This window comes from Centruroides sculpturatus, unplaced genomic scaffold (genome assembly GCF_000671375.1).
Source record: "Centruroides sculpturatus isolate CEXI.00-Female unplaced genomic scaffold, Cexi_2.0 scaffold1054, whole genome shotgun sequence".
NCBI lineage: Eukaryota > Metazoa > Arthropoda > Arachnida > Scorpiones > Buthidae > Centruroides > Centruroides sculpturatus.
Window position 1 is genome coordinate 165,690 of NW_019385323.1, and position 72,089 is coordinate 237,778.

Below are 72,089 nucleotides of genomic sequence, written 5' to 3' on the forward strand. Positions count from 1 at the left end.
GACGCGCAACAAGAAAAGACCCTGAGCATGGAGGACCTTCTTGGCATTTTTGGCCTCTTCTTAATGGGTTTGGGTGCCGCTACCGTCGTCTTCTTAATCGAGTTCAACGCGAAACGTAATAAAACTAAAACGCTCTTAATTCGTAGAAGACACGAATTTTCGCTTAAAGCGATTTTCCGTAATTTCACTCGTACTTTTCGTCGCTAAGTATGCCATTTGCTTTACCATAAATTAAAAATTTATATTATTTCTATAAAAATTACGTACGTAGCCGAAGAAAACAACAATTTCTCTAAATGACAGAGGCGTTACGTAAGCAGGGTTGTATAAACGTAGTTAGCTCTTGGACAAATACAGAAGATAAAGAAATAAAATTATTTCGCAAAATATATTGTATCTTAACAATAATTGGTCGTTGAAATTGAAATACGTATCTTAACACTAATCACCGTCTTCGTAACATGTTATTTAATTAACTAATTGATGGCCACCTGTTGTAAAATTAAGAGTCAAGGAATAATTTACAATCTAAGTTCGTTAATCCGAAATAATTCGTATCCCGCATACTTTAAGAAGTAACGGAATTACGCGGTAATAATCCGGCAGGCTGGTATTTGGTTGGCGCATAGCTTTTGTGTATCGTATAAGTTAGAAAAATAAATATGTTTACACGAATCATCGTGATTTGTGGATGTTGATTTTGTTCGGAAACATCTCCATTCACATTTTTTTCAGGTTTTTATAAAAATTAATCTTATAGTATATTCATACTCAGTGTCGTCTTTAGAGTGATTAAGACGTGCATAAACGGTATACTACACTAGCGCGTGCGCTGGTGCTTAATGTACGCGATATCCGCAACCTACGGATCTCATTTAATTTATGAAATATTGCGGAAACACAAAATATCCGTTAATCCAGAAGAGCGCCGGATAAATAAATTTCTACTGGAATTTTTTAAATCTCTAATGCTTCTTTAATTGAAAAATGTTTTACTTTAAGACAAATATATTAAAAATATTTTTACAAAATTCTTATATTTCTATTTACGAATTATCTTAATTGGTTTCAATAGATAAATATTCGTTAAATCGTATATTTTTTTAATTTAATAAACCGCATCGTTTGAAAAATTTTTTACTAAGAAAATTACCATTTTATTAATAAAATTTACATAAACCGAGAAAAATTAATAATAATAATAATAAGTAATTTTTTTTCCTAATATTTAATGTAATTACAGTACTGTACTTCATTATAATTAATATGTCGAGAAGGCAACAGATGGCAGCACGTGTATTTCATAAATGCAGTCGTGTTTTTTTTCTTCGGTTCCTTTAACTTTTCATTTTCTCCCTTTTTCTTCTTCCCAGAATAAATTTCGAATTTTCAGTTATAGAGTTGAACATAAGATACAATATAATACGAAAACAGTAGCGATTACTATTTTGTCGCGTTACGGCGTATTAGTTCTCGCGTATACTTACAAATTATTTCTTATAAAACTACGTAAAAAGTTTAAATTATTTTATGCTTTAACGGGGCTTTTTTATTTTAAGACTTTTAAATAAAACAATTTTTTTTTATTTAGAAGTTTGAAGAAATTAAGAATTTAAAAAAAAACTCTTTACAATTTAATGTTGTGGCAACACTAAATGTTTATCCGACTCAATTTTGAAAACTGCTAAAAATCTAAATTTATTTCATTTTAAATGTAAAATTAAATAAAACTTTAAAGAAAAGTGCGAGCGACAAAATTTAAAAAGTTGTTTATTATTTATACAAATTTACGCCATCAGATGGCACTTTGCATCGAGGTAAATTCTTTCTACCCGACGAGCTAAGAGGTATTTGATATTTTAATTAAGATTTCGTGTTTTATATTTTCGCTTTTTATTGGTAAAATTAAATTCAACCAAAGTAATATCCAATAAAATTACCCGTAACACGAGATTTTATGAATATTTTAGAAATTTTTTTCCTTTAAATTAATTAAATTAAGATATTGCCGAGTGTCGTTGGCGTGCTTAAAACGAAGTACTTTTGTTGAATTTCAATTGTAAATATTCTAGCTTTGTTTAAACTCTGTACGTCTAGAATAATTTGTATTTCAAGTACATAAATTCATTTAGATAAGTTATATTTACTTTAATTTAGAGGAAGAAACACGAGTCCGCATAACTGAATTGTTTTTAAATAGTTGTAGATGTAAAAATTAGAGACTTCGCTCGATTCTAGAATATCAAATACGGACATATTACTTTCTGGTTTAGGTTAAAATGGGAAGAAAAAAGCCGGTTGCAGTTACTAGCGAAGAACCTTCGCGCGCGGAAAGCGAAGAGGCTCTAGAGGGTAACGCCAACAACGAGGTGCCACCTCAGATGATCCTCAACCAGACCGTGGTCATCTCCAGCGAGAAAGAAAACAAAAAGAAACCTCCGACGAAGCGAAAGAAAGAGGAAAAGGAAAATCCACCCGTCAAAAAGGGGCGAGTCTTGAGAGGAAAAAAGAAGAAGGACGAGGAAGAGGCCGCGGTGATTGGTGCCACTGATAATCTTGCGGCAGAAGCTTCGAACAACCACCTCGCCGGTCCTTCCATTACGGAGGTCAAAAGCGTAGGAACCAATCCAATAGAGAGCATGGAGCTAATCATCCGGTCTCACGAAGAACTGAAGCGGCAGGTTCTCGATTTATCCAACGATATAAAGGATTTTAAGAGCGAAGTTCTCGGCTTGTTACGGGCGTTGATCGACCAGGAGCAGAAAAAGGAAGAAGCGGAAGCTCCACTATCTTGGAATGGATTTAAGAACGGTCTTTCCTAGTGTAAGAGCGAATAATTTTTATGTTACGCGGATGTAAATGAATTAGAATCATCCGTTTGGTAAAACTTTAATAAAATTTTTATTAAAGAAAACTATACAAGTTCTTTATAAGAAAATGTTGCGTACAAAGTACGAATTTATATCATATGTATCAAATAAAATTCAATAATAAAGTTTATATAATATTCTGGCTTGGTTAAATTCGTTTAATTAAACAAAACTAGTTTCAAGCCGCTACTTTTTCCTTCAAGACGTTAACTGGTTGAAGGCAACTTCCGCAACTTCCTTGCTTGTAGACGTATTCCGTATTTGTCTGTAAAGAAATTTCCGGTTATTTACGTAGAACGCTTTATAATATATTTAAACTTTTAGGACAGAAATACTTACCGAACCTCCCATGTCTACCGGCAGCATCGGTTTGTCTACGTAATCGAAAATCTCGTTTCCCGAGACGAACTTTATTCTCTCGACCGCGCTCTTAGAAAGCCAGGTCTTGACGATCTTCCAAGCGGCTAAATTAATTCAAAGAGAATTTGAGTAAATTATAATTTAAAACCTTAACAATTTAAGTATTACGAAATGAATTTACCGTTGAATAACCATGGCATATCGAATACGAGTAGATAACCTGTCGAGAAAGTTAAAATCATTATTTGCTTGAATTTTCATAAAAGAAATTATATTCGTGGCGCTTACCTAAAGTATGTGGATAGTAATTTTTGAAGAGATCGATCATGAACTTGATTACGTCCATATCCTAAAAGAAATGTAGAATAATTTAGTTTACGCGCATTAATTAATTCGGGTTACGTCTCGTACCATTATAATTTTAGTGTGTTAATTGATTGTTAAGTATTGAACAGTTAATGAAGTAGGTAAATTTCAGTTTAATGCCATCGACTTAACCCGTTGCTGGATTATATTGGAAGAATAATATTAAGTATATAATATAGTAAGTAGGGGTTCGATTTAGAGAATTTTCGTAGGTGGGTTACCATTTGTGTTCCATCTCTTAACGCAACGGAGTAATTTGTTCCGTCCATTCGGAGTGCTACCGTACCTTCGACGGTTAGTTGCTCAAAAACACCATCTTACGGTTGGCGGGGCGTAAAGACTTTTAAAAAAGTTCACTTACAAATTACAGTAAACTTCACGTGAGCTCGCTGTATTGTAAAAAACTTAGGCTGATGAAAAGGTCGTCGGGTAATGACTAGATACATTTAAATCGCCCAACGAATTATAGGGTGGAGGTTATTTATGTCTGGTGGCTACAAAACACACACTATAAACTGCATTTTATCCGCTATAAATTATTAAATGAAAGCATATTTCTATAAAAGTAGTAGTATACTTGCCAGATTTGAAAGTCCCGAATCTCTACAATCGTAGATAACCGTAATTCCTTCCCCCTGGTTCATTCGATCTAACTTTTCGACCCAGTAAACCAGGAAACGTCTAACGTCTTCCGCTTCCTCTTCTCGTTTTCTATGCAGTTTCACTTTTACTAAAACTAGGTGTTCAATAATAGAACGTTTAACAAACTATACTTCATTAATCCCAGTGAAAATATTTTTCTAAAAACATACTTATGCTATGTCCTTCTTTATCCTTGTTAAAAGGAATAGTCCCTCCTAATTCGAAGAATTCTGTAGGTAAGTTATCCTCGTGCAGATCTAGGAAATGCCAGAATATTTTAGATATTTATCAACCATTAATTCTGGGATGAGATAAAGTTCGAACGACTCGACTCACCACAGACACCAAACTTTTTCCTCCACTGTAAGGCATCTTTAGCCATTTTTTCTGCTTGTTCCGGAGTATTATCCAAGTGAAGCAGGAATCTCTGACAGTACCAATCATCTTCCTTGAAACGTTCTATGTCTTGAGGGTAGTACAAGTCTGAAATAATATTATTTTAATTATAAAATTTATATTTAAAAAACGGTGCACGACGTTCTCTTTTGATACGTAAAGGAGAAATTACCAACTTAAGGGATGTAATTGCGCCTGTTAAATTTCGATAGTTTCATTTCATTATAAGGGTAAAATGATCTGAAAAATGTCTTCAAATATTATAGTATTTTCTATTAATTGTTAATGTTTTAGCTGCCTCTTTTATTATTATATTCATATGTGATCTATAATTCAACTGCGGTGACTCGCAGATGAATTATACTTCGTTATAGTCATATGATTGGACGAAATTTTGTTTTAAGAAAAATATATGTATTATACATAAGTTTAATAATAATTTTTAAGAAATGGGGCTCGTATGGCACCGTATGACCTGTTAAAAATAAAAACGGGTCCTACGGACTGAAACATTTTGGATATTTGAACACTCCTTACAATGATAATCTACATCATTATCTGGTGTATTTGAACAAATATTTAAACATTACTGTCGAGTGTATCCATATTAGGTCATTCAGCAAACATTATTAAAAATCATATTTATCAGTTTATCTCGAGTGGCTAAACTACTTTATTTTATAATTCACTGATCTTATTTATCATCCGCATCCCCTCCATCGGAACATATACATTCATAAGTATCATGCAGGTGAGTATGAATAATTTTTTATTAGCATGTTATCTTCAGTTAAAAGTCCAATAAAATGTGTATCCATAGGTTTCAAATCTCTCTTTTATCCCTATTTTTCACGACAGTTACTTTTTTAGACTGTTTTAAAGCTTTAAGACCCCTTACTTCACATCTATACCACACAAATAATAGCATACTTTACGTTGTGATCAGTGCATTTCTAAACCGTGCCTGTTGAATTTTTCATTCCTAATTGATTTCCATCCATTCTTACAAGATTTTACTTCCTTTCTGTCATTTTTCGATCTCTTTTACATAATCTCAACTCGTAAATCATTTACTGCGCAATTCTAGTCTTTCAGAACCACCGAATATAACTGGATTGACGAGTGCCACCGTACTTCAATCATTTCCCCGTATTGGCGATAAGTAAAAATTAGCCGGTCCATAATTCAATACGATTGACTTTATCGCTAGACTACCGTCATATTTAAACACGGAAACACTGTTCTGATAGCGGATAACCCGTCATTTCTCTATCAAATACTATGAAAAGCGGCAAACACTTCAAAGTTTATAACATAAATTTATAAGCGCATTAATTATATTATAGTAGCGGTTATACCGTAATGGTTCTTCGATAACTTTATACTGTAGAGGCTTCTAGTTAATAGAATATCAAGTTTAATGCTACGAAAAGTAGAACAGATGTGATTGATAGCCTGGTCTGTGCGTGGGACGTATCAGTCGAGTAATTTCTTTTCTTTTCTAAATTCAGATAAAACTAATTAATTTTCCACACTACGCGGTTTCAAAAGCGAACCACTCGGTATATTTTCTTCCTATGTTTATAAATACACGTTACTTGTATAGCAGCTATCTGTTAAGGTGATTTGAAAAAAAAGGAAAATAAATATACACGTGTATATAAACTGCGAGGTTTTAAAGGTGATTAACCGCTTGAATATTCTGTCTCGTGATATTTTTATTGTATACTAAGTGCCTATTCGTCGTTAATTTTCAAAAACAACAAAGTGACAAACGTATATATTGAATAAAATGCTGCCATTATATACTTGTGGAATGTTAAATCTTAATATTAAAATATCATCTTAACCAGCAGTATTTGTCGGATTTAAGTATTTGTTTCCTTATTTTTAAGGTTTATATAAGATTGTTATCATTAGGCGAGTGTGATATTTATGTGTTGCGTTATGTAGTTAGCCCTCACCGTTCTATAGAAGTATACGTTTCACTAGATAAAACTACTAAAAATTCCGAAAAAATGCTATGTAGAAGTACAGTCATTGTGTTAAAATTATAAAATAGATAGGTCATAGCTTCGACTGTCGGAAATTTTAATAGTATAGACTCGAACGGTATGCCCGAAGCAATACCTGTTTTATAAGAGTATTTTGGGCTGTAGAAAGCGAAATGGGTCGAGCGAGCTGGCTGGCAAGGAATATTATAAAATATCACTAGTGTTTTCGCCGAAAATCTTACTTAGTGATGCGTTATTTTCTATTAATTTTAAGCTCTATAATCTATTTTTAGCGATAGGAACGAAAACGAGATATCCAGAAAGGTTCAAAAACCTGTTTAACACACGCGTGATGACACTGGGACGAGGGAAGGAGATAGAAAAAAGTACGGCGCTAACATACCTGGGTGTTCTTCGTAATCCTTCAACACTTTATTCCTCAATTCCTCCACCTTTGCGGTGTCGATAGTTTTAGATACCGTACCGGGCATTTTTCTCGTATGCTATAACACAGTTAAAACTCCAACGAAAGCTGCGCGACAACTGACAGCTGTAGCCACTCTCGCTGATTATATTCAGTAGGGGGAAAGCGGAACGTCACGTGAACCACGCTCAAGGTCAGTCACGTGACGGTAAGTATTCAGGTTGACGTCGCTTTTTTTCTAACTTTTCATTAGTTTTTCTTACTGAGAAAGAGGCGAAGGTTACTGTGTATTGACCCGAGAAGACTAGATTTGTATTTTGAAATTTATCTTCTACCATACACCTAATTATTGTTTATGTAGACGCAACGACATTATGCGATATATAACTGGGTAATTAAACTAAATTAACGTTTCCTAACAGAAGAAATACGGGCAAAATTGGTGTTTAAATGAGCAAAACTTGTAAAGAAGATTCCAGTTTTCCTCAATGCGCGACCTTGCAAGAACTTTCTATCAATGGGTAATTACGATGAAAATTACGTAATTCCTCTTAATGATATTCAAAATACTCATCTGGGAGGTAAAAAATCAAGGATAGGTGAGAAAATATGGAAGCAAACTGGAAAACAAAGCTATAAATTGATAATTTTAAGAGAATTTTCGTGCCAACGTAAATTTTAATTGTGAGAAAATAAACGAATATTAAAAACGAGGCTTTAGAAAAAAATTTAAGTCTTTTCGCATTGATTTTCGTAATATTTGGCTGGTGCGAAAGCGTGTGGTCACGGTCAAAAGTGCACGAATATGGTGTATCGAGCCTACATGGAACCTTGTTCTCAATTATCATTGCGACTATTTCGTCACAAAAACCCAATCTGGCTCACGTTTGTCTATAAAATATCCTCGAATTTATTTAATATTAAAACCATGAGGAAATTTGTTTCGTTAAAATGACTTTATTTTCGAAGTTAACGCTTATTATACGACAAAGAGATTAATAAAGACTTAAAGAATACTTCATTAAAATAATTTTCCTGGAAAATAAATTTCATCATACAATTGTTATACTCGAGTTACCAGGAAAAATACTCTTATTTTTAATTAAAAAAAAATAATAATCGCCGTATCCGTGGCGATAATATTGATTTAATAAAAAATGTTACCCCACGATTTAACCATTTAATATTAAATTGTAATTGTAGCACTGTAGACAATGCATATAATTAGTGTTATTTTGAAATTAATGTGATCCGTATCGTCCAGATTAGTTTATCGATTCGCTGTTATCTCTTTATTTACGGCTCTATTGTTATACTTTAATTTTTTTAACTAAAATGTGGAAATTTTTTATCGTAGGATACGACATTGTCTTGTAAGAGTATCGATAATAATGTCATTTATACCAGACAATATCATTTTTAATGAACTATAATTACTATATTAAAGATGAAAATCGTGTTTTTTCGTGTGTGAACGTTTTGTTAGTGTTTTACGCATTAAAAATACTAGAACTACACGATTCTAATCAGCGTCACGTCACCCGTTCCAAAATTTATCGAAAAAATATACTCGTATTGTGTTTCAACACAAAAAACTTTAGGCTAGAACTTTTCTTACTTTTTATATTTTTATAAAATATCAGTGTCATTTTGATGACTAATGCGCATTGTAGTAAGAACTTTGTTTTCAAAATATTACTCTGTTCTGACGATTCGATATTTCTCATAGAATGAATCACGCAGCGATAATTTTAATATCACTACACAAACTTTTTACTGTATTACTGCAGCGTTTCGTATAATAAAAAAACTGTTTTGGAGAGTGTGTTGGGGATTTCGAAAGAAATAAAAATATTTAAATCAATGACCTTTTTCTATATATTTTAACTCTTTCGCGTGTAAAGTCACAATAAACTCGGTCACGCTCTTCGTGAATCGGACTTTTTTTTCAACAAACCTCACGTAATTTAACAGGTTGCTGCTTCTATCCGCTACATACACCCAAATTTACAATATTGTCAACAGTACTTCCTGTTCTACTTAATTTTTTCCACGCGAAATTGCTTTTGGATTCATAAATAACTACACAATAATACGAAATAAACCTGTAATTTCCATGTTTTTCTTATAAGGTATCGAACACGTATTTCGAATAACAGTTTATTTTTATATTGTTTTTAAACGGTTTTATTTCATTTTCTAACTATAAAATTGTCCAATAAAGTTAAATTTTAAAGGCGATAACCGTATTTTCGTGGCTGTTAAGCTATTGTAAAGTAGGAAAAAAATCTGTTGAAGTAGGAAAGTTAAGCGCATTCACTTCCTCAAACGTCACTTTTAATGTGTATTGTTCGTCGGACGTCACAATAGCTCTAGTCATACGTTTATGCTAAGTTGTGACAACATAAACACTCGAATGACGGCAGAACTTTTTGTACGTTTTTAAGAAAATAAAGAAATGTTTTAACGATGCTTCGTTATACCCTTATTTCCCACACTTTACGCAGCGTAGTTGTTATATTTTATCCAACACCCGTAGCAAAATTAAACACATATTTGAAAAAATACACAAGTGACTCTGCATTATGTAAACTATTTCGTTGACTATCTTCTATTTTTAACTAACTACATTATCGACAATTCCATCCTGTTTTAAAACATTACATCACCTATTCTATTAATCGACTACATTTTATAAATTATCAAAAAGTTGCTACAATTTCAGATACAAAAGATAATTTTGTCATAAATAACGTCCCCAATTTTCCCGCATAAGAAACGACTTCAATAATTGGAAACGAAACAAAGCAAAATTTAATAATTTATACAATTAAACACGCGTTATAACATAAATAACTAAATCTAGAACGTAAATTTTAATGCGTTTCCCCGTAATTTCCCTACAAATTGAGCAACACGGCGTGATTCATAGCAGTCGACAATAAGGTTTTTTTTATAGAATAAACTGACGTAGCTAAAAATAAAATAGTTTTAAAAAACGTTAATTAAATTTAGGAGAAGTTTCGTCATTTTATATAGCACAGACAACGATGAAAAGTACGGGGATTGGTGCCAGTTGGTCATTTTGAGTCATATTTATCAACTGACCTAAAACAAAAAATTTCATACAACCAGACTTTCTATAATTATCCAACGATTGTATGCAGTTGTTTAGTCAAAAAAAGAATAAAATATTTTATATTGAATTTTATTTTTTATGTCTATTTTTGATTTTCGTGTTTTTATTTCGGGGCGAAGAACTTCTGTAATGTAAACTGTGTTAGCGCTTCGTTCGAACTCGGCAGCTTCGTCACGCTTCATTACGTATAGTTTTACGTCAAATTTTCGTTATTACCTTAATATAAACTTATACCAAGCCGTTAAATTCGATTTACATTCGAATTAAAATTAATTACACATTTAAATGCGCGTATAACAAACCGCTGTACAACTGAGAGTGTCGCGGTGGGGTCTCATTGCCACCCTTTTTTATTTATACCGTTAATTCTATGTCTTTTTATTGTTACTAGATACGGAATTTGTTGTTTGGAGACATTGCTAATTAGGGAATTTTTACATTTACAGGAATTGTTATTTATATTAGCGAGCTTCACCAGACTAGTTTAGAAAACTACTAATACAATACTGCTGGATAGTAACCTTTATAGTGGGCTACTAAGTTTCGCGATACCGTTAATTAATTAGGGAGACGATTAAGCTCGGTGCCGATGCTTAAACGTGTTACTAAACTGCTAAATATCGAACGTAAGCTTTATAGTATTGCTACTTAGACAAATGATGGCTAATTAAGTAAGACTTAAACTTCTCGATACTATTATGTAGGGAAGTTTCGTACAGTTTAGTGCCTTACAGAAGTTAGGAAGCTTCACAGAATTATTGCTAGATGACTTACGAAGTTTTAAAATCATTTTAAGGAAATTCTTGCCATTTCAAACGAAAAAATAATCTCCTGGAAACATTTGTTTAGAGAAATTGAAAATAACCGTTACCAAACCGAATTTACCTTATTAGTGATTTGCATAATTAAGTTTGTTTGCATAACATCGTAGGAAATATTTGTCAATTACTTTAGTCAATTATGCACAGAATTTGTGGCTGGGAATTAACTTTCGAGCTTTAAAATTTAAAAAATCTGTATTACGCGCCGCCATTTCCATAGAACGAACCACAAAAACGATTTCGAATTTGGACTTATTGCGGGTTTAACCGCTTTTTTTTAATAGTTATTTTACGTACCAATGGCTGATTGCGGCTAAGTTGGAGCGATTAAATATTAAATGTTCAAAGGAGAAAATAAAAGTTTCGTAAGTTCATTTGGTCAAGGAATTGCCAAATAACATTTTAAAATGTTTGCCTCTTGCGAGGACGCGTGTTGTAATTTTATATTTATTTATGCGGCAGAGATGTGGAACGATCGAACAATAAATAAAGAAAAATTGAAATTCTTACTAAATTTTAAATCGTCATTGATACAAATTTTCTGAAAAACGTGTTTAACTCTTAGAGTTTTAAAAACCGGTCGGTTCAAACGTTCTTAAAAATAAACGTTAATTAATGTCGAGTCTTTTTGTGTTTTAAACGTAGTTTATTTGTAGTAGGTATGGTAAAAATACTCGTACTTTATGTAGTTTATCGATCAAACCAATGGAATGTATTTTATACGTGGATACAGAATGGGGCAAATGTCAGTGAACCTTTGCGGAGGTTAGCCGACTTTTGGAACACGCCTTAGCGATAACTTAAATGGAAGAATATGTTTTTAAGCAGCTAATGCGCGATTTATTTTCCCGCGGAGTGTACTTATCGTGTACTTTATACGTAATAATTACAAATATAGTACGGAGGAGCCTGGTCGAATCGGTAGTTCGATTACTAATATCTTCTCTTTATCAGTTTCCTACATTTGCTAATTTCATTTTCTGAGAATGTTTCGACATGTCTAACATTTTGTCCTCGGAAATTGACCGGGACACGAGGAAAAAACTCGTCTTTACCCTCACTAATTTATAGATGGGAAGAGAATAAGGCCAGCGTGGTCCCGGCTACCAGTGCCAATTGATTGAAAAAATTCTTATTGTTTTATTTTACTTATTGAATCGATAATAATTACACATATGGGTTAGAAATTGGAGATTCGATACATATGTAAAATCTCGTACATATATATATGTACTGTACACATTAATTCTTACGGGGAAATATCCAGAGGCGTATATACACGTACGCAGACGGCTTTAAATTTGCCAGACGTTTGTGTATGACACACACACCTACATTAAATTAAATAAAGGAGGTATCGAAGTAGGTCAATAATTCTCTTACTGTAAAATCATTTTACTTGAAATTTGCTTTGTGGTATTATTTTAGATTTATTATACGAGACTCATTCTAGCGTAAAGTTCTTTTATCTCGTTATCTTTAAGAAAAATTTTACAAGTTTTTCCTTTTGATATTGAATTTTTTTTATGTAATACAATTTAACGTATAACTTGAGCAATAATAATATTTAAATGTATATAGGCCTATATGTTAGTTTGATCAGGTAAATTTTCAGGTAGTTTCTTTTCCTTGATAAATTATAATTAATATTTTATAAATTTAACACTTTTTATAAGAAAATCGTTTGGAAACGAAGATATTTATTAAATTTCAAACTTAAATTTTTTCGACTGAAGGGATAGGTAAACTGAAGGGGAGGTAAACTAGTTTATTACAGTTATAAAACATTTCCTTATACTTCCAGTAAACTTTTACTTATTTTATGTTTGTAGTATACCCGAAACACGTTTAGCTGTAATAGAAAGCAAATACAGTGGTGCCTCGTATAACGTACGCCTCGAATAACGGACGCTGCGAACAACGGACTTTCCGTTCGGCAGTTATGTCAGGTGAACAACGGTCTTTCTGCGAACAAGTGCGAATGATGTTTCCACTCTTGCCGTTGCCAATGACAATATGCTATTTTTATAATATATTAGTATAATTAAAATAGGGGAGACCGGGGCAACTTCGGCATGCGGGGCAAGTTTGTCAAGCGCTTTTTTTTAAAAACAAATTAAAAGGAGACTTTGGTTATAGGTTAGGCAGTTGAGTTTTATTGGTGGCTTGTTGAGTGTAGTGTTTTTATTGTTCTCCAACAAGCGTAGTTGAATTATCAAGCAAATTTTCATTTTCGTTCAATTCCATATAATATTTTTTTTCCATTTATATTGAATTGGCAGGTTTTGTTATAATTCCATGATAACGAAAGTTACTTTTCCTGTTAGAAGGATGTAACTTCAACTTATTCACGTGGCCAGATCGTGGCTTGGCATTCTGTTCTCAGGGTTGTACTTAATGTTTCGAAATCATGACTAGCGGGGTAAGATCGGCAACATAAAGCCACATTAGAAGCAAAGGATAAAAATCAAACAGATGATAAATGAAAACATGTTTGCATTTGTTATTCATGTATATATGTCTTTGAACTTGCATTTCGTTGTAATAATATTAAATGGGTGTTGGATTTGTATTTCTTTGTTTTAATAGTGAATTCCAACTTATACATTGTTAATAACATAATTTTATATACGTGCCTATCTTGCCCCATTACTGTTGCCCCTATACCAGGGGCAACTTTAATAAAAATAATTAAAATAATTACAACTTTACAAAAAGAGAGAAGTTGCCGATCTTGCCCCTATACCCGGGGCAACTTCGTCAATTCCTCTGTTCTTGTAAAGTTGTAATTATTTTAATTATTTTTATTTCCAAACTGATTTTAACCAGTTCTATAGTAAGGTAACATTCCAATAGACAATATGCAAAGCTTTTTTTTCAGTTTATAGCAGTATTTATTACACAAAATTTAAGTAAAGCTTAACATGCCGATCTTGCCCCGGTCTCCCCTATATTATTAGTATATCTGAAGTTCAGAGCTTCCGTTGGGATTCGGCTCGCTCCCTTGTTTATTACGTACAGTACATCACCTCGGTGCAGGGTATTTACATTTATTCGAGTGTTTTGCAAATCATGGCTTCTAAAAAAACAGAAAGGTGATTTCAATTGAAATAAAGCGAGACATCATCAGAAGGAGTGAAAGTTGACAAAAACTTGTTAAGGAGTTTACCAACACTCATTATCCAAACAGAGCTAAGGCCAACAGGATCAATGATCTCTACAATGACACCCTTGCCCGTCATTTCCGTCAGGTGTCGAAGAAGAGAGAGAAACAGACCACCTTGGACATGTTTTTCAAGCAGCCAGCTGCCAAAAAACAAAGGGTGGAACAAGAGGAGTTGACCCCGCAAGCTCCGGTAGCCTCTCCTGAATCTGACTCCGATTAAAAAACAATAAAAAAAGACCCGCTGCAATGTGTACAAAGTCTGTATCTGTATGAATGTGTGAGGAAAGTGTTCCTCCACCTCATCCTGACAACATCTCACTACCCGGCATAATTGGTGACTGCTCCATTTTCATTTTTTTATGATACAGTACGGTTATCTTATGCTGTGGAACGAATTATATGTTTTAACATGTATTTCTATGGGAAAATGCACTTTTCACTTAACGGACGTGCACCTGGAACGGATTAGGTGCGTTATACGAGGCACTACTGTACTAAAACTCTACTTTGTTTATATGCCGGTTTTACGAAGAGCCCTCGCTCTGTGACGGATTATTGCACAATTCCCGTTTTGTGACGAATGGGTTTACCGCTTCTCCTTTTACCACTAATATAAACTTTCTGCGATGATTTTACGAAATGCCATATATAAATATCGAATATTCTATCGATAATTTCTGTATAATAAGCTAGTTAGTAACGTATCCGAAAATACAGTGCTGACTGGGGAATATAATTTAGATAATTTACTTGTAGAGAAGTAATAACGCTGGCTTTACGACGGTTCGCTTAACAAGTCTTTCCAATTGTCACGTCGATTCGCCGTTAGCCGTTTGTGTTTTAAAGAAATGAAATAACTAGAGTATCTTAAAAATCAGCGTTAATAATTTCATTTTCTATTCGTAAAAATAACGTTAATCTTATAGGGTTTGGGATTATTACGGAAACCCAAATTTTTTCCGGAACCGGAAATATACCCAACTCTTCCTTCCTCTCGTTATACGTCGCCCAACGGTTATTATTTACTAAACAAAAGTTAAATTTGTCGGGCCAATAATGCTCGGGAAGTATACGATAAAGATGTCAAGGCTGTTATTTTAATTTAATTTTATTTTTGTCGTTTTATTTAGAAAATACTAAAAGTACTCTGGCAAAGGACAATGCTCTTTACCGCTTTGATTTCAAAAGTATCGGTAATAAACGAACAGCAATTTCAGCGATGTATCGCTTACTACTTTGTATGTAGTAAGCAACAATTAGGCAAAGTACAAAGTTTAGTGACTAATCAGCTTTCCCCAAATATATAATGCGTACGTTAAGTAATATCTATAGCAATACTACTGAAACGGTAGTCCGCGAACAGCTAATTACCCAGCCGTTAAGGTTTCACTTAAAATTTCATAATTTTATGTATCACTTCAAGAAAATGAATTTTAAAAAATTTTTATTACTTTTGTTTTACTTTATGATTTAAAAACTGCCAGGGGTAGATCGGCCATCGAAATCGGCCTACAAACCCATTTTTTTTAAATGATAAAATCCTAATTTTGTTATTGTATTGTTTTTACTAATTAAATCTCAAAATGAACAGGAAAAAAAATGCATTTTGATTCCATTCTTTGTGTTTTATAATTATTTTAACAAAATTCCTACTCCCGGATGATGGAATAAAAGAAAATTGGTCCACAAACACAGAAAGTTCGAGAGCGCCGATCTAAAGATTTCACAATAAATTCGATTTGTCGAAATTTCTCTTAATGACGAAACCGCGTGTAACAGTTATGTTGGTAAGGGTGTTATAAATGAATTAATAAGTACAATTCAGGAGTTGTCGGCGTAGATTGCGTAATTAGAATTTTATTAAAATTACTGTACTTTGTGAAACAAACCCGCACTGGTTGTTAACATACGGTCGAATTTCGCTAATCCCACACCGAAATACCCGGTAATTCGGCATTATAATCTAGCACCACTCTAGTTTCGTAGGTCGGGATTAAGAAGCCGGTAACGATTGTTTATTAATATTTTAAGGGATAAAAAGAATTGTGTTTGCAATTTATTTTGCCTATTAAAAACTTAAAAAGTAAATTCCAATTAAATAAATTATAACGCTGACCCGACCTATTTATTTCATTTTTCATTTGTCGGAAAGATAGTGTTTTTGGAATCCGATAGATGGCGATGCGGTCAAAAACACTACCCGGTGACGGTCGTACTGTTTCGACAAATTGTACGACAACGACATCTCGCGATATAATAGAATAGTACGCGCGTATAAATATAAATTATTATATATTATTTATTTATGTATTATATTAAAACATTTTAAGAAGTGTTTTAGCAATGTTTACCGTGTCTTAATTTACAAATATCTCTGTCAAAATAATTATAATTATTCTCATTCAATTTTTTCATAACTCTCTCCTTTATTCTTGTAAGAAAAAAATTTGAAAGTCAATTTTCCTTTCATCTATTGGCGTATTTTGCTTTTAATTAAGGAAACATTAACGATAATTAATTTACACGGCAATATTCTTAATAGCTTCACTTAACCTTTAATTGTTATTTATGATATTGGTCTGTTCCGAGGCGAGTAACTTTTCTTCGTCTTTTTAGTCTCGTCCGTCTCGCTCTTAAGTACACGTACGGAAAATAAATTGCAAACTTTCCTTCTTTGCAGCAATAATAATGATTTGATTAAAAACTATATTTTCTATCGCCTCACTAATGATTTTATATTCACGATGGTCCAAAACTCGGTTAACAGCGTTTAATTTTCCCGCATTCCAGATACGGTGGTGAATACGAATCGTAACGTAAACAATTCTTACGAAGTTTGTACGTAATAATTTAGTAACCGTATTTAGTCTTGGCAGCGGTTAACTGACCTTTAAACCCCTGTATATTTGATCACTGAGTTGTTTCAAATTCAAACAGCTTCACGCGGAAACAACGTGGCAATAGTGTTCTTATGTAAACGGTTGACGCCATTTTTTGGGCCCGACACTGATTAATATTTTCATAAGTTATTACTTTCTACCTTATACAGTGGTACCTCAGGATACGAAATTAATCCGTTCCGAAACTGAGGTCGTATCATGAAAATGTCGTAAGGTGAATCATTTTTCCCCATACGATTACATGTAATTCCAAATAATTCGTTCTAACACGAAAAACACACTCAAATTAAAGCTAAGTAGTACATTAAAAAAAAAGATAACTGTAGTAAGGAAAACACTGAAAATGCGTTTTGTAGTTGTAAATGTATAAATAACCATAATAGAATAATAATTGACGAAAAAAATGTAGTTTTATTTGCACTTTACCTTTGAGGATAGACGACGGTGGAGGTGTAAACTGGTAGTGGAGGAGAGGGAGAAGGGATATGATACTAAAACTTAACTTTACATAACATAATGTAACAATAACTTAAAAATAACTTAGAAAAGATAAAAAAAAATTAGTGTTGTTTTTTATATTTTTTTGTTTTAATTTTCATTCGCTGCTTTTTGCTTTTTTTCCTTCACTTCCATCAGAACTTTCACTGGCTAGAGGTCGCTCAGTAAAATATCTATCCAAAGAGGTTTTGGCTTTGCCTGCTTTTTAAAATGATTCTAAAATAACTTAGGCAAATGTCGTTACTCCGAGCGGCAATACAGCCAGTGTGAACCTTTTTGGGATGTTTTTTTCAATAAAATCGATCACTTTCTGATAATACCTCAAGATTTCCTTTATCGAGCGAAATCCTTCCACGACGAAGCAAACGCGGGACTGAGACCGATGAACAGAAGTGAATAAAAACTGGCGCTGCGAACTAATGTAACGTCGTATGGTGAGTTTTTGTTCGTATCGTGGAGCAAAAATATGTTCGAATTTCATGTCGTATCCTGAAAATTTCGTATGCTGGGGCGTTCGTATCCTGAGGTACCACTGTATATTTGCTGTACGTGTGAATTTTTTTCACTTCCGGACTCGGAGCAACTTGCCCTTTATCAAAAAATTATATCCATCAACGTTTTATAGCCTATCAAATATAAAGCTCTTATAAAGCTTTATGTAATTGTAGTATAATGGTTAAAAGGCGAGGCATTTTTTTAAAAAATAATAATAGCGAAATGCCAACTGGTAAAGACTTTTTAGATTTAAAAAATCTATATTTGACATTTCTAAATAATCTAATTTTATTCGTACTAATTGTTCCTACTGTTCCCATTGAAAACTTATAATTTTATAAAATTAACTTTCAAAAGATGCCAATAGGAAGAAATAATTTCTTATATAGGTCTATATTTATTAATAGATTTTATATAATGTTTCATTAGAAAACAAAATGGTCAAGTAAAAAGTCATTAAAAATATTTTCTCTAACAACTATTATTGTAAAATCTCCAATAATAACTTTAAAAGAAGTTTAATTAAAAAAAAATATCCGGTAATAATGTCATTCGATATGACTTTGGTATAAACATTTACAGCAGAAACCATTATTTTCTTTAGTCGGGTCTAAAATATCAAAGAAAATCTTCCAAAAAATCTAACTTTAAATGTTATAAAGAATAATTGACACAAAATTCGGTTTTGTTTTTATTATTCTACACAAAAATAAAAACAATAAACTCGAGTGATTGACGATCTCCTGTAGTCGATTTTTATTCATTTAATAAAAATTACCGTGTATTTTTTAAATATTAATTTTACTTATAGTCAGTAAAACTGTATACTTTTAACGAATATTCTGTACAAACAGAATTGCCGATACGTCACTTAATTTGTACCGCAAAGTAAACATAAAACGTATACCGGTATACGAATGTCTTGTTCTAGAATTTATCTATAATTAAGCTTACGACCGGAAGAATTTAGCGAAACAAAGGACGTACACACTAACGTAATGCGCGGATGTGGTAAATGAAATAAACAACGTACATAATTATATTATGTTTTATTTACAATATCTGCATGCGGAGCACGGACAAAATTAACACTTTCGGTTTCATCGAATGACATTTATTTTGTTTTTAATAACCCTGTATAATATTTTGTGTTTAATCGATACATGCTATAATGAACGAGAGAACAGAAATTTCCCTGGCAAGTCCCAGAGACTCGGAAACAGAAAAGAAGAGGGCAATCGTCCGACGGGGACAGAACCACCGGGAAGGAGCATTCATTTTCCAAACCTCATGTGACCGTAATCGTCGTATTTTTTGGCCATTCCTTTGGCATTTCTGCCGAACCTTAAATGACCGTAATCGTCGTATTGTCGCTTGAATTTCTTCACTTCTTCGTCACCGTCCTCGAAGTCGATCCATCCTCCGTCCATCTCCTCGTCGTCCTCCGATTCCGAGCCGTTTGGACGATGAAGGTCGATCAAGGGCTTCGCTGTTTCTTGGTTCTTCGACTTGTTGATGTACGACAAAACCATTTTTGCCAGTTTCTGCAATTGGCTGGTCTGGTGTAATGGGGACGATGACGTGTATTCGCTCACAATGGCCAGCATGATCAGGCTCATGATTACTGAAATGCTTCTCATCTTCTTACCTGCCCAGAAGATTTAAAATATTATTAACCGCTGACTGAAAATGTCTAAATTGTTGCGTACGACATACAATTTTACAGACAGAAATTGCCTGAAATGTAAGATTTATTTTATAAAAGTATGATCTAGCTGATGCTTTTACACAGAGTCTCATCCAGAAACCACGTGTAATTCACAAGAACTAATCTAAATTGGCTTATAACTTTTAAAAATATGTTACACGAAGAAAAATACTCAATCTTCTATTATGATTAAGCAATATCTTATTGTTACACATCGATCCTTAACAATTTTAATAAAGATTAAAGTATGTAAACCCAGAAAAACTAATGAAGAGGATGTTATTTTTAACTTCTACTTTACCTTTTTTAATACATTCTCCACAATACCATGCTAAACAAGTAAAATAAAAGTAAATCTTTAAACTCTGTAGTCTTTCCTGGAGCTCGTCTCGAAAGTTTTATCATCCCTATCGATTTTTTTGAACCGTTAAATCATAAATTTATTGACTACTGTTCGCTGTAGTGTGTTAGAAATCCATTCGAGTTTAAAATAGTTATCGTGTAGAACGTGTCAGAAAGAAATTGCAGAAATTTTATTTATTTTCACTTTCTTATTTTTTGTTTATCCGAAAGAAAATATCAAAAAGTAAAACATTAAAAGGAAATTCTGTAATTATTGGAATAGAAGTCTATCGAAATCGAAAGTACCCGCACCAAATGTGTGGGTTGCGGCGCGAAAGTATTAGTGTTGTGTCAGTAATCACGGATGAAACACCAATCTCAACGGCTATGAAAAACAACTATAAATATATTTTTCTACGGGGTGTAGCCAAAAAGTATTATAGAAAAATCCTATAAAATTGTAACTGGAAAAATATTATAGGAAAATTCTATAATTTTTTAACTTTTGCGGCTTTTGTTTTAAACAAAATACAGAGTATATATTGAAGAGCGTATAAATAACAGTAAATATATAAAATAATACGCCGTCTCTATCTCTCGAAACATTTCTCGTCCGGAGATCGGTAACTATAGATCTGTTCTTATTCTTGTTTTTTGACATTCTTAAGCATTCGTTTATCCTCTCCACTCTTTGATGTTATCGAATCATACGTGTCTTGGTCTTCTCGAAAAAATACTAAGCCCGTAACTAGCAGTTATTATAGAGAAATACAATAAACTGACAACAGATATAAATATTTTCTTAAACTTTATTTTATTTACTAGTTGTTTGTATACGTGTCGTATCAGTTGTATAATATTTAATAAATATGGTAACTATCATAAGCAAAATTATAGATAATTCGCGAGAAAAGGGTTTTAAAATGTTGGCGTATAATTAAACACGGAATAAAAACTATCCTCTTTAAACAATCCCAGAGCATCCGCGCGTACGAATTAAGTATTAATATATAACTAATAAAAATTTTAAATTATATTTTTAATTTATTTAATTTAAAATATATGCTCTCCTCCTCAAATTAATAGTGTCTTGTCCCCGTACATCATACTTTTCCCGATGACGAGAGTCGTGCCGATAATTTTCGTCACAAATAAAAGCGAACGAAAATCATTACGAAAATTGAAGCTATTATATATTATAAAAATGAATAATAAAGGAATAAAAGGAAGCGAAAAATCTATAGAATTAATCAATTTTACAACAAATATTATAAGCGACGACGAAAGATTTAATTTACATCAAAGTAAAATTAACTTAATTAGAAATTTGTCGCAAAAGAAAAAATAGAAAAAAAAATTAAGTGATAAAGCGTTAAAAATTTCATTATAACGTATGGAGAAAACAATTTACTATACGTTTACGTAACGACAAATAATTAATTTTAATAGAATTTTACGAAAATAAAAGTATTTGTCGATATTATTTATCACGGTCGTGGCGTGTATTAACATAAATAATACTTAAATATGTCATTAACCTTTACGTAGGGTAGTAAATAAATATTTGTGTACTTTAGAATATATTAAACTGTTTTACACGTTTTTTTTCTACTGGAAAATTCTTCTCGGTGACACCTGAGAAACAAAAGCCAGTAGAGGCAGGAGTGTCCTTTATAATTACTTGGCGAATATCGACAGCGGAGAGTGTGGAGAAAGAAAACAATAGGTTTTATCTATTTTTAGTTCGTTTTCGTTGTCAGAATGTTATCAAAACTTCCAGAAATCGGCACGAGTAAATCTTGTTTATTCGAAAAACAATCTTAGTTATGTTTTACTCGGATCAATTCTTCCGCGTGTGAGGAATGAATAATTGCAAACCTTTCGATATTACAATGGTAAATCTTGAGTAAATATTAGTTGTGGAATCTGGAAAGGATCTTCAGAGAAATCCATTTTTTTACCCTCCCTTCTTCTTTTATCTCATATTGTGGATTATTAATCAAACTAACTCTTGACACAATAATAACAAGTTGATTAATTCTTCTTTTATATAGTTAAATATTATCTTTTGGATATAATAGTTGATGAAATTAGTTCGGTAATTGCGTTTTTATATATACTTTACTTCAAAAATTTCGTCCTACGTTCTAGAGTTTCTAATGAAATCTCTTTGATTAATGGCTCACCACTCCTAAATTCATAAAGAAAGTTTAAGAAATCGATGCGGAGTGAATATCGATAAGAGGGAATCTGGAAACGGATAGATACATTTACATTGTTTCTATGCATTTAACGTATCGAGTGAGGATTAGTTATTAATTTTTTGTTTTCTCAAAGGAATTACTGCCAATGGTATATAAAGTTGTCGCATGAATGTTGGATAATTGGCTAAGTATCCGCTATCGAGTTTAGTTCGCGATATTCTTCAAGTACGACTCGAAAGGAAACATTGTTTTTGTGTTAAAGGTGAATGACACGAAATGACTTTCTATGAGAATAATTTGGAAACTAAAGCCAAGGGTAGAAACTTTGGATTAAAAAGTATCAAATTCGAATTGCATTTTAAGAAAATAAACTCAAAAATTGATATTGTACGTAGCAGTAAGTTGAAGTACAGTAAGATCCCGCTTAACGCTGCCTGGCTTAACGCCGATTCGATATAACGCCGTCTGCTCGAAGCCTAAAAGAACATCAAAATTTACGCCGATTTAAATTATCGCGGCATTTCATCGATTCGTACATAAGACAATTATTTGCCAACACGAACCAATCAGAAAAAGGTGGCAAAAAGGTGTACTTTTTTTAAATCTATGTTCGTTCGGTGCAATTTTGGAAAAAATTTAACAACACGGATTTCGTAGGAAATATCGACTCGGTTTGGCAAGAATTAACCGATAAATGCGCGAACGAAATGTGGAAGAAGGTATCCAAGAATTCTCGACCAGAAGAGCCTATCGCTGTATCGTTAGGTCGACCAAACGCGACCTAATGGATACAGCGGGATATTGAGGAGTTACCGCGGAGTTTTGGTGAGAATCTTATCAACGACGACCTTCGAGAACTGGCAGAACAAGGAATTCGTGTAGAACTGGAACAAGGAATTCGTGTAGAACTGGAAAATTATTCCGAAAACGAAGATCCAAAGAATTTCTCTAGAGATTTCCTTAGTAAGAGTTTGGTATCGATAACCGAAATCATCGATCGAATTGTAGCGAACGATCCGGATTTTGAAAGGAGTGCAAAAGCGAGACCAGGCGTTTTGGATGCGATATTCGGCTACCGACATTTGCTCAAGGAAAGCAAAAAACGAGGAATGAAACTTCACCACTTTATTGCAAAAAAAAAAATAACAAGAATTTCAGAAAAGTCAGGACCTTCGTCACAAAAAATGACCTATTAATATAGAAAAAATGAACTAATTAATATGTTATTATACATTTTTGTGTCATATGTTTATGTGTTATTTAACATATATTATTATACGAATTAATATAAAAATAACTTAAAATTAAAGTAAAATTTGTTTATTTTTGGTGGCGCGTTCCCCTTACCCTATTTACTCTATTAAAATGACCCGGTTTAACGCTGTTTGGTTTAGCGCTTTGTCGTCTAGGAACGCATCCCAGTCTTACTGTACTTTAAATTCGTAAAGTACAGGTATTTAGAACTTCGTCCATCGACGTATAACGAATGTCAATAAGTAAAGATCCTATGAAATATACATTTGTACAGTGGCAAGTGAAGAATCTCGGCGACGCTAGAAGAAATGTCTTAAGCTCTATCTTGTCAATTAAAAATCTATAGCTTATAAGATCAAATGTTATACTGATCTTGTGGTAGAGCGACGGGTCTACCACGTAGTCAATTTATATTTTGTTAATTCTGAAAAATTCATACATTAAAGTGAATTATTAACGAAGAAAGTATTGTCGATGCTTATTTACGAAATTATTTCGAGTGAAACCTTATTTTATTATAACAAATTTATATTTAAAAAATTTTCTATTTTACTTTCGTAAATGATTTATTGTAACTTACGGAATAATGGAAAAATTGTTTAACGTTATAAACAGAAAAATTCGAGTCGACGGATTCTCTTCGGAATCACTCCATCATATTTATTGATCCTCCAACTTACAATGTTAAATATCCAATAAAGCGTGAAAGAAATAAGATTGTATTAAACAGTTTTTTACAAAATATCGATTTGGAAAATACGGGATCGGAATACATTATTAAAAGAACAAATTTTGAAACATTTCTTCGGATTTTTCTCTACATTCTTCGATATTAAACATAAGAAATTCGTAGGAATAAAACGAGATTTATTACAATTTAATCCTACAATCATTCCGGAATAGTTAAATGGAGTCCCAATAATGAAACATACCAAGTAATTTCTGGAACTTCTAGAAAACTCGGAGAATCTATGTGCAGGAGTTATCGCTTTTAAAATAATTTCTAAAAATATTTCAGCAAATACAACAAGTCCAGAGATAACATTGTGAATTACACTTTCGTCACCACTACAGCATCTGAGAGTTTTCGCTAGAATAGTCGCAATAAATTTCTAACGCTTACAGGTTAATTCGGCTACAGAAATTCTATATTAATTTCAAAAATTTTTTGAATAATTACAAATTTTATTGTTTGTAAATTGCTGTATGGTATCTCGTTTCGTCCATTTTACCAGTCTAGAATTATTTATTTCTGCAATTACGAATGTAAAAAAGTTTTCGGGTAAACGTTCGCAATTGAAATTCTCAAATGTTTTAAGTAAAGTAAACCTTACTTTATCGGAATATTTTATATCTTATATACAGTACTATTTACAAATAGTTTAAGATGTAACCCTTAAATTAATATAAGCAATTAAATGAAAGAATCGCTTAATTCTTCACGCTTTAAGAAGACTTAAAACCAGTTACGAAATGTAAGGCATTAAGGCGACCTTTTCTAAAAAGTCAAATTTGTGTATCGTCATCCGTAGCAGGGTCCGCGACTGTAGTAAATTAGAAGGAACAGAGTCGCTAGTACACGTCTGACCTTATAAAAGCCCATCGTCGTCTGCTAACTCTTATATTTACAAACGACTGAAGGGACGGCGCAACTTTGACAAGATGTCACTTAACTGTCATACTTTTCAAAATGACTTTTCTTTACCAGTTTAAATTCCGCGTTTTTATTTATATAAACTGCAGAAAATTATAAGCGAAATCTTCAAAACAAATAAAAGAATTTCCTTCCCTCGTATTCACTTCAATGTTTAGGTTATTCACTATTGTTTTTTTTTACCTTTATTCATATTTTATGATAATGGCGTTTGTAGACTTTACGCGGTAATCGTGTCTTAACCGATACCGCACTCTGCCATTTTCAAACTTTATTACACTTAAGTTAACCTAAAATATTACGTTTATTATGCATAAAAAAGTTTTACGTACTTCTATTTTATATACAAGTAAGAATTTATTTCTATTTTACTCGCTTTTGATAAGGTTCAATAATAAAACGGGTCTTCTACTAAGTACAAGAGCGAATATAGTCTATGTTTTTACACCAGAATAAACTTTAGAACAGTCTATAACTGTGTAGAATTATTATATTTTATCTACATAATATATAAAGATAAACGCATTACCAAAAACAGATGTTTAACGTCTCTATAAAAAAACACAAGACAAAGATCTTAAAGAGTAAACTGGCTCCCAAATAACTAATAACTTACAACCGTTTAACTAATAAAAAAAACAAATAGTTGTCATAAGTAGTTTAACAGAACTATTTTATGTTTAAGAATTTTGGAAGTTTAGACTTTTAATAATATCTAATCCTGCACGAAATCTTTCTGTACAAATTTATATGTTGTATTAAATATTTTTCACTGCGCTTGTTCTTTAAAAAGACCAATAAAGATAATTTAACTGCGTTACGATGGACTATAAGGTGGATCGAGAGTATCGAGTGAACTACAGGATACATTAAAGACTATCACACTGTTGATACTATTATACTTTTATATAATGTATCGTACAGTAGACAACATGTATTTTCTGTTTGACAAGCACAAAAGTAGTCTACAATTGGTTACTTATTTATAATCGATATAGTCTATTCCTTACAAGTAATCTGAAGATATGTATACGCTCTATAAGGACTATATGTCGAAGTCTATAAAATTCCTTACGATTTTGGGTATTTTAAACCAGGAAAATTTAGATCTTGGATGCTCGCTGTTCTCTAAATTATATGTATTTCTCTTTACTATATGTAAAATACATATAGGGTAATTTATTTCTTCGACTCGTTAAATCTTTAATCTTGGATATTAAAGCGATTGCTTACTTTATTATGAATACTTTTCAAACTTGGATTTTTATAATTCACGAAGCGACAGCGTTACTTTTAGTAGTAAATTCGTTTAAAAATAGAAAGGGGGGAAAACCTGAAGTTAGAGTTGATTCCACGACATTTAGCTTTAATCGTGGACTCAAATTTAATTTGCACGTCCATATGTTTAATATGTACGCGTAAAGTCCATATTAAATATATGGATTTAGCACGTACAGGACGTCCGTTTGTCTGACAGACTAAAGCACGTATAAAAATTTGGAGAGAAAGTCACGCGCATAATTTAATTCTTATATTTTTCAGAGCTCAAGTGTCGATTTAAACTGTTTATCGGCTCGTTCGTCGCATCCGGCAACTCACGAATGCGAATTTATGTTGGAACTCCGTAAAGGACTTATAAACATAATCGTATTTATAATTGAAATAGTTAATATTAGTAGCGTAAATTATTACCGAGATTGAAATTTGGAGTTGTTCGTATAGGTTCATAAATAAACATATTCTGCGCTTATATAAAATTTACTAGCATACGTGCTTTATTAATGTCTCAGTAAATGTTTCAATATATACGAAACTCTAGTATTTTCAATATTAAGACGTTTAAGATTATTACAATTAAAGAGTAGGTTTTCTACATGTATATCGAGATTGTCCAAGATAAGCTTTTCCTACAAAAATTCAGTTGAAAAAGGCTTATTTTTGAACAGTGTCGATTTAAAATAGGCGTTATAAAGGCTACAGAAGGTCCAAAGTATCAGACACGCACACTTTTTAAAGCAATGAACAAATAAAAATTTTATATGACGAAACAATGAAAATAGTATGAGCCTCAGCGTACGCTTTAAATCATACCTCTGTGTTTTTCCTCAATTCTTATAGATTTATATAAATATTTTCCATTTTTCTTACACCAAAACGTAAAGAAAAGTGAAAAATACCTTTGACTTTACAAGAAAAGTATCATTTTCATTAATGTGTTTTACGTTCAAATGTGAAAACATTCAAACTGAAGATAAATAAAACATTACAATTCTTTGTCTTGAATTTTTAAAATAAGTTTCAAAGGAAATTTAATTTACAGGTTTTAAATAGATTTTTTAAATTAAATGAATTTTTTTGTTTCAACACTTGAAAAGAAATATGAATTTTTAATCCGCGCTCGTCGACGATTAATTTTTTAAATTCTTTTTTTATTATAAACGAACTTCGATTAATTCGAAATTTACTTTATAAATCTCGATGGAAAACAGAAGAAAATCTTATTAATGAATCGCTTCCAATTCTCGATAGACACTTTAATTAACGCCAGTTTGATAATCAGAGAAATATTGAACACCAGAAGTTAAACAAGGAAAAAGTACTTTTTAAGTATAAAAAAGCCGAAATTTACTATAATGCAAATAAAAAAACAGAGATTTGTGAATTAAATTAGCATATTTTGTTAAATCATTTCTTTTTCGAAGTGTTAAAATGCACCCAATTTTACATTTTACAATTGAATTATTTTATAAATTAGTGTACAGTTGTGTATAAATCTTTTTTCTGCGTATATTTGATTAGACAATACAGAGTTCGATGGAAAATATTTATAAAAATAATGTCGTGTTCTCAACTTAATCGAGTTGTAGACGTGCGAGAAACACTACGTAAAAGTACTCTTAACTCTGATTAATAGAGTACTCCAGCGTAAAGAATTTAAAAATTTTAGAAATTTTTAAACCGCCAATTATACATAAATAATCCAATAATATTCTCGATAATTTAACTATTGCAATTTTTAACTTTAATTTGACAGATTTCGCCGATACGTCCAATTACTAACTGCATTTGAAACGAGATTTACAAAACGGATTTTACCATCTTTACACTTAAACATTAATATACTGCAAATTATATTTATGATATTTCTATAATTGTAACACGCTTAAATCAATTTACGGAAACGATATTAAATCGTATAAAATTATTCATTAAGTTGAAATGAAGATTCGTGATGAAAACGTAATAAAAAAGACATTAAAATTGTAAAACTTAAGAATAACGAAAGCGCAAAGACGACGAACTTAAAATTTTATTAAATAATCACTAAAAATAAACAACCGAATGAGAAATTTTTTACTAATATAGGCGGTCCTCCGCATATTATAAAATAAAAACTTTGATGACGATTCAGATAGCTACGCGATAATTGGCTAGCTTTCGTTCAATCAGTTATTATCTAAACAATTTGAATTGCCTAATCTGATTTATGGTATTTTAAATCTATTAAATGTTATATCACACTTACGATATATACACCATTGTATACGCATCATATGTAATAATTACTATGTACTGTACAGTACAGTACAGACCTATCTATGTGTATATCTTGATATACTATACATTCTTAATAATACACAGTATTATAGTATTACAGTATTACTTTATATCGCTTAGTAATATATCATGTACGGTATTATCGTATTTATTTTAAACGAACAGAGATGAACGTATGTAATATATCGTAAGTTATAATTAATGAAACTTTATAAATTATGAAGAGGCATATTTAGACAAAAAAATGAGAATTTAATTTGGTAAATTCATTAAAATTTACTTTAAGAAATGAAAAAAATTTGTTAATTGTTAAATAATTATTTTAACTGTTTAGAATTTTAAACTATAAAATTCATTTTAAAATAAATTTTAAAATGAATTTTAAAATAAATTATTTTTAAAATTTATTTTAAAAATAATTCCAAATGAAATAGTGAAAAATAATTAACTTTGTCAACGTCATTCTATCCTACGTAATTTCTATTAAAAGATTTGTTAGGCGTTGAAATCCCCCAAATGATAAATAAAAGGTTGATTTATGTTTACATTCTATTTTTATAATATTTTCTTAAATCAACAAGATAATGACGAATATCTACACAAAAGTGAAGAAAAAATTGACAAGTGAAATGTTTACGAAATTTATTTATTTTTTATTCGATTTATACACCACTAAGTCAATACTCTAAAAAACTTAGAAATCCAACCGGTAGTTCGCGATTCCCATGTGATATTTGTAATCGAAGAAAATTAGAAAAGAACTGTCAAAGTTTGAAATTGTATTCTTGTTTAATATATAAACAAGTAGGTTTTTTTTAACATTTATATTTATTCCTCTGTGGATTTATTATTTTTTATTTCTATATAATTTCTTAACTATAGCGCGATGCAAAAAAACATAACAAACATCTACAAAAAATTAAGAAAAACAAACAAATAAAATAAAAATATTTCTGGTTTTCTTTCTTTTATTTATGTCATTTCTAACAATCTATTAACTATTGAATAAATACTTTCCAAATTCAATTTCCCAAGTTGTAGATCGCGATCCCCCAGTGATATTTCTAATCAATGAAAATTATAAAAGATTTACAAAAGGTTGAGAAACCATGTAGTAAGATAATTTTTGACTTATACGACTAATTTCTCCATTATTTTGTCGAATCTGTGCAAAAATTTTAATTTTAATCTTTTAATATTTTTAAATAATATCAATTATAATTTTAAAATGGATTTTTAAAATATATTTAATGTAAATACATAAATAATAAAAGAGTCTGTTCAAAACTTGTTTAAAAATACTTAAGTAAATGAACCTATTTTAAAACTATTATCAAGAGATTCAATTTATATTCGTGGAACAAACAACTTTAATTTTATGTTATTTTATTTACTTAAACAAGAAATAAATAAATAATATATTTATTATATTCATATTTGCTTATAAATTCCCAAATGCTTTATTTTTTTATATTCATGTAAATTAAAAAAAAATTTTCCTAAATAGTACAAATAAAACATTTTTACGAATATGAAATTTCTGTTAAAATGTTCTCCCAACCTCCGGGAATCTTTTGAAATTTTCGTCGATTGGGAATACGATTTGGAAAACGCGATCTACCGATTGGAAAGCTACATATTTAGACTAACGCTTTAATAGTGGAAATTAATATATTTAAAAGAATTCAAACACCTGAAGTATTTTTGGATATAATTATAAGATTTATTTTGAAATTATGAAGTATTTTCTGACATGTTTTGGCATATCTCCGGAGGGAATTCGTACTGACACGTATTATTCTTTTGTCTTATCCACACCATGGATATTCATCCGTCTTCGGTGCAAGACGATGCCAAAATTCCCAAATCTCATTGATATCCCTACGGTAATCACAATCTCATATCAAATTCGAGACCAAAATATCAAAGAATACACGGGTTTAGATTAGAGTAGAGTATCAATGAAAGCTGAAATACGTGATAAAAATACGAACACGTAACTCTACAAAAACTTAATTTTGTTAAAATTATTATTAAACATAATAATAATTAATAAAAATTTGAATTTTCGCTCGTCAAAATTTTAATTAATTTCTTATTGTGATGGTTATTAATGGGTTATAAGTGTAATTACGGTTTTATAATTAATTAAACTACTAGTTCAGTTCATTTTCTTGTTACAAAAAACGTTTGAAAAATGTTTTAGGAAAAAAATTTCAACTCGAAAAGCCTTAAAAATTTAATTCAAAATGTCTTCGCATCCATCAAACTTACAGCTTTTATTTGATTAATAAAAGAAATTATCGTAGCCTTTGTGTTAATGCACAATAAGAATTATAATGTGATAAATTTTTAATTTACTAAAATTTCAATTTTTTTTACAAATTATAAATTATATTTTTAAGCGTTTAGACACGTTGAATTTCTCAAAATTAATCTAAACTTTTAAAATAATCGCTTAAGGAATTTTATAAGCAGTCGAAGAAATAATGGCGTTACAATTTCACAGCCCATTACTGTCGAGAGAATTATGGCAGAAGTAATTCGGGTGTATTAAATTTACGCAATAAATAAAAAAACAAACGAGCAATTATTTATTGTGACGCGGTCACAATGCCGGGCTGAAATTTATAGTTATATTTTTAATTTATTTAATTTAAAATATATGCTCTCTACCTCAAAGTAGTAGTGGTTTGCCACCGCACATCATACTTTTCCTTTAACAATACAGTAGCTTTCCATATGTGGTCTCGTATTTTATCTAACACCTTTCTCGAAATTAAGGAAGGACAAACAAACAGTACGAATTTACGAGTCTAGAGTTTTTTTAATTGCATCCCAAATATAACATATCGATATCCCATAATTGACTGTAATTATCTTTTATTATTTGGTTAAATTTGGAGATGTAGATGAAAATAACCCAATTTTCAACAGAAAGGAGAATTAAAAACTTAATTTAAAATCAAAATAAGGGACTTCGAGCATCAAAATTATTGATAAATAGTGAAGAAACTTAAAATATTCAATAGTTTCTTTAATAAATGAAAGCAAAAATTGAGTCACTTTCGTGCAAGTTTTGTTGAAAGTGACTCAATTTTCTGGACTGTTTTTTGCTTTTAATTTCTTATTGTTTAAAAATGGGTTACTTTTTCCTATTATATTTCTCCAAACATTATCCAAATAAAGAAAAAAAAATAGTTACTGTTTGTAGTACTGATTACAAAAATCTTAATTAAAGAATTTTTTTTATTTTATAGTAGATATATATAAATTCAATAAAAGCCAATTAATTTTGTGTTTACACACCTAAGAGTAATAACTAAGTGGGCCCAGAAAGATATTTTTACTATAGGCAAGGTTCATAGTTTCTTATTAGACGAAAACCATTCTAGTTGCTAAATAATCCGAAAAAAAATACTTTATAAAATTTATATAATGGAAAGTATTAACTTAAGCAATGTGTATCTTCATTAACTATAACGGTAGAAGGGATTTATACGAAGAAACCAAAGGAAATAATGTCATTAACAAGTGAAAAGGCAAAAAAATAGTAATAATTAGAGTTGAATGAACTGGAGTTATGAAATTTTAACAATTTAATACATAAAAAGAAAGAAATTTTTCATAGATTAAATGATAACTTTACTTTTTTTATTTCGTTTATTAATTACTTTTTAAAATAAATCCGCGTAAAAAATAACATTAGCAATAAAAAATGATCATTAGTTACTAACATCGTCATCACCGCTAACAATTTTTAAGATTTAAATAAAAACTCGAGCTGTTATATTTAAGCTAGTTATAAAGAATTATTAATTATGTTTAATAATGTAGCAGGAATAATTGTTTCTATGTGAAACTGCGTGGAAATGACATTAAGAATAAATTACCATTAGTAACCGCGTTAGTAAAGTATTTTCTTAAAAAATGTAGGCATCGGTAGAGCTTAATTAACATTAAGTATATTATCAAACTGTAGCGGTGACAAATTTTTCCTAGTTACTTCCAGTTCTATTGTTTTAGTGTTTACGTAAATAAAACAAAGCAGGATTTGAGTTATTGTAAATTTATTAATAGGATTTAAACATAAAATAAGGATTATTTTTACCTTCGTTTCTAATTGCTGTAACTATAGATAAAAAACTGCAGTTTGTTTCCACGATAATCGACTAAAAATATTATTAATGTTTACTACGTCACCATACCTTTATATAACTCGAACTCGAATAATATAATTATAAATAAAAATGATTTTAAAGTAGCCATTAAACCAGTTTTATCGTATTTACATTTATTTTAATACCAAGAAATTTATATAAGAGTTTGGAAGAAGGTTAAAATATTTNTTTAACATATATTATTATACGAATTAATATAAAAATAACTTAAAATTAAAGTAAAATTTGTTTATTTTTGGTGGCGCGTTCCCCTTACCCTATTTACTCTATTAAAATGACCCGGTTTAACGCTGTTTGGTTTAGCGCTTTGTCGTCTAGGAACGCATCCCAGTCTTACTGTACTTTAAATTCGTAAAGTACAGGTATTTAGAACTTCGTCCATCGACGTATAACGAATGTCAATAAGTAAAGATCCTATGAAATATACATTTGTACAGTGGCAAGTGAAGAATCTCGGCGACGCTAGAAGAAATGTCTTAAGCTCTATCTTGTCAATTAAAAATCTATAGCTTATAAGATCAAATGTTATACTGATCTTGTGGTAGAGCGACGGGTCTACCACGTAGTCAATTTATATTTTGTTAATTCTGAAAAATTCATACATTAAAGTGAATTATTAACGAAGAAAGTATTGTCGATGCTTATTTACGAAATTATTTCGAGTGAAACCTTATTTTATTATAACAAATTTATATTTAAAAAATTTTCTATTTTACTTTCGTAAATGATTTATTGTAACTTACGGAATGATGGAAAAATTGTTTAACGTTATAAACAGAAAAATTCGAGTCGACGGATTCTCTTCGGAATCACTCCATCATATTTATTGATCCTCCAACTTACAATGTTAAATATCCAATAAAGCGTGAAAGAAATAAGATTGTATTAAACAGTTTTTTACAAAATATCGATTTGGAAAATACGGGATCGGAATACATTATTAAAAGAACAAATTTTGAAACATTTCTTCGGATTTTTCTCTACATTCTTCGATATTAAACATAAGAAATTCGTAGGAATAAAACGAGATTTATTACAATTTAATCCTACAATCATTCCGGAATAGTTAAATGGAGTCCCAATAATGAAACATACCAATTAATTTCTGGAACTTCTAGAAAACTCGGAGAATCTATGTGCAGGAGTTATCAAGAAATCGCTTTTAAAATAATTTCTAAAAATATTTCAGCAAATACAACAAGTCCAGAGATAACATTGTGAATTACACTTTCGTCACCACTACAGCATCTGAGAGTTTTCGCTAGAATAGTCGCAATAAATTTCTAACGCTTACAGGTTAATTCGGCTACAGAAATTCTATATTAATTTCAAAAATTTTTTGAATAATTACAAATTTTATTGTTTGTAAATTGCTGTATGGTATCTCGTTTCGTCCATTTTACCAGTCTAGAATTATTTATTTCTGCAATTACGAATGTAAAAAAGTTTTCGGGTAAACGTTCGCAATTGAAATTCTCAACTGTTTAAGTAAAGTAAACCTTACTTTATCGGAATATTTTATATCTTATTTACAGTACTATTTACAAATAGTTTAAGATGTAACCCTTAAATTAATATAAGCAATTAAATGAAAGAATCGCTTAATTCTTCACGCTTTAAGAAGACTTAAAACCAGTTACGAAATGTAAGGCATTAAGGCGACCTTTTCTAAAAAGTCAAATTTGTGTATCGTCATCCGTAGCAGGGCCCGCGACTGTAGTAAATTAGAAGGAACAGAGTCGCTAGTACACGTCTGACCTTATAAAAGCCCATCGTCGTCTGCTAACTCTTATATTTACAAACGACTGAAGGGACGGCGCAACTTTGACAAGATGTCACTTAACTGTCATACTTTTCAAAATGACTTTTCTTTACCAGTTTAAATTCCGCGTTTTTATTTATATAAACTGCAGAAAATTATAAGCGAAATCTTCAAAACAAATAAAAGAATTTCCTTCCCTCGTATTCACTTCAATGTTTAGGTTATTCACTATTGTTTTTTTTTTTTACCTTTATTCATATTTTATGATAATGGCGTTTGTAGACTTTACGCGGTAATCGTGTCTTAACCGATACCGCACTCTGCCATTTTCAAACTTTATTACACTTAAGTTAACCTAAAATATTACGTTTATTATGCATAAAAAAGTTTTACGTACTTCTATTTTATATACAAGTAAGAATTTATTTCTATTTTACTCGCTTTTGATAAGGTTCAATAATAAAACGGGTCTTCTACTAAGTACAAGAGCGAATATAGTCTATGTTTTTACACCAGAATAAACTTTAGAACAGTCTATAACTGTGTAGAATTATTATATTTTATCTACATAATATATAAAGATAAACGCATTACCAAAAACAGATGTTTAACGTCTCTATAAAAAAACACAAGACAAAGATCTTAAAGAGTAAACTGGCTCCCAAATAACTAATAACTTACAACCGTTTAACTAATAAAAAAAACAAATAGTTGTCATAAGTAGTTTAACAGAACTATTTTATGTTTAAGAATTTTGGAAGTTTAGACTTTTAATAATATCTAATCCTGCACGAAATCTTTCTGTACAAATTTATATGTTGTATTAAATATTTTTCACTGCGCTTGTTCTTTAAAAAGACCAATAAAGATAATTTAACTGCGTTACGATGGACTATAAGGTGGATCGAGAGTATCGAGTGAACTACAGGATACATTAAAGACTATCACACTGTTGATACTATTATACTTTTATATAATGTATCGTACAGTAGACAACATGTATTTTCTGTTTGACAAGCACAAAAGTAGTCTACAATTGGTTACTTATTTATAATCGATATAGTCTATTCCTTACAAGTAATCTGAAGATATGTATACGCTCTATAAGGACTATATGTCGAAGTCTATAAAATTCCTTACGATTTTGGGTATTTTAAACCAGGAAAATTTAGATCTTGGATGCTCGCTGTTCTCTAAATTATATGTATTTCTCTTTACTATATGTAAAATACATATAGGGTAATTTATTTCTTCGACTCGTTAAATCTTTAATCTTGGATATTAAAGCGATTGCCTACTTTATTATGAATACTTTTCAAACTTGGATTTTTATAATTCACGAAGCGACAGCGTTACTTTTAGTAGTAAATTCGTTTAAAAATAGAAAGGGGGGAAAACCTGAAGTTAGAGTTGATTCCACGACATTTAGCTTTAATCGTGGACTCAAATTTAATTTGCACGTCCATATGTTTAATATGTACGCGTAAAGTCCATATTAAATATATGGATTTAGCACGTACAGGACGTCCGTTTGTCTGACAGACTAAAGCACGTATAAAAATTTGGAGAGAAAGTCACGCGCATAATTTAATTCTTATATTTTTCAGAGCTCAAGTGTCGATTTAAACTGTTTATCGGCTCGTTCGTCGCATCCGGCAATTCACGAATGCGAATTTATGTTGGAACTCCGTAAAGGACTTATAAACATAATCGTATTTATAATTGAAATAGTTAATATTAGTAGCGTAAATTATTACCGAGATTGAAATTTGGAGTTGTTCGTATAGGTTCATAAATAAACATATTCTGCGCTTATATAAAATTTACTAGCATACGTGCTTTATTAATGTCTCAGTAAATGTTTCAATATATACGAAACTCTAGTATTTTCAATATTAAGACGTTTAAGATTATTACAATTAAAGAGTAGGTTTTCTAGATGTATGAGACTAGCTGTATGAGTCTAGATGAATCGAGACTGTCCAAGATAAGCTTTTTCTTCAAAAATTCAGTTGAAAAAGGCTTATTTTTGAACAGTATCTATTTAAAATTAGGCGTTATGAAGGCTACAGAAGGTCCAAAGTATCAGATCACGCGCACTTTTTAAAGCAATGAACAAATAAAAATTTTATATGACGAAAGAATGAAAATAGTGTGAGCCTCAGCGTACGCTTTAAATCATACCTCTGTGTTTTTCCTCAATTCTTATAGATTTATATAAATATTTTCCATTTTTCTTACACCAAAACCTAAAGAAAAGTGAAAAATACCTTTGACTTTACAAGAAAAGTATCATTTTCATTAATGTGTTTTACGTTCAAATGTAAAAACATTCAAACTGAAGATAAATAAAACATTACAATTCTTTGTCTTGAATTTTTAAAATAAGTTTCAAAGGAAATTTAATTTACAGGTTTTAAATAGATTTTTTAAATTAAATGAATTTTTTTGTTTCAACACTTGAAAAGAAATATGAATTTTTAATCCGCGCTCGTCGACGATTAATTTTTTAAATTCTTTTTTTATTATAAACGAACTTCGATTAATTCGAAATTTACTTTATAAATCTCGATGGAAAACAGAAGAAAATCTTATTAATGAATCGCTTCCAATTCTCGATAGACACTTTAATTAACGTCAGTTTGATAATCAGAGAAATATTGAACACCAGAAGTTAAACAAGGAAAAAGTACTTTTTAAGTATAAAAAAGCCGAAATTTACTATAATGCAAATAAAAAAACAGAGATTTGTGAATTAAATTAGCATATTTTGTTAAATCATTTCTTTTTCGAAGTGTTAAAATGCACCCAATTTTACATTTTACAATTGAATTATTTTATAAATTAGTGTACAGTTGTGTATAAATCTTTTTTCTGCGTATATTTGATTAGACAATACAGAGTTCGATGGAAAATATTTATAAAAATAATGTCGTGTTCTCAACTTAATCGAGTTGTAGACGTGCGAGAAACACTACGTAAAAGTACTCTTAACTCTGATTAATAGAGTACTCCAGCGTAAAGAATTTAAAAATTTTAGAAATTTTTAAACCGCCAATTATACATAAATAATCCAATAATATTCTCGATAATTTAACTATTGCAATTTTTAACTTTAATTTGACAGATTTCGCCGATACGTCCAATTACTAACTGCATTTGAAACGAGATTTACAAAACGGATTTTACCATCTTTACACTTAAACATTAATATACTGCAAATTATATTTATGATATTTCTATAATTGTAACACGCTTAAATCAATTTACGGAAACGATATTAAATCGTATAAAATTATTCATTAAGTTGAAATGAAGATTCGTGATGAAAACGTAATAAAAAAGACATTAAAATTGTAAAACTTAACAATAACGAAAGCGCAAAGACGACGAACTTAAAATTTTATTAAATAATCACTAAAAATAAACAACCGAATGAGAAATTTTTTACTAATATAGGCGGTCCTCCGCATATTATAAAATAAAAACTTTGATGACGATTCAGATAGCTACGCGATAATTGGCTAGCTTTCGTTCAATCAGTTATTATCTAAACAATTTGAATTGCCTAATCTGATTTATGGTATTTTAAATCTATTAAATGTTATATCACACTTACGATATATACACCATTGTATACGCATCATATGTAATAATTACTATGTACTGTACAGTACAGTACAGACCTATCTATGTGTATATCTTGATATACTATACATTGTTAATAATACACAGTATTATAGTATTACAGTATTACTTTATATCGCTTAGTAATATATCATGTACGGTATTATCGTATTTATTTTAAACGAACAGAGATGAACGTATGTAATATATCGTAAGTTATAATTAATGAAACTTTATAAATTATGAAGAGGCATATTTAGACAAAAAAAAATGAGAATTTAATTTGGTAAATTCATTAAAATTTACTTTAAGAAATAAAAAAAATTGTTAATTGTTAAATAATTATTTTAACTGTTTAGGATTTTAAACTATAAAATTCATTTTAAAATAAATTTTAAAATGAATTTTAAAATAAATTATTTTTAAAATTTATTTTAAAAATAATTCCAAATGAAATAGTGAAAAATAATTAACTTTGTCAACGTCATTCTATCCTACGTAATTTCTATTAAAAGATTTGTTAGGCGTTGAAATCCCCCAAATGATAAATAAAAGGTTGATTTATGTTTACATTCTATTTTTATAATATTTTCTTAAATCAACAAGATAATGACGAATATCTACACAAAAGTGAAGAAAAAATTGACAAGTGAAATGTTTACGAAATTTATTTATTTTTTATTCGATTTATACACCACTAAGTCAATACTCTAAAAAACTTAGAAATCCAACCGGTAGTTCGCGATTCCCATGTGATATTTGTAATCGAAGAAAATTAGAAAAGAACTGTCAAAGTTTGAAATTGTATTCTTGTTTAATATATAAACAAGTAGGTTTTTTTTAACATTTATATTTATTCCTCTGTGGATTTATTATTTTTTATTTCTATATAATTTCTTAACTATAGCGCGATGCAAAAAAACATAACAAACATCTACAAAAAATTAAGAAAAACAAACAAATAAAATAAAAATATTTCTGGTTTTCTTTCTTTTATTTATGTCATTTCTAACAATCTATTAACTATTGAATAAATACTTTCCAAATTCAATTTCCCAAGTTGTAGATCGCGATCCCCCAGTGATATTTCTAATCAATGAAAATTATAAAAGATTTACAAAAGGTTGAGAAACCATGTAGTAAGATAATTTTTGACTTATACGACTAATTTCTCCATTATTTTGTCGAATCTGTGCAAAAATTTTAATTTTAATCTTTTAATATTTTTAAATAATATCAATTATAATTTTAAAATGGATTTTTAAAATATATTTAATGTAAATACATAAATAATAAAAGAGTCTGTTCAAAACTTGTTTAAAAATACTTAAGTAAATGAACCTATTTTAAAACTATTATCAAGAGATTCAATTTATATTCGTGGAACAAACAACTTTAATTTTATGTTATTTTATTTACTTAAACAAGAAATAAATAAATAATATATTTATTATATTCATATTTGCTTATAAATTCCCAAATGCTTTATTTTTTTATATTCATGTAAATTAAAAAAAAATTTTCCTAAATAGTACAAATAAAACATTTTTACGAATATGAAATTTCTGTTAAAATGTTCTCCCAACCTCCGGGAATCTTTTGAAATTTTCGTCGATTGGGAATACGATTTGGAAAACGCGATCTACCGATTGGAAAGCTACATATTTAGACTAACGCTTTAATAGTGGAAATTAATATATTTAAAAGAATTCAAACACCTGAAGTATTTTTGGATATAATTATAAGATTTATTTTGAAATTATGAAGTATTTTCTGACATGTTTTGGCATATCTCCGGAGGGAATTCGTACTGACACGTATTATTCTTTTGTCTTATCCACACCATGGATATTCATCCGTCTTCGGTGCAAGACGATGCCAAAATTCCCAAATCTCATTGATATCCCTACGGTAATCACAATCTCATATCAAATTCGAGACCAAAATATCAAAGAATACACGGGTTTAGATTAGAGTAGAATATCAATGAAAGCTGAAATACGTGATAAAAATACGAACACGTAACTCTACAAAAACTTAATTTTGTTAAAATTATTATTAAACATAATAATAATTAATAAAAATTTGAATTTTCGCTCGTCAAAATTTTAATTAATTTCTTATTGTGATGGTTATTAATGGGTTATAAGTGTAATTACGGTTTTATAATTAATTAAACTACTAGTTCAGTTCATTTTCTTGTTACAAAAAACGTTTGAAAAATGTTTTAGGAAAAAAATTTCAACTCGAAAAGCCTTAAAAATTTAATTCAAAATGTCTTCGCATCCATCAAACTTACAGCTTTTATTTGATTAATAAAAGAAATTATCGTAGCCTTTGTGTTAATGCACAATAAGAATTATAATGTGATAAATTTTTAATTTACTAAAATTTCAATTTTTTTTACAAATTATAAATTATATTTTTAAGCGTTTAGACACGTTGAATTTCTCAAAATTAATCTAAACTTTTAAAATAATCGCTTAAGGAATTTTATAAGCAGTCGAAGAAATAATGGCGTTACAATTTCACAGCCCATTACTGTCGAGAGAATTATGGCAGAAGTAATTCGGGTGTATTAAATTTACGCAATAAATAAAAAAACAAACGAGCAATTATTTATTGTGACGCGGTCACAATGCCGGGCTGAAATTTATAGTTATATTTTTAATTTATTTAATTTAAAATATATGCTCTCTACCTCAAAGTAGTAGTGGTTTGCCACCGCACATCATACTTTTCCTTTAACAATACAGTAGCTTTCCATATGTGGTCTCGTATTTTATCTAACACCTTTCTCGAAATTAAGGAAGGACAAACAAACAGTACGAATTTACGAGTCTAGAGTTTTTTTAATTGCATCCCAAATATAACATATCGATATCCCATAATTGACTGTAATTATCTTTTATTATTTGGTTAAATTTGGAGATGTAGATGAAAATAACCCAATTTTCAACAGAAAGGAGAATTAAAAACTTAATTTAAAATCAAAATAAGGGACTTCGAGCATCAAAATTATTGATAATTAGTGAAGAAACTTAAAATATTCAATAGTTTCTTTAATAAATGAAAGCAAAAATTGAGTCACTTTCGTGCAAGTTTTGTTGAAAGTGACTCAATTTTCTGGACTGTTTTTTGCTTTTAATTTCTTATTGTTTAAAAATGGGTTACTTTTTCCTATTATATTTCTCCAAACATTATCCAAATAAAGAAAAAAAAATAGTTACTGTTTGTAGTACTGATTACAAAAATCTTAATTAAAGAATTTTTTCTATTTTATAGTAGATATATATAAATTCAATAAAAGCCAATTAATTTTGTGTTTACACACCTAAGAGTAATAACTAAGTGGGCCCAGAAACATATTTTTACTATAGGCAAGGTTCATAGTTTCTTATTAGACGAAAACCATTCTAGTTGCTAAATAATCCGAAAAAAAATACTTTATAAAATTTATATAATGGAAAGTATTAACTTAAGCAATGTGTATCTTCATTAACTATAACGGTAGAAGGGATTTATACGAAGAAACCAAAGGAAATAATGTCATTAACAAGTGAAAAGGCAAAAAAAATAGTAATAATTAGAGTTGAATGAACTGGAGTTATGAAATTTTAACAATTTAATACATAAAAAGAAAGAAATTTTTCATAGATTAAATGATAACTTTACTTTTTTATTTCGTTTATTAATTACTTTTTAAAATAAATCCGCGTAAAAAATAACATTAGCAATAAAAAATGATCATTAGTTACTAACATCGTCATCACCGCTAACAATTTTTAAGATTTAAATAAAAACTCGAGCTGTTATATTTAAGCTAGTTATAAAGAATTATTAATTATGTTTAATAATGTAGCAGGAATAATTGTTTCTATGTGAAACTGCGTGGAAATGACATTAAGAATAAATTACCATTAGTAACCGCGTTAGTAAAGTATTTTCTTAAAAAATGTAGGCATCGGTAGAGCTTAATTAATATTAAGTATATTATCAAACTGTAGCGGTGACAAATTTTTCCTAGTTACTTCCAGTTCTATTGTTTTAGTGTTTACGTAAATAAAACAAAGCAGGATTTGAGTTATTGTAAATTTATTAATAGGATTTAAACATAAAATAAGGATTATTTTTACCTTCGTTTCTAATTGCTGTAACTATAGATAAAAAACTGCAGTTTGTTTCCACGATAATCGACTAAAAATATTATTAATGTTTACTACGTCACCATACCTTTATATAACTCGAACTCGAATAATATAATTATAAATAAAAATGATTTTAAAGTAGCCATTAAACCAGTTTTATCGTATTTACATTTATTTTAATACCAAGAAATTTATATAAGAGTTTGGAAGAAGGTTAAAATATTTAATTTTATAATCTATATTGAACTTTTAAAAGTAATTTATTTTAAATTTAAAAAGAAAAAAAAAATAAAATTTTAATTAATCGAACTTTTTTAATTTTCTTTAAGACTGACTTATAAACAAATACGTATGTAGCTAAGTTATTACTTTATTATTATTTTCTCTATTTATTATATCTAAAAATATCATTTCCTTTAAGGAAACTAATAAAAATGCAGCATGATTTCGTCTCGTTTCATCAATTTTAAAAATGATATTTACTTTTCATATCTGCACTTTTTACTTACTTTCTTGTAAATTTTATATTATTAGAATTAAAATTTTTGATATATTTTTTCAGTTTTCACGTAAAAAATGTCTTTGCACCTCGCTCTATTGTGATTAATTGTTAACGTTTATAACATTTAAGTGAATTAGTTGATTTTAAATAAATTTAAACCTCCCACCGAAAGAAAACCGTATTAAAATAATTTTAAATTATTTATAAGACTTATTTTAACGAAAATAATTATTTTTAGAACCGTAAACAGCAACAAAACAAGTTCTCTTTCTATCCAGATAATTCAAAGAATAAACATAATAAAGAAAGGGCGGTTTAATGCTGTATTTAAGCATCGACGTAAACAGTTAAGCGACTTACCAAAATTAGTTTAGTAAGTCAAATGTTTAATTATCTCCTTAAAAACGTTAAATTTCTTTTGTTCGTTTAATTAAATTGGAAATATTTAACAGTTTTATCAGCGAAGATTGTTCTAAAAAGTTCCAACTTGTAAATGTAAAAATATCACATTTATTCCGGGAAAAGTAGGTTATAAAACTTCATTTCACGCTATTCTGGTAGATTTAACTGTTCTTTACGCTTTTATTAAGTATTATATCGAATGTTTCGCGTGTTAAGCGCAAGTCTCGGCTCGAAAAGAGAGAAAGGCATTTACAAAATTGTTAAAAATAAGTTAGGGGGCCCCTTAGGGACTGTTATTTTGACCAAACAGAGTGGGCCGTAATGATGCCTTTAACTCTTTTTAAATCGCGAAAACTTATACAAAATGTCTGGTCTAGGGCCTCTCTCAATCTAAAGAAGCTATAGGATGGTGTAGAATGATTATAATAATTAGAAAATAATATATTAGGTCTAACATTTACTAATGTTAAGTTATGTATAAGAATCACAAAAGCTTAATTAATTTACAACTGGTAAATTAATACAAGCAGGGAATTTATCGAACAACTTATTTACATTTCAGTGATTCGAACTGGAACATCAATATATTACTAATATGGTTAATTCGAATCAGTAGTTAAATATGTACAGCGAGTTAAGTGCAATTAATGATTTTAAACACTACAAAATTAATATACGGCTAATGAATTGAAGCAACAGATTAAATATACAATTTTATGACTTTCAACGAAAGATTATTTAAACAATGATTTTGACTAGTAGATTAATGTGTGACCAATTACTCGAATTAATGAAGTCACAAACAGCTAATAAAGCGGCAGACAAAATTATTCAGAAAGCTTAACATAAAGGCAGTGACTTAATTTGGATTACAATCGACAATTTAAAATAATAAATTTATATTTAAATTACCATTATAATTAATAAATTACCCCTCATTTAATGACTTTTGCAACTCGAGATGAGATTTAGGAAATCGATGTTAAGTACTGTACAAGTACTCTACAATGATAGCTGATTACACTCTGTAGCAGTAATTGTAATTAGGTTAATTACAATTACTGTTACATTAGATATTGCTAATAATTCGAACTAGTACATAATAAGGCTGTATATATCATTAGCCATTTATGATCGGTGGGTAAAGTACAGTACGAGCGACTTCTCGAAACAATTGCTAAATTAGAAAATTGCAAATTTATGCCAGTAGATTAATCTATAATTAATAAGTTCGACCGGTATATTAACGCACAGCAATGATTCGAAATTAGTAGGCCTATAAGTAATCATCTGTACCGCTAGATTAATATTGTCGCTGGTAAATCATTATTTATTAGAAAATGAAAGAGGAAGTTATAAAAATGGCGTGTTTATTTTCATTTCCTTCCATTCTTCCACGTCACTTCATAATTTATGGAAGTAAAATTTACTAAAGTTATTACTCTAAATTATTGAAAATTATGCAAATGAAAGTACATCATTTTGTTTCTACTAATATAATTTACATAATGTAGAAATAAAAACAATATAATTGACAGTTATTAGTTACTTTCTTTAATATCAGCTTACGCCATTAAAATATATTGTTTACTGTTTTGCAGAAACAGAAACATTTCTAAGGAAGAAAAATTTTCCTGTCAATGAAACTCGAGAGATATTCGTATCGTGCCAATGCAGAAAAGTGTACTTAGCATAAATATATTAGAGATCTGTCAAAAATTGAATTACAGGTATTGCAGTTTACAGTTGTGGACGTGTTTTGTAGCCAAGAAATTTACCTCAAATGAGTAAATAAATATGCTTTAACTCGTATAAATTTTAAATATTTACGGCTTAAAATGATAAACATGTTGATGTTGATGAGAGGGAAGAGAATTTTTCAAAATAAATTCAAATTGTAAATATTTAAATGAGATTTATAATACCAGATGCCGAGTTCAAGAGTAAAATTAATTAATCAGTAACGTAATAGTTTCTAATTGTACATAATTTGTAGTTTATAGCGCCGAAATAGTAATTATTTTTCGCATTATATATGGAAGTTGGGCGCATTTTTATTATAATATTAATATATTAATATTATATCATTCTATCAAATGGATAGTCTCGGGTACTGTACTTACTTTCCTGACAGATGTGTCTAGTATGGCGGCGTGTAGTTATACGTACGAAGAACAATGCATACATTTTATATAGGCACGTTGATTTCTCTGTATATTTTTATTATAAAGATAATTGTTTGTTTATTACGAGGGCCTACTTTCTGCTAAATAGTGTTTCGAATTTTAAACTCTATTTAAACCTACATATTTTTGGATCATGGGCTGGTCTTTGTAGACTAAAGAGTAAACAATAGATACTTTCGGGCTATCTGGTAAGGTTTTTTTTACTAGATTAAGAATTGATAAAAGAAAGTTTAGTCCATCCTCAGGTTTAGGTTCGAGTTTACGTTTGAGGTAAATATGATAAAAAGAATTTAATTTAAATTTATATTCTTTGTCAAATCAAGGGAAAAAAATAGAAAAAGGAGTTTAAACTTCAGATTCTTCATTAGACAGAAGGAAAACTTCAGTCCGTCTCCCGATCTTTACAGGACTTAAAAATAAGGGTTTTTAACTCATCCATACAGATAGAGTGTTAGAATTTAAGATAAAATAAGGAATTAACTTCTTCGAATACTTTAATTAATTAATTTTTGAAAGTATGATTTCTTCGACTGAGATTATTCTACATAATTAACATTTACCAATAGAAAATAATACGAAAAAAACGAAAAAATCAAAATGTAATCTCGAGATTAAGACAAGTAAATTCGAAATTCTGTCATCTTTACTCGAATTATCAAGAATATATTCCAATCATAAGTTTAATATTAAATTAAGGGAAGGTTATATAGGCTAAACTCGATCAACAAAGAAAAAGGAGGAGGAAAAATTGATTTACGAAAAAATTTTCTTAGCAAACAATTATGTCAAGAATCGGATTTATATCGATTGACTCGGTAAATATGAGTTAAAAAGATTATTTAAAAATTTTGAGTAAGAGCAAATATCTGCCAAGGTGGAAAAAATTGTTTAGGTAAACGTTTATTAAAAAGTAAGTTAATCAACGTTAATTAAAAGAATTTCTTTTTTATTCTAACACAAGAAATTTATTAATTTACCGTCAAACAACGTGGCCGTAAACTGCTGTAAATTTGGTAAATTGATTTATTTATGTTTACCACATTTAATGAGCAACTCGGACCTTTGTTACCTTTCGAGACTTTATCTAAATACAATTGTCGAGGACTTAATGTCGGGTTGTACTGTACATCCGAGTTGATAAATTGGAAAAAAAGTCAATACGGGGAGAAGGTTATTATTTTTTTTATAGTTTAAAAGTCTTCAAAAACGTTGACATGGTCAACTTAATCTAGACTCAACTGTAAAAGTCAACATTCGTCGCTTGAAACTTTCGTCCAATCTCGTCTTGTCATTTAAAGTTCAAACTTAGAAAATGTGATTATGTTAGAAAGTAAAATAATTTTAAAAAAATTTAATCTGTGAAGTAGATAAAGGCGCAACAGAAAATGTTTTTAAGACAATGGAGAATAAAAACACGCGGATTAAAAATTATTTAACTGGTTTAAGTTCTTTACTAGATTTAGAGACCGCTGCTTCATTCTAACTCTTTGTGTTTATTACAGCAAAACACAGAAGGATGTAGTGCTTGTTACATCATAGGACGAATAGAGGGAAGAATTCAGTCCGTGTTGTTGTGGCTACCTGGTAAGAGGCAACAGAGAAAATACTTTATTCTCTAGTCTTTACTACACCAAGAGATATTGGAAGGAGTTCTATCTTTTAATCTTTATTACAGGAAGAGAGAAACGGAGAAAGACTTAAGTCTATCACCGGATCCTTATTTGACCGAATGACAAGAAAGGTTTCGTTATATCAAATTAAATGTTCTATTCCTTAGCCAATTCTCTTGTAAAATTTCGAACATCCCCGATTTATCAAAGTAAAACTTCCAGATTTCCGCTCAAGTCGAGAAAATGTTCCTATTCTGATATTTTCATATACAATTAATAAATAAGAAAGAGTGGGAAATGCATTATTAAATTATATATTTATTCATTTAAATAAATAACTATTTACATAATTTATAAATATGATAAATTTGATTAAAAGTTAATGGTAATGAAAGCGATTCAAAAGTTATAGAGCATTAAATATCAATTAAAAGAGTTTATATATAGATTATAGTACGTCGGAGTTATTTTCAGAAAGTATACGATTAATAATTCAAATAATGTTATTTTAATGAGGTCGGAGGTCAAAATAAATAGCTACACCAATTTTCACTCGTCATTTTAATTATTAAATAGAGTTATTCTTGCAACTTTTGAACTTTAATGATAATAACAACAATATAAACTACATTATAAATCATAAACTGATCTTCATAAAGGCTCGTTTCTCCTCGTCTAAAATCTATTCTACACACGAATCTATCCCGTGATGTATTAAAGAGCAGGTTAATCTATTCCAGACCTCTGGTCTACTTAAGATTAGGTTAATTTATTCCAGATACTTAATTCTGTTATCGGCTGTTTAATAAATTCTAAGCTCAGATTAGTGAAGACGAAGATATCAATTAACATCCGATAGGAGATTCAACAGTTTTTTCACATTTAACTCGAACTTATCTTCTCTTCTAGCAATAACACCGGATCTTTTCTTGTTCTAGTAAATTTTTACATTCATTTCTGACCTATCTCTCAATTGTAAAGGAATGAGAAATTTTACAAAAGTCTTCTAACTAAATTAAAACATTAAAATAATTTTATGTATGAAATTTTCGTCCTTGTTTAAAAACAGCGGCGAAAATGTACCGTACTGTACTGTACATTAAATCTAAACAGTTAATAACACTTAACTCTCGATTAAAGAACGCGTAATTAATTGAAATCGTATTAAATAAAATAACGATTTATTAAAGTGGATTATTGATATTAAAACTCAAGAATTGTCATTGTAGAAAACGGATAATTATTGAATTACAGAGGTTAAAGACAGATAGGAAAAGTTGGATCCTTCACTCGAAGTATTAAAGTTTAAGTCGATATTAATACGGTACCGTGAATGTACGGTAGAGGAAGAGTAGTTATTAATTAACTATTATTAATTTAAAGTCAAATAGTTATAAGAGGATAGAGAAGATTGGTGTAAAACAAAATCACCGATTTTAGTCGCAGCGGAAGCTCAGATTACACATTCTTCTTGTAATACACGAGTAATAACTGTGGAATTAATAAATTTAATAAAGTATCGAAACAATTTACGAGAATAATTGATAAATAGGACAAAAATGCACATTTCTGACGGTTATTTACAGTTAAAGCGATAGAAAAACGAAACGTGCGCATGAAAAGTTGCACGAGTGGACGAAAGGAAAATCGACTTTTATAAATTCCGAGCACAACTTACTTTCTTGTAATTTAATGAACCGTGAAATGTATTGTTTAGACTATTGAACTGCAACTTATTCAAAAGAAAATCTTATTTATTAGAGAAATGTTTCCACCAGAAATTTAGCGGATGTCCGTTTGTCTATTCGTATAACTTTAAGAAATGTCAAACGATTTTTAACGAAGAAACTTAGATTTAATGTATAAAGTATTAAAGACGTGATGGAGAAATATTAATGATAATGAAACTTCTGGAAAAGTTATTAATAGACGTGCTTTAAAGATAAAAAAACAAGAGTTATTTAACTTTTTAATAATCTTTTCTGCGAAGCCGAAATTGCTGATTTGTTATACGCAGAATCGACGAACGCTTTGTAATTTTAATTAAGTACTAACAACCTGTTAAAAATTCGCTGAATTTTAATATTTTTTCTGAGGTAAAATTACATTATCGCGCGTAAAGAATATAAAGCCAGTGCCTCTAAGATATAGAAAAAAAAACTTTAAAAAAGGTTTTAATTTTTCTAACAAAATATAACTTTCGAATAGGCTTTAGTGTACTAATTACCTGCAGCCTACCTGTAAGCGGTAGCGCTATTTTTAATTCCTATTTGTATGCAATTTAAGAAAGATGGTAAGAAATTGATAAATATTTAGGAAAGTAAAAGTATTATATAATTTTTTTCGCTTACCTGTAACCTCCTCAGGTAGTTAGTTGTGTTCTTGTGAGATGCACCTTATTTTGTAGCCTGACTTGTGCCGCACCATTCCTTTATAGAAGTCATGTGGCGGCGTTGGAAGAAGGTCGTGACGTCATTTCCGGAGAATACCCTTATTGGTTATAAAATGAAACGTGTGGGTGCGAAACGTCTTCCTTTTTTTTACGAGGATTTTTCTCTTATCTATTTATCATAAAGTAAGGGTTGTAAAGTTTAGCAACTTGAAAAACCCTTTAATCTGTTTTTATAACGTTTTTTATAGGCTTACATCTCATTTAATTAAAGTTATAAATTATGTTATTTATGTACTAATTTCGGTTTTCGTTTCTTCTCCCCCCTGTTATTTTCCAACTTACGCCCATTTTCTTCGGATATAAACTAGCTAACTGTACACTATTTTGCTTTTATCTCAATACACGAGAAATCGATATCTATAGAATATTTAATATACTTTCTGACTTTGTACACTTAACTAAACTAGCGCGACTCCTTTCACTTCTGGCTCGTTCCTAAATAAAGTTTTGTACTTAATCATTTGAAAATTTTAAATGTTAAAAAGAGCAAAGCGTACAAGCGATGTACTTAAAAACACGTCTGTAAATGTAAAATTACGCCGGTTACGATAGAAATGATTAACACGTAATTAGATCAATAGAAATTCAAATTATTTCGTTAATTACTAATCTTAAACAAGCTTTTATGATAATTAATAATATTCTAATTTCTATTTGTAAATTTTAATTAATTAATGATTCATTTAACTGATAATAAGCTTAATTGAATATTAATAATTGGACAATCAGCTAATGTAAAATATTAAATTTATATATATATGTTTTTTTAATAATTTTGAAACTTTTAAAAAGTAAAACATTACTTAAAACAATTTAAATATATTTTTAGATGTAATTTAATGAAATTAGATATTTTATTCTTCTATTTATGCATCGAGATGATGATATTTAGAAAAGCTGTACTTAAACAATAGGGATAATAGCTCTAAAACCCGGCTATTTATATAGATAATGATGATAATAGTTATAGCTTTTATCATGCAGATATGCATTTTTGTATTAGTATTTACCGTATTATCTTAGCAGAAGTAAATTCTTGTTATGAGTATAGCTGATACTTTCGTATTTTTTGAAATAAAGACGTGTTTACGTACTTTGACTTTCGTAAAAATTCAAACAGGCGAGTTCTTACCGCACGATACTACCTTTAATTATTAAAATTGAATAATATTTAAACCGTGATAAATCGCTATTCATTATAGGAAATTTGATAGTTACGATTTTTAAACATTAGTTTTAAGTTATAGATATGTTTAACGGCTCGTATAACATATATTAAGTTTACCGATGGAAAAAATAATAATAACTTCACATTCTCTCGCTTAAAATATAGAAATATTTAGAGTGAAATAAGAAATTTATTTCATAAAAAGTAGAGTTTCGTCATAAAAAATATGAATAAAAATTTGAATTCGATTAATAAGTCACTCGCTTCTATACAAAAAGTGAGTTTAAGTGATTTCGTATAACTTTGCTGACAAAAACCAACGAAACAAGAAAGAAATGAAGAAAAATACAAATTATTTTATAAATGATTTTTAGTTTTTCGATATTTCTATTTTTTACTTTTAGTTTTATTGGAAGAGGCGAGAGTAAAAGATATAAACTGGGTTTCGAAAGTTTACTTATTTTTCCTCGTAAAAGGTAAGTGTCTTATTTTTGTAAAAGGTAATACAAGTCTTATATAAAACATTCGTTTTCATTATAAAACAGTATGAAAATACAAATTATTTTTTAAACATAAAAAGTGAGGGTAAGAAGTATAATTGTAAGAAGGAAAAAAAACACTGACTATAAAGGCCAGTGTAGGGTGTGAGCTTGTGAGCAAGTATAAAAATAGTAGTATTGCTATAAAAATGAGTGTTTATTATGGAAATTAATAAAAAAAAGAAAGAAATTATTTTATAAATTTTAATTTTCCTTATGAGAAATAACGTAGAAACACCCCATTTCGCTTCCATAAAACATATTACAGTGAAAACAAACATTTAATAAAAAAATCCAAGTAATAGTTCATTTAAAAATAGTCTAACTTCATCAAAATTTAAAGGCAAATATAAATTTGTTACGTATCCAATACGTAGAAACAGTAAATGTAATAAACTTAAAATGTTTATTTTTTTAAAACATTAAATAATTAAATTAAAAATTTATTATTAATTGGTTAATTTAATTTTCTCTTCATATAAACATATTTAATATAATAACGCGCGTTAATTATAAGATATAATTTAAAATAAATTCAACTTCATTACATTGATTAAAATTAGGACAATAATAATAATCTATTAAACATAAAAATCTTAAATATATTAATTAATTAATTTCAATGTTTATTTATCTTACGTATCCTTTGACTTTTATGTTGCAATTTTAAAATATTTTTCTTTAATATTTTCTTTATTCTTTTATTAATATTATTTATTAAATAAAATTCGTCAATAATATATCTTTTGTGTTAGGAGTAAATATTATTTATTTATTTAAGTTATTTTTTAAATGAAATAAAATCGCGTGTAATAAAAGGTAAATTCGGTAGGTGTAATAAAATTGTTGCGTTGATAACGGAATCGAGGATTCTTTCTACCAAGCCTCCGCAGAAAACTATTGCCAGCCTTAATTAAATGGAATATTTGGCCAACTCATCCTCATAATTAAAGAGTGAATTTTAGTTTCAATTACAGAGGGAGGATTTTGTTACCTTTATCTATGGATAAAGTAAATAGTTTTATGATCGCTATTCATAAACACAGAAAAGAATTTTGTGAGCCTGGCACACAAATAGTATGAGGATTCTGTATCCTCATTTATAACTAGAGAAAAGACTTTGGTCAAGTTTGATTGAGATAGAATATTACCATCCTTACGCGTGTAAAGAAAAATTTTATGCCTTTTATTATAAATAGAAATAAAATTTGTAAGTCACTCATAGTTAAGAAGAGAATTTTGCCAGTCAAACATAGAGTAAAGAAATAAATTTCGTAATTCTTACGCAAGAATTTTAAAAAAATATTGTGATATTTATTCAAGATTTTCATATCTTTTCTCCAACTTAATAAATGAATTATTATGAATCTCAAGAATGTATAAATAATATTATAATGAGCCTTTACTTATTATGTTACGTATGGAGCTTTACATCGAAGAAGTTACAGTGTTAGAGGATTGAAGAACAACTAGATTCTTATTTTTGACAGTATTATAAAAACTGTCTAATAATAACATATTTTAAACTTACCTGTCTTTAGCACTGTTTATGAAAAAATGAACATGTCAAATTTATTAATTCAGTACATTAGGTGAAAAGACTCACTTTTATGCTTTAAAACGAGTTTTCTATTCAAACTATAATTTATATATTCAGGCTCATCTTAAAAATATAACATTAATTTCATATTTAAATAACACAAATATTAAAATTTTGTAGAATAATGTGTGAATAAATACAGAGGATGACCCAAAAATCAGTTAACCACTAAAGCTCTAACTTGTCGTTTCATTCAAATACTGTATGATTTATATCACAAGCGCGCCTCGAATGCACACCAGAAAGCACGGTTAACTGACTTTAGGACCGTCCTCTATATATTTCTCAATAAGTATTTTCGTCAATGTTCATTTTTTGCCACATATTATAACATTTTAATCGTTTATTTTTAATTTATCAAAAAATCCAATTAGAGTGAGGCAGAAAACTTACACTCGAAAATTTCTACATAAACTAAATAATATAAACTTGTTGATACGCGGAAATGATACAGATTAGGGCAGTGGATAAAGTATAAAATGATTACATCCACGCAGGCAATTTGTCACAATCTGAGACAGCAATTGTCTGGCAGAAGCAAGGCGCTTGTCACAAAAGGGGGTTGTTTAGATTATACTAAAGGCAACAGCTTCCGATAGTTTCATTTGTCTTCCTCCTCACTTCTGTCCACCGCGTATTATTAACTTTATCCTTCAAAAATCAGGCGAGGGGTTTTTTTGATAACTTTTACTTCTTTAATATTTAATATTTTGAACAATTAATCTTTGCTCGAAAACTCCACTTGTTGCTCCTCATCCATTTTGAATATTTAGCTTTTACTTATAAAAACGCATCCTCAAAATAACATCAATAATTTACGATTTAAGGAAAGTTAATTATGCTTTTTTTATTCTATACTTCATTTTTATGTCAAATATCTAGAAAATTAATAAGAGAAAGGAGCTGTAAAGTGATTTTTTTGAATTACTTTATGATTTTTTTAATGTTTAAGAAAGTATTTTTATGTCAAATATAGCGTACCGATTATTTCTGACATAAAATGTCAGGTTTTCTTATTGATTCTACAGTAAGTAGGACCTATTTGATCTTGTTTTGGATATAAAATACCAATTTTTCCTATTTAATTCTGCATTAAGTAGGACTTCTCGTCTATCTGTTAATAATAAAACTGTATAAATATTTGCCAGTTATTCATTACTATAACATAGACAATACGTAATCAATAGCAATATGTGTTAATAACACATTCATACAACACTAGAATAATTTACTCAAATAACTTCATTATGTTATTTTGTATCAATTCTTCGTTAATGTAGGCTGAATAAGTTACTCATATTTTATGAGATTTAATTAAAACGCTTAGGAATACATCATTTAAAAGCAACAGCCACCCTCATAGTAGATAAGAAACGATGAACGAGCCGTTAAATCTATCAAATTTTATATAAAACAATAAAAAATAAATAAAGGTTTGTGGAAGGTGTAACGAACCTTTCAACGAATAATTAAGACGAAGTAAGTAAGATCCTCCAGGGAATTTAATTAACAGAAATCAGCCAGAAACACCTCCGAGTAAACGAAACCTCACTAAATTAAATTTGACCTACATTAACAATTAAGAAAGAGGAGAATATATTGTATCTACGTGTAAAAAATTCATTATTTTTAAATTATACGCATTAAGTTAAAAATTATACAGGGATAGGTCTAAATATAGACGAAATATTTTTGCAGATAAGTTTGAAATTCTGTAACTGATAGCAATCGCATTGATATCATTAAGGTATAAAATGGCTGAAGCGAAGGTTGTATGCTTTTTTTGAAAGAACTCAGATTTATTAGAAGAGATAAGAGGTTGTTAACCAAACGATAAAAGCATTTCATTTCTGCCTCGGTTAATATCCTATTTAACTCGAAAATTAGGCAAAAGCCAACCGGTAATTTACCTACGAGTTTGAAGAAATTTATCAATTTTTCTGTTTTTAGAAACTATTCTTCGATCCGATATTCCGACCTCGTTTAAATCAATTTTGCCTTATCATTTATTATTTATTTAAATTGAATTTCAATTCGTTCCCCATACGGATTTTAAATTAATTTCAATCCGAAAACGATTAATTGTTTCCATTAAACATGTAAGCGCTCATTAAACTGTAATGATTAATTATCATTAATTATCGTCGTTAATTCGTATAAACTGAATAAAATTGATCCGATTTTATAGCGTTTATTAACTAGAAAACGACAACGATGCGCGAGAAAAACCGATTTTAATTGTTTTTAATCGATTAATGACGAAATCGATTGTCGATAAGGAATTGCGTCGAAACTGATTATTAATTTTTAAATTAAATTGAAATTGATTGTTTTTACTTGCGATTTAAAATCGATTATTACGAAATCGATTATCAATTTTTAACTAAACACAATTAATTGTTAATATTTAATCAATTTGCAATCGATTAATCTATATTTTACAAATAAAAAGTATTTTGACGTAAGTAAAAATATAATATCTTTTCTCCATTTTATTTATAAGCCTAATAGACTAATAATTTAAAAGTAGGATTTAAATTAAATTATTTTAGCCAAAATTCTATAAAATAGAACTTTATTCCTGACTTATTTACTGTTCTACATTAAAAATATTTTCTGTTTTTAAATTTATAACTCGTTCGAGGTCGTCGTTAACGCACAAATCACTTAAAATCTCCAAAATTTCTACACAAATTTAATTATTATGCCGCATTCGAAATATAATTAATCTTATAAATAATAGAACTGTAACTAATTTTAAACCTTGCCATCTTATAAATAAAGAATTAAAAATATATTTTAGCCTTACGCTTAACTGATAATTATATAAATATAGATTTTGATGATAAATATTCTTTAATTTATTTACTTACTGAAGATTTATTACGACGTACAACGTGTACGTTAATCAGATTTTAATACCAGCTTTTTCAAATGTAACACTCATTTCTATTGGCTGTGAAAATCATCATCGTCATCGATCATTTACGTCCTTTTGTATTTTGACCGAATGATGGAGGTCGACGATTAACCAAGCAAAAGTTTATTAAATCTTTAAGTAATTCAAGTGTTTAACCGAATGGCTGCTTCCCTCGTTATTTATATTTCTAAAAATATAAGTTCTACCTCGACAACAACTCGGTAGAAATATTATTAGAGGAAATAAACAACAGTTCTTCTTCATTTCGGAATTTAATTTTAAAAACCGAAACAGTTTTGTGCATAAGAAATAGCCCGGACCTTTCATTTCTATTGATACATTTTTATGAATTCTATTCAACTAGAAGTATCAATAGAAGAAAGTAATTTCTCCCGGAAAATTTCAAAAAAATATATTATATGTATATGTGTATTTTTCTTATTAAACGTCGTAAAAATATTTTAAAAAAATATTCTCTGAAAATTCTAGGATACATTTTCGGCCCGAAATCGACATCTTACGTAATAGAATCCGTTCATTCACTCATAAAAAACAAAGGAAATGGATAAAATATTAGTGTAAATTTAATTATTTTTACTCGGAAAATAAGCTGAAAAGATCCTTAAAATATTTAAGATTTAAAAAAATTTTTCGTAACAATAAAATTTCACTAAGATGGAAATATTTATTATATTACTAACAGTTGTTTTGTACAGAAAGGCATTATTTAAATCCAAAAAGTCACCTAGGACGTATTTATAGTGACTTTTACGACATTATACAGGCCTTTCTCTTTTTAACAATGCGTTTGCTCTATCTTACATCAAAAAAATTGGTTTAAAAAATAAAATAACTTTTTGTTCCGTGTAAAAAGCACACAGATTTTTATTGTTTAGTTAGTAGAAGAGTTTTAACTTATAACAACCGATATTGATTCCATCTCAATCACATTGTAAGAATGACTATCTGTTGACTTTTAGTGATTTTTTCCAGTTCTTAAAAAAATAATATTTTATATCAGGGTAAATATCATTTTGTACTTTTAAAATTAATAAGTTCATCGGAGTGCAAAGAAACCCTATTTCTGCACACTTTACCACGCATATTTTGCAACAATTTACTGAAAAATTGTATAAAATCGCGTATCGGTTGCGATATAAAATAAAAGGAATTTCTGTTAATAAAGGGCGGTCCAGAAGTCGGTTAACCTTTCGAGGAACCGCGTGAATTAAGTATACAACCATTAAAATTAATATATGGTTAACCGACTTTCGGGCCACCCCGCGTATTTCGATAAACGTAAGTTGGCTGATGAACGATTTTCTTTTAAATAAATTGCAATTTTAGACGGTCATTTATTGCATTTACCTTTATTATTTGTATATTCGTATATTTTCATCGGGGGAATAAGAGGGAATAAGATGGGACTGGTAATTTTATAAAGATTATCAACTTTAAAGGATTTAATTACATTTTTAAAAAGAGAATAACAGAGATGAGGATAAAGTTATCTTTGTAGCTTCTGTAGGTTAGAAGTAAGCAATAAACAAAAGAAAACGAGGTGTGTTTTTGGAAAAAAGATATAGAATGATGGCAACAACGTATCACCAGATAAGAAGTACATCCTGATATTTTATTTTACGACATGGGAATGAGGGTTATCGTCTTAATTACCCAATCGTCGTACAGTCTATCGGGGAATTGGTACAATCAATCTAAAGCACCAAACTTGTGTCACAACGGAAATGAAGAACCCTTTAACTCGCTACTACTCACGCCACAACTGAATACTAAAAAAATTACACGGAAATACCTTCTGGGGATACTCAGGAAAAAACAATTGAAAGTCGAATTTATTTTTCTTTTTCTTTAAATTGAAAACAACGTGTTTAGTTTTTTTTAAAGAAATTTTCCAATCAAGTTTTATATTAATAACCCCCTTTTTAGCGCCGGACAATTAAGTCCCCCCTTTTTTTTTCTTATAAATATTGTTTTTCTTCGACTTTTATAATAATAATAATGATAATAAAAGTTATTTTTGATAGAACGAATTGCTAATATTAATGCTTAGTGACAGATTGATGGCAATAAAATGGCCTGCTTTATACCTTAAACGGGGATTTAGACGAATGTTGGATGGATAAAAGCGAGAAAAATTGTTTTTAACGATGATCAAACGGGACATGTTAATTGAGATGTTCAATATCTTGTGCTTAAAACGTCTTTTTATTCCCGTTATAGTCTATATTTCTATTTTTTTCGTTTTAAGTTAACTTTTTTAATTAATTAAGGTAATTTTTTAAAATAATTTTCGCGTTAATTAAGCGCGTATTAACCTACGTATGCGCTCAAATTTAAATATAATTAAGCGTAAACTTAATTAGAACGGGCTAATTAATTCGTATTTTATGAAATAAAGAAATTCAATTTATACAGCCTATATAATAAACCTACAATAACAATATTAATAATATTTAATTAAGTTAATTTTTAAAATATATCTAAAAGTAAGCACAAACTATGACATAGATACATGTTATAGGCATATTTTAAATGTTATAAAATATGGAATAACCCGCGTGACTGAAGAACGAAGCTTTGTCCGGATATAAATTAATTTTTGAAAATATTTTTTAATATAAAATTTGAAGAAGGAAAATATTTTAAAAATCCTCTTCACTGTCAATTGTTTCTCTCAATTAATTAAAGTTTGAGTTCGATATAAAATGAATGAAAATTTCTCTTTTTTATTTTTATTTTAAATAAACAGTTTCATTTTAAAAATAATTGTTGAAAAAATGAACCTGTACACTCGAAAATATCATATTTTTTGTGTTTTTGTAGCATTATAATGACTTATAATTCTTAAAACTGTCGACATTTGTTAACGTTTAATTGACATTATGATAAAAGTAATTGTAAATATAATATCATTTCCTGTGATTTCTGAAGGTTTCGAGATCCGTTGCGTGTTAAAGCAAATAATAAGTAACAATAATTCGGGTGTGGGTGTCAAAATCATGAATAGAAACGAACGAATCGACTGCGAGAATCGATGCACGGTTAGTAATCAGAATTTGATGTATCGTCAGCAGAATTTAATCAGTTGTGTCGATCAATCGTAAACAAATTTTCGAGTATTATCAATAGCAATTGATAAATCACCAGTAGGATTTTACAGAAGTGTGGGGGCCGTCAGTGGAAACTGCGCTAGCATTACTAAAGACTTGCGTATCACCAGTAGAATTTTGAATAATCGGTAGTCGCTAGTTGCAAGTCATAAATACGTTTACATACACGAGGTGCTGAAAACCCACGTACAGTACCATTCGATAAATAAGAGACGGTACAAAGGTGAATTTTTAGCCAGCTTTATCGTGTTTACGCACGTAAGTTACATAATGCCGTAGCGTGCTTCCAAGTACCAATCAGTAATCCTCGGTAGAGATTTACGCGTAATCGGTACACGTAAGTATTTAACCGGTAATCAATAAAACTCGGTTATAAATCGATACAACGACGTATCGATCGGTACAACGGCTATTAATTCTATCGATACAACGACGTATCGATAGAAGTATTTGCAGGGGGTGGACGATTGATCATTAATTGATACCTTTTTTTCACCTAATCCATTTATACATAGAGTTTAATGCAATTTAGTGAACTCGATATGAAAATCATTATTTTAAACGAAGCGAAGGAAGAAGAAATAAAAAGTCAATTTTCAATAAATTTCGGTATGGAAGAATATTCGTTTGTTTACTAAATAAAAGAAGAGAGTCGTGCCAAAGTATTTTTACTTAATAAATCACGATCATTCTATTAATTTAAGATATCTGATTTGGTCTTAGGAAGCAGATAAAATAAAATAAGAATAAAACAGTGGGATCGATAGCGCCGACAGGATATCAAGAAAACAGAATACTGTCCTATTCCTTTAAGGTTGGACATAGAAAAGGAAATTAATGATGAAACTTTCATTCGAAATTGAAAATAAGTAAAGCCCGTACTTCTTGCCTCGTATTGGATCATTAGTTAAGTTTCTTGTCATTTTGCCAACCTTTATTACTCGCTCGTCGTTTATTTGCCTTTAAAAATTCCAATTAAAAATCTTAAATTAATTATTTACTTATTAATAATTAAAGAACTTAATGTAAATTTAGTTTTTGTACGTAAAGTAGTAGTTTACTCACAAATGCCATTTGTTTTTACTGTATTTGGCCAAAGAAAACAATTTTTCTGGTTCCAGATTGCCCAATAATTATCGATTTTACCTACAAAGGTAACTTTTATGTATACAGAAAAGAACAGTGGCATTTCAATAGATACGGAAGAACAATACGTCGTGGCTTTCTTAGTTGTAACTCGACAAGCAAACACGCTAAAGCAAAGTTGTTTAGCAATTTATTTCAATGAAGTGGTGAAAACGATGACTTCAAAGTGTTGACACTATAAATTAAATGGGGTAATTTATCGTAGTTACTTTCACCCGAAGAAACAGATAAAACAAACGAGCCTGACCAGCAATTATTTCCATTCTGTTGCTTTTCTTTAATTAAATTAATCAGATTTTCAAACGATATTCATCCTAAATATATTTTTAATAATTCTCTGTAAACGGCGAGCTACAGATGTTTTCCGGTAATCAATTTTATGTATTAACTAGCCATAGTAAATCATAAATTAAGGATTTCGGGTACTTAAAACAGAATTTACCATCAATTGTATCTATTAAAATCCAGTTTTATCGTACGTAACATCTGTTTTATGCTCTTCCGTGATAGCATAATAACATTTATGTAAAAGTACAGTACAGCTTGAGTATTCTTGTACGTAGACGTATTCTATCGTATCCTTCAACCTTCGTGTGCCAAAAAACTTGCACGAATATGCAAGAAGTGAACGGGAACGTTGACGAAAAGTCGTGAGAAACACACGAGAGCCTTAAATCCAGGTTCGAGAAGCGAACAAGAACATTTAGCAAGTGTGAAAGGTATACAAGAATACTCGCATGAAAATACAGAACAGGGTATTCTGTATAAATGTCCGACCATCACTCTTATAGAAAGATACCGTACACACTTACGTGAAAGTATAAAAATGCAAAAAATCTCTGTAACAGATACAGAAATGACAAAAATGATCCCGAAGAAAGTGAGGGATGAATTGTATACGAAAGCGTAAAAGCGAAAATATACAGAAACAATCTAACACGAAAACTTCGCAATACTCTCGTATTACGATACAAATATATTTTAACGCGAATGTACAAGAAACGAATCTCGTAAGAGAAAACTTAATTATATTTAAATTAATTAACTTATTTAAGAAAGTTAAATACGTAATTAAGCAGATATTTTGGCCGAATTGTCTGTTCTACGTTAAAGAAAATAAGGAATAATTTCATAATAACTCTCATTCAACGTCTAGTAATAATATTAACAAATATAATAATCTAATAAACATCAAACTACGTCACAAACTGTCATCAAATAGGCGCCTGATAAGTCCACCAATTTTCACTTCCACCGTTATCTTGTATCCCCCTTTTTTTAAAGGCACTAAATCATTTTTATTGTCAATATACGCTGGGAAAACACCAAAAGAAAGTTTTAAGACAACAAAATACTTTTTAAGTCTCTCCTTATTATAAGAAAAACAAACAAAACAAATAAAATCTAATTATATCCGGTTTTTACTTTGTTTATAAAAAGAAGTGTGCAAAATAAAATGTTTCTTCAGTCGGGTGTTTGTGTTTGCCTGTCACGTGGACAGAGAATACTAAACACTGGCACTTGTCTAGAATGAATATACTTGTGTGGCAGCATCGCCCGTGCAGTACTTCTGGTTTTTCCGAGTCATGCACCCGAAGTTTATCACAATTCGACCCATTTTGCTCATTGTTAAAGAAATTGTGCGTTTTGCTTACCGTTTTCGGTAAAATTTTATGCATTTTTTAAAAAGATTTACCAGACCGAGAGCCAATTGTTTAAGAATTAAAGCGTCAAATTACCTTCCTGGTAATCTCAATCATCGTTACATCTAACTATACCGATATTTCACTTTGACATCTTAACGACATTAGTGCCGTTCGGCAGAGAATGATTCTTTACAAGAATTTCATAACATTCCATAAATTTTCGTCCATTTTACATCAATAATCGCCAGTGTTTTCGCGTAAACATTCTATAAAACGAAAAATTACGCTGCCAAAATTACAGAACAGATATAAAAATGGCGCGTGGCTGGAATGCTTTGCCTATAATTTGCATTATAGAAGAACGGTCGCACCTCAGTTAACGTACGTACACGCTTATATTCAATTTGGAAACATTTATTCAAATTTCTATCGCCTAAACAAAGAAGAGGATTGTCTGGGATGGGACCGCGAGCTACTGGTTAGGATAAATAATTTCAAGACATAAACAATTTTACGCTTTCGAAAGCAAATCTTGAAGATGTTTGCACGCGAAAAGGTAAGAATACGTAAGAATCTATGGAAATTTAACAAAATTTTACAACATATTTATTATACAAAAGAAAAACTACATATAATTTTTTCTTCCAGTTACCAACCTCATTATTGAGAAAATTAAATGTGAAGTTTAAGAATAGAAAAGTAAACGTTAATCTCGTCGAATATAACATTATCTCGTTAAAATTTATAATAACTTGTACCGCAAAATACAAGTTAAATTGGTGTTTCTCGGCGATTGATGAACATTTTACGAATAAACTTTTATGTCAGAATAATTTGTAAAGAAAGAAAAACCCTATAAAACTATTTAATAATTGTACACTCAAATAAACAAATAAAGCGGTAAAGTTTAAATATTTAATACTTCATTAACGTTGTAAGTTATAGGCGCGAGTAATTAAAAGAAGAAACGAGTTTAATGATAGTTAAGCGTGTTCAAACGGGCACAAGCCCTTAAAAATAGTCCAAAGCGACGAAACATTGTGGTAGATGAATATTATTATGGCAGAACGTCAAAGGAAATTTACGATATTGACCACAATTGGTGAGAAGTGTGGAAAGTGTGTCAATTCACGCTATTTCCCTTCTCTGTTATCCTACACTTTGGAGCAGAAACTCTTATCACCGACTTAATTCTCGCTGCATGCTTCGAAACGGATATTTGAAACACAAAATTCATTTCTAAATCAATCTTAATTTTTTATAAATAATAAATTTTTGTATATTTATTCTCACTTTGTCACGTTTCCAGTGTTTTGCCATATTCCGATAATTTACCATTTACCTGTGTGGTAATTGATTATACGGCGCTTTCATAATTTCTGGTGTTAAATATAATGGTATACAACACATAAGACGAATTAGCTCTTTTTGTAGAACATAGAAACGTAACGTCGGCTGCTCTCTCGTGTTGATAACGAAGAAAACATACCTCTTTCCCTACTGAATTACTAAATCTTTACCTACCTCAAGCTAAGTTTTATACACGAAACGATTTTATAACTATATTCTCGCTACGAAACACAAGATCTTGTGTGATATACGCTGCTATGTTTAACGAAACAAAGATCTTATATATTGCCCACAAGAAATAAATACTCAAATCATTGTGACGTAACCAAACACGCGATACGTCTTCTAACAATCAGAATTAGCCAACACAATTAAATCTAAAAGAAATTACGAATTATGAGTCTAAAGAATTAAGTTTAAGCATAAAAGGATGAAAGTTGGAAACTGATTCTGTGGATTTCTAGGTAGATAAGGAAAGAATTTGGTGAAATAAAAACGTTAAAAGTAAGTTGAATTCGCTACAAGAAAAGAAAAATAAATAGTATCAGTTTCGTATAACATTACATTAGTTTTTAAATTAAAATAAAGACGTTAATTTCACAAAAATGGATGGGAAAGGCTACGTCTCGTTATAACAGACGGTACACGACTCGTTGCGCCATCTATTAACAGAAAACGAAACTACGTAATTAATAACCGTATTCATTTTATACAGATTTAACCACCCGAATTAATCGTAACGAATAAAAAACTAACGCATTTCAACGCTTATAAATATATAAAATTTAAGAAATTATTTTTACATTATAAAACAAAAAGTCTAAATATTTGAAAGTAATTTCTAAAGGGTGAAAAATAAGTGCCACAAAAAAGAAAGCAACAGAAAAATCGTAAGGGTCTCGTTGAATATTCGTCTAACGTAGGCGAGTCAACCGCCATCGCGTCAAAAACAGTGAAAAAAATGGGAGAATCGAATGCCAACACACCGGTTTGTGTTATGATCATCTGTTTCCATGGTAACTTTACTTCTTCACCCGTCCAGAGGCTGTCACCCCTATTTTGTAGTCAAGGCTGAGTTTATGCACCAAGCAACGAAACATATTCATTGTTTGTATCTGTGACTAATGCACACCGATCTGGCTCGAGACGACTCCAACTATTTTCCGAGTAAGTCAATTGTTTTCTTTCCCCTTCTCCTCGCTCCTTCGTCCTTATCGCGTAATATTTAAATATTTTAAAACACGTAGGCGTTATTTACCCCACTCGTTATAGGCAATCGCTTCACGTGTTACGTCTATAGTAAATGCGTACCGGTGTTCAAAAAACACTCATTTTAAATACGTGTATTGTTTTATGTGTTTTAAAACTAATGTTTAACGTGTCTTGAACGATCGTATCGTGATTTTTTTAGGTATTGTCGATTTATTTAAGTTAAATTGTGGTGTAGCACTTACCGGTGTGTTTTTTATGTTTTTGTGTTTTCACTGTTTTTTTTTCATTTTTAAATTATTTATTTAAGAAATTTTCATTACTTTTTTCATTTCTTTTGAAAATTCTTATCTGTGTTTTCGAATTGGATTAGGAAAATAATATTTTCTAAATGGATTTCTTTATGTAACTATCAAAGAAGTGACTGATAATCGATGCACTGACGTGTTTCTCGTGTAGTAAAATACTTTTCTTTTTTTCTAAACACGTAAAATTAACATACTTTAACGTATTTAATATTTTCGTTTTTAATGAAACGTCGATTTAAGATTTCTTAAAAATTATAACAATTGAATATCTTGAATACATTTTATTTGTTTTTTATATAAATACTGTATTTTATCAAGGATTTTCACCAATAATAACAAAAAATCTTAAAGAATTAATTAGATATACTTTCTGAAATGTGATTTATATGCGGATAGAGAGGGAAAAGCATCCATAAGAGCCGTAAATTTCATGAAATTTTACAAAAACTAAGGTAAAAATTTTATTAAATTAATCCTACTGCGTGTCTGCTACATATTTAGACTTTACTTCCAAATCTGTACTAGCATTTTTGACGGTAATTGAAACAACATAGCTACTAGAATTCATTCAAAATGGCTGCCATTTTGGTTTTCATATTGTCGTAATTGTGTTAAATATTCCGAGAAAATTTACATTATATTATTCGCAAAACTACATTTATTTAGGCCTCAAAGTACTTAATTTTATATATCAAAAGCTTAAAAATATGCGAAATGTATCAGAGTTTAGTTTATAAAATGGCGGAATGAACTTTTCGGGGAATATAATTTAATATAAAGATAGATATTATACACGAACTAAAAGAAGTATAAACTGCCGACTCCTGCCAACATATTATTAATGCCTGTCGATCCGTCATACTTTATTTGATACGAAGACGTGATCAAATCAAATATTGAAATTATCCTTTTTACGAGGGAAACGTGTGAAATATTTTTTATTAAACTGGAGAAAAATTAAAATTTTACAAAAATAAATGTTAAAAATTGAAGTTTTTTTCGCATTCTCCTGTTTTAAAATAGTGAAAACGATGATCAAAAGTAGAGTTACCATTTACAATAGTTACTGAAATGTAAATACGTATTTTCAAGACAAAGAATTGAAAATATGTTAATTTTAGTGAAAAATTTCAATTGTACGAACGTGTTCTACTTACAATAGTGGATATCATAATATAAAGTGTGTATATCTCCAAATCCATGTATACAATTGGCACTTTACTGTCTAGTGTAAAATAAGGAACAAAATAATTGATGATGTAATAAAACCGATATCTAAAAGGACACATACAGTTAAGCTCTACTTACTTTCCAATGACCAAAAAGAATTTAGCAATTGTCACAAATGGACGTTCGGATTGTCCAGCGTACAACGATTTTACATAAGTAAAAATGCATACGTTTGTATGAATGTTAGTTCGCATTTTATACAAGAAAATTGAAGGGTGCTCGTGTACTATATAAACAGAGGAAGCTAGAAATTGGTGATTAATAAATGATAAGAAAGTGCGCGTTATTTCGATAATTCGTTTCACGCGAGTTACTTTGGGCTACGTTTACAACTACAGCGAAGCATCGACAGTAAAGCGCTGTTACAATACTTTGAAAATTCGATTTAACAATGACTAATCTCTCGTATTAAACAGAAGAGTTTAAAAAAGAATCTCGGCTTAACAGAAGCGAATCGATAGAATGGACACGGCTGGTTGAGATTCATTCAATTATTGAACAGACCTCGCCCATTTAACAGTTTTACTAGGAAATTGACCCACTTCCTTATAACATAACTATTAAACGAAAAGTAAATGGAACCGGGGTAATAATGATCCACCGGGATTCACGTGACACGAAATTTAACCAATTGTACCAGAAAGTTCAACGGATTTCACGTCGAAAGACTTCAAACGCCGTGGTAAACATTAGGTAAAATTCAGTGCCCAAGATATACAAGATTCGGTGTTTAAAATTAGTAATATTACGTTGTATTAGTGTTATTAAGTGGATTAAACACTTTAAACAGTAGAAATTGTGTTAAAGTTATAAAATACTTCGTTGGGTATAGGCACATTCCAGTTCGTTCATATCCAGTGGAGAGATTGGAGACTTTAAACAAAAGTTTAATATTATTTAATTAAGTCCGTCGCGACAAATCGCATATTCTCCTGCACTGTCACGAAAGGAAAACACAGAAAATTCTAGTTTATATTAAGCTAACAATCTTGTAAAGAAACCTGTTAAAAATTGACCTTGTTTATGTTTAAACAGTTTCGTGGTGCGTGACACCAGCTCGTCTCGTGTTCTTTCGTCACGAATTAGGTTTCTTTCTCGATATTTACGTACATTTTTTAAACGTTACAATACTATTTACAGAATTATTGTCATAAAAAACGCAACATGGGTTGCAGTCCTACGAAAGAAAGCAATCCTCACAAACCGAAACCTATTATAGGCAAAAATTACCTATTGCAGAAGATAACGGAACATCAAGGGGGCATCAATTGTATGGCACTAAGCGAAGATGGATCGCTTCTTGTGACAGGAAGTGACGACAAAACTGCTCGCATGTGGAGCACACAATCGAATCCCATCGAATGCATAGGCGTGATGGAAGGTCACACGGGATACATCACTTGCTGCGTTATACACGAACAATTCGTAGTAACGGGGTCTGCCGATCACACGATAAGGAAGTGGATGATAACTACTGGCGATTGCGTTTACGTCTACGAGGGTCACACGTCCAGAATAAGTCGAGTTGTATGCGCCGGAGATTATATATTCTCTACGTCTAGCGATACTACCGCAAGGATATGGATTTTTGATGTTAACGATGTTGGAGACATTCAGGGGGAGGCGTGTATAAGGACGTTAGAGGTAAGCGGACACAACCTATCACTCGAAAATCATTACCAAATGATTAATAATGTGTAAACCCATTTTTAGAAACACACCAAAGCTACTTATCCTATTATATTCCTGTCCGGAGATAAAGAATCGGAAGAGGAAGAAGACAACTACGAGTACAAAAGTTCTGACGAAGACATTATAATTACGGGTAGCGCTGATGGAACCGCGAGATCCTGGTCTTTTGATACAGGCAGATGTATAAATGTTAGTAGTATTTGATTACTTACGCTTTGATATCGGTTTTATTACATCATTTATGAACAATTTAAAAAATTTGCATTACAGACCTTCTACCATAATGCTCCAGTCAATACCATGGAAGCGGATCCTACCGGGGACATGCTTTTCACTGCCGGAGGCGATTCGATTATCAGATGTTGGAACATTATAACAGGGGAGTGCATTAGACAAATGAGAGGTCACGGAGGCCCTATATACACATTAATGGTAAGTTGGAAGTCGATTAGAAATAAGAAATGTTTCTCGTACAAGAAATGAATAAAATTGTTTTAGATCCACAAGAGGATGTTGTATTCCGGCAGCTCCGATAAAACGGCTCGAGCGTGGGCTATGGAGTTTGGAGAATGTACTAGAGTATTTTCGGGGCATAATCACACAGTTTCTTGCCTACGGTATTTCGACGGAATTTGTAAGTATTCACGTAACTTACATTCATGATTGAACAGATTTTTTATAGTTTTGTAACGTATGCCGCAGTGTACACGGCTTCTGGAGATACTCTTGGAAGAATGTTCGAAGCTAAATCGGGTACCATGAAGAGGTTGTTCTCCGGCCACACCAATGCTATTATATGCATGGAGGTATATCACTTTCTAAATAGTAAATAATAATTAAGAATTTTGTAGTCATACCTTTTTTTCAGGTGGTTCCGGGTAAATTATTTACCGGTTCTTACGACGGTACCATAATGGTATGGGATACGACGGGGGTACGTGACGAAACTGTCTTTGGGGCTGACATTTTCGATAGAAATCAAACAAGTGAACCGCAACTGGAAGATGACAGCGAAGAGTTGCAAAATGCCGTTAAGTTTCTAGATCCGTACATACATGATTAATACTTCGAAATGAAATATATATTATAAATCTATTTTCGGGAACAACTTTCATACGTGTATTAAGAAAGCAATAAGAATCTTAAAGCTAGTTTTTAAGGAAACTAAAAACAAATTTTAATCGTAATAAAATCATTTTGAGGAAAAAACCAGTTAATTATTATACTCTAACTTCATTAAAAGGAAGTTGGAAGTATTGTATAGAATGAATCGTGTGTATGTTCAACATGCTGAGTAATGTGCACGAGATAACAAAGTAAATATGGACACGGGTGGTCTTCTGCAATACTTTTAAAAGGTCGAACTGTGTTTCTTAATGATGATTACTTGAAACTATGTGTTTATTAACGAGGATCTCTCCTCTCGGCGATAAATTTCTCAAGGCATCAAACAACTCGAGAAGAAAAAGGAACACTGCGTCGGACAGTCGGGCAGTTTTTCTATCACGTGATATAAAAATGGATGATCAAAACAGTTGTTCAGACGATGTATCGTGATTAGTTTTCGTTGTGAATAATTGATACGAGTTTGTTTCTAAACTTACTTATCTAAAATGAAAACAGTTCTACAATTTTTTTAACTTTATTAACTAAAATGAAATATTAATGATATTTTTAATTGTATTTATGGTATCACTTTCCGATAATGGAGTTTTAAAAAATAATTACTTGAAGTACTAACAAATATGACTAATTATGAAAAGAAACTGCTTGTTTACAATAATTAAAGATGCAATTATTAAAAACGTGCACATATTGCAGAGAACCACCTATTATCTCCTGCACAACTCCATGCAAACGAATGAGTGATGCACCTTAAAATAGACAACGCATTGTATAAGTGGGCAGTGTCATAAATTCCACGTTTTGAAACGTTAAAAGTTGCAACTCGATCATCGTACGAAACATCAAAAATTAAATAACTAATTTTTTAGACAATTCTTAAGAGATTTTTCTAAAAGAGTAATCCGAAACTCGTCGTTAATGAAGTGAAGTGGCATTCCACAAGTGCCTAAACAGTCCGTGTTAGCATACTGTGTGGTGAGCACTTCTATCGCAAATTCAATTAACCACAAGATTGATGTGTAGCGCAATAAATAGCACATAAACAGAGTGAATGAAAAACATGCATCTAATTGGTTTTTTAAAATAAAAACTTATCTGATAATTACGTTCATTTCTTTACTGTAAACTTGATCATTTAGCCGATGTTATTATTTACCATAAAATTTAATCATTTTCAAAGAAATAAAGGTATCGATATACAGGGTGGCCCAAAACTCAGTTAACCGCTGTAAAGTCTAATGTTTTATTACTTAAAACCTTGGCAAAAATATACAAAAATAAGTTTCCTATGAGACATTAGGAAGGATATAAAAAACATTAATTAGTTCAGAAATATATTCGGATTCACTTATTTGCCATTTTGACACATTGGCACTTTATCGAGCTTTAAGGCTCAGTAAGAGCGTGTACGTTACGATCGTAGTTTAATCAAGGTATATAAACACTGATGTTCGGGCAGAGTGGTATTTTCGTGACTGTACCACTTCTGTACCCGAAAACCGCCATCTTTAATTATTTGCCGGATGGATTCTTTCTTGCAAGGATAATGATCGATCCATTGGTGCAGTTGATATTTATCTACACCAAAAACGGTTATGACGATTACGACACCGTCATCGTTAAGATATGCGGAAAGTTTCCGCAAAAATTTCTTATGTTCCTCGTCGCTGAATGCAAAATTAGTGATACAATAGAAGCAAGTGATAACGTCGAATTTTCCGATTCCTTTGGGAAGTATCTGGTCACTCAGTCCATCACAACCGATGACCGTTTTAACGCTCTGGCGAATTCTTCTTTCGATCCGCTTCACTCCTTCTTTAATTTCTCTAATCAAAATACATTTTAATGAAGCATATTCTAAAATACTCGTTATTAATTAAATATACTCACTCGAAACCTTCCAAAATGGCGGTTCTGGCGAGAAACGGAGTCAAATCGAAAGTATTGGGGTCCTCGTTTAACCATTTCTGTATTTCTTTCCTGTTGGTTTCCGAATAATCGGCAAGAACAATGTCATTGTATCGAAGACTAGCAGATGCCATTCTGTAAATGAATGGACCACAACCAAAATCTAATAATCTCTTTCCGGGTAAATTTCCTGAAAAGAAAAAGTAGCAAAAAATTAATTAAAATGTTAAAAAGCCTGTTTTTTTCACGTTTGCGATTAAAATGCTCATAGATGATGAAGAAGAATATAGATTTTTATATTTTATAGTGTTATGCAGAAAACGGAAAAATTTCGATTCATTTTCAGGTGAGAAAAATCATTTCAAATTACTCACTTTGCTTAAATTTACGGTATAAATTTCAGATTTCATTCGTGAAACTATACGCTGTGTACAGGGTGTCTCGCAAGTCTGGCATTTCAGGAAATTCGCGTATTTTGCTCAATATGTCCGCAATCTTTCTCGACAAACAAATTCGAGTGATTGCCAGTCGGTAAGCAAAGGGTAATGATGTCACATCTCTCCATCCTGCACCATAATTAATATTCAATGGTCTATATTTCCAGATGAAAATCTGGAGACAAATAGAATTAAATGCATTCGTTCTTTCTCGCTCGCAGATATTACTGATGTATGAAAATAGGAATTTTTTTCTATCGTGTCAGACTTACGAGACATCTTGTAGATAATTCTATTTGCCGCAAAACAAAATAAAAAGCCCAATTTGCAATTAATGAAAAGTAAAGGAACGAAACCCCGAACATATATTATTAGGAAAGTGCGGATTCGGATCCGGATTCCTCGATGATATCGGCACCTTAACGTAATAATGACGTATTGTAAAATCGTCGTAATATAACAATATCTTGTGCTTTTAATGTCTCGTTTAATTAACTTTAAATACCTGAATGAAAAATTTGATGAAGTAGTTCGGCCAAAGTATCTTCTATCTTCGTCCATCTTTCTGTCGTGGCTTTATAGTAAGAGGGAGGAAATTCTGACATCCTGTAAATGTCAGAAACTTCATGGTTTTGATTCTTTTCTTTTTCCATCTTTACGATAATTTGAAATAGTAAAAAATAACAATTAATTTGCGTATCTTAAATCAACCAAAGTCAGTATTACGCGGAACAAATATGGAAATAAACGTTTCTAGAACGATAGGTAATCGTTAGCTAATGCTCTTGATCAATATATTAACACAAAAAGTGAATTAAATATGTCATAATTACATCATAAATTCTTTAAATTTGTTAAATTATATTAAATATGCCGCAAAATAAAATTAATTTGTATAAAACTATACAGAATTTTACCTGTGTAGATACAATATTTGAGTTCGATACGAGTTATATGGGTCTACTGTATTCGGCAGCGAAGTAATTTCCAAAACTGTCTTTCACCTCCTTCAAACTTTT

At 30.1% G+C, this 72,089-nt stretch overlaps 6 protein-coding genes across 8 annotated transcripts in view; 3 read left to right on the forward strand and 3 right to left on the reverse strand.

Annotated features, from left to right (window-relative positions):
• LOC111637640 (glutamate receptor ionotropic, kainate 5-like) overlaps positions 1–207 on the forward strand; it is a 9,969-nt gene extending 9,762 nt beyond the window's left edge. The window contains exon 8 of the mRNA XM_023383179.1: positions 1–207. This exon is cut by the window's left edge and continues 88 nt beyond it. Within this exon, the coding sequence (XP_023238947.1) occupies positions 1–207 (207 nt within the window).
• A 1,499-nt stretch (positions 208–1,706) lies between these two features.
• Positions 1,707–2,957, forward strand: LOC111637648. Of its 2 annotated transcripts, none has more exons than XM_023383190.1 (2): positions 1,707–1,847; positions 2,274–2,957. In XM_023383190.1, the coding sequence occupies exon 2, from the start codon at positions 2,280–2,282 to the stop codon at positions 2,820–2,822; it is 543 nt and encodes a 180-aa protein (XP_023238958.1). In that variant the 5' UTR covers positions 1,707–1,847; positions 2,274–2,279; the 3' UTR covers positions 2,823–2,957. The 2 variants fall into 2 exon arrangements, with proteins under 2 accessions (XP_023238958.1, XP_023238959.1); XM_023383191.1 differs by lacking the exon at positions 1,707–1,847 and adding an exon at positions 1,885–2,132.
• On the reverse strand, positions 2,883–7,183 carry LOC111637647 (motile sperm domain-containing protein 2-like). The gene is made up of 8 exons (XM_023383188.1): positions 7,032–7,183; positions 4,575–4,721; positions 4,409–4,495; positions 4,178–4,332; positions 3,519–3,579; positions 3,412–3,450; positions 3,210–3,334; positions 2,883–3,135 (listed from the first exon to the last, which is right to left on the reverse strand). The coding sequence occupies exons 1-8, from the start codon at positions 7,117–7,119 to the stop codon at positions 3,049–3,051; spliced, it is 789 nt and encodes a 262-aa protein (XP_023238956.1). The 5' UTR covers positions 7,120–7,183; the 3' UTR covers positions 2,883–3,048.
• Positions 7,184–19,121: 11,938 nt separating this feature from the next.
• Positions 19,122–49,648, reverse strand: LOC111637646. The gene is made up of 2 exons (XM_023383187.1): positions 49,561–49,648; positions 19,122–19,719 (listed from the first exon to the last, which is right to left on the reverse strand). Exon 2 carries the CDS (start codon positions 19,709–19,711, stop codon positions 19,346–19,348), a length of 366 nt encoding a protein of 121 aa, XP_023238955.1. The 5' UTR covers positions 19,712–19,719; positions 49,561–49,648; the 3' UTR covers positions 19,122–19,345.
• A 13,880-nt stretch (positions 49,649–63,528) lies between these two features.
• LOC111637645 (WD repeat-containing protein 86-like) lies at positions 63,529–69,757 on the forward strand. Of its 2 annotated transcripts, XM_023383185.1 has the most exons (8): positions 63,529–63,665; positions 63,997–64,328; positions 67,049–67,552; positions 67,622–67,789; positions 67,871–68,032; positions 68,099–68,234; positions 68,303–68,406; positions 68,469–69,757. In XM_023383185.1, exons 3-8 carry the CDS (start codon positions 67,073–67,075, stop codon positions 68,661–68,663), a joined length of 1,245 nt encoding a protein of 414 aa, XP_023238953.1. In that variant the 5' UTR covers positions 63,529–63,665; positions 63,997–64,328; positions 67,049–67,072; the 3' UTR covers positions 68,664–69,757. The 2 variants fall into 2 exon arrangements, with proteins under 2 accessions (XP_023238953.1, XP_023238954.1); XM_023383186.1 differs by lacking the exon at positions 63,997–64,328.
• A 246-nt stretch (positions 69,758–70,003) lies between these two features.
• On the reverse strand, positions 70,004–71,718 carry LOC111637649 (indolethylamine N-methyltransferase-like). The gene is made up of 3 exons (XM_023383192.1): positions 71,576–71,718; positions 70,616–70,823; positions 70,004–70,551 (listed from the first exon to the last, which is right to left on the reverse strand). The coding sequence occupies exons 1-3, from the start codon at positions 71,673–71,675 to the stop codon at positions 70,137–70,139; spliced, it is 723 nt and encodes a 240-aa protein (XP_023238960.1). The 5' UTR covers positions 71,676–71,718; the 3' UTR covers positions 70,004–70,136.
• Between the last annotated feature and the right edge of the window lie 371 nt (positions 71,719–72,089).

Excerpts from the sequence above, each read along its gene's own strand:
- LOC111637647 (XM_023383188.1), bottom strand. The coding sequence starts at position 7,119 with ATGCCCGGTACGGTATCTAAAACTATCGACACCGCAAAGGTGGAGGAA. Across the intron at positions 4,722-7,031 it reads GGATTACGAAGAACACCCAG|ACTTGTACTACCCTCAAGAC; the intron begins GTATGTTAGCGC and ends ATATTATTTCAG. Across the intron at positions 4,496-4,574 it reads GAAAAAGTTTGGTGTCTGTG|ATCTGCACGAGGATAACTTA; the intron begins GTGAGTCGAGTC and ends GGCATTTCCTAG.
- LOC111637646 (XM_023383187.1), bottom strand. The coding sequence starts at position 19,711 with ATGAGAAGCATTTCAGTAATCATGAGCCTGATCATGCTGGCCATTGTG.
- LOC111637648 (XM_023383190.1), top strand. The coding sequence starts at position 2,280 with ATGGGAAGAAAAAAGCCGGTTGCAGTTACTAGCGAAGAACCTTCGCGC.
- LOC111637645 (XM_023383185.1), top strand. The coding sequence starts at position 67,073 with ATGGGTTGCAGTCCTACGAAAGAAAGCAATCCTCACAAACCGAAACCT. Across the intron at positions 68,235-68,302 it reads ACGGTATTTCGACGGAATTT|TGTACACGGCTTCTGGAGAT; the intron begins GTAAGTATTCAC and ends CGTATGCCGCAG. Across the intron at positions 68,407-68,468 it reads ATGCTATTATATGCATGGAG|GTGGTTCCGGGTAAATTATT; the intron begins GTATATCACTTT and ends CCTTTTTTTCAG.
- LOC111637649 (XM_023383192.1), bottom strand. The coding sequence starts at position 71,675 with ATGTCAGAATTTCCTCCCTCTTACTATAAAGCCACGACAGAAAGATGG. Across the intron at positions 70,824-71,575 it reads TCATCAAATTTTTCATTCAG|GAAATTTACCCGGAAAGAGA; the intron begins GTATTTAAAGTT and ends TTTTCTTTTCAG. Across the intron at positions 70,552-70,615 it reads GCCATTTTGGAAGGTTTCGA|AGAAATTAAAGAAGGAGTGA; the intron begins GTGAGTATATTT and ends TATTTTGATTAG.